Source organism: Capricornis sumatraensis, chromosome 7 (assembly GCF_032405125.1).
Source record: "Capricornis sumatraensis isolate serow.1 chromosome 7, serow.2, whole genome shotgun sequence".
NCBI lineage: Eukaryota > Metazoa > Chordata > Mammalia > Artiodactyla > Bovidae > Capricornis > Capricornis sumatraensis.
The window spans coordinates 96,619,070-96,691,158 of NC_091075.1; positions in this window are offsets into that span (position 1 = coordinate 96,619,070).

Below are 72,089 nucleotides of genomic sequence, written 5' to 3' on the forward strand. Positions count from 1 at the left end.
GCTAGTCTCAGAAAATGAGCTCTCCTAGGTACCCATTTCAGCCCTCCTCTTGATCTCATCCCATCCCACCTACTCCTTTACCATCAGTCCAACTGATAATGTCAACCTCTGTCACCCTTCTAAGACATTACAGAGTAGTGAACAGGAACTTTTAAACTTGGCCAGCTAGACTCTGATTCTAACTTTACTTCTACTGATTGTGTGACCATTAGCAGTTTCTTTTCATCTTTATCACTCTTAGCATCGTTCTCTGCAAAAATAACTATTCATAGCATTTTTGTAAGCATCAACTAAAATCCTACATGTAAACACTTGGTGCAGGGCCTAGCATTTAGTGCATTTAATATAGTTTAGATATCTTCAAAGTATCACTAAATGTTCACCACCACCACTTCAACCTCTAAAAAATTCAATCCTCTCTCAACCTAAAATGAAAAAAAGCAGTCCCTTCAATCCTGTGCCACCTTTTGTTAATACGGTGCTAACCCTCCCCTTTTCCTTGAAATCCAACCCCCAAGTAGTCTTACTGTTTCACTAGTTTAATCTTTTTATTTTACTCTTTATTTTCTCCTTTAACTGGTCTTCTGAAAATGCTCTTGGAAAGATCAACAATGATGTCTTGATTCACAAATCCACTCATACTCCCCAGTCTGTATTATTTTATCTCTCTGGAGCATTCAGTCTTGTTAATTGCTTACTCTTTTTGAGAGTTTCCTATCCCTGGTTTCCAGCACATTGCAGTTTTCTGATTTCTCAGCTGATTTTTTCCCTCTCTTTCTTGAATATTTCCTCATCTAAAAATGCTTAAGGTTTTATCTGTCCTCACTTCTCATGTCATATCATGTATTTACTGGGTGATTTTCTCCAGTCTCAGGGTTTCTAACTGGTATTCCTATGCATACAAAGCTGTAACTACAGCCCAGATCTTGCCCAAGATCAAGCATAATATAACTGCCTGCCTGTTGTACTTTCTTATCAGTATGATCTACTTTTAAGTTCAATATATCCAAAGATTTATATTCTTTCTAAACCTTATGCTCTTTCTTCTTTTTTTTTTGGCACAGTCATGGCTAGAATCACTCAGAAAGTTCTGAGTCATTCTTAACTCTTCCTTTTCCTATATTATAAAATATATATATAATAGTGTAATAATTTTGAGGTAAGTGTTATTATTGAGGCAAGTACTATTATTATCCCCAGGTTATCGATGAAGAAACTGAGACACAGAGAGGTTATATAATTTGTTCAGTCAGGATCACACAGAAGATAGGGGGAGCTTATATTGGAATCTGGGCAATCTGGTTTCAGAACCCAGGTTCTTAGTCATCTAATTAAAGTGGCTTTCCAAAGGTATTTAACTAATATTTACTGGATAAATGAATTAAAAATACATTTCTATGATATAAGTAGTCACTTAACATGATATTGATTAGTTTATGCTTTGGGGTATCAGAAAATATAGATGCCATTAGTAGATTCTGTATGGGCTTCCCTGGTAGCTCAGACGGTAAAGAATCCGCCTGCAATGCAGGAGACCCAGGTTCGATCCCTGGCTTAGAAAGATCCCCTGAAGAAAGGAATGGCAACCTAGTTCAGTCTTCTTGCCTGGAGAATTCCATTGACAGAGTGGCCTGGTGGGCTATACAGTTCATGGGGTTGCAAAGAGTTGGACACATCTGAGTGACTAACACACATACAGTAATTTCTAGTAAACTTTTTTAATTTCAGAATAAATTTTAGGAAAATGAATGAGTAATTTAAAAATTTGCCTATTAGAAGATATTTATTCTTGATTTTTCCTCTTATATTTGGAAGAAAACTCATGATTATGAGTTTCTGCATCTGCATTCTTACTTCTCACATACCTGCACTTCTTGACCTAAGCTGATGATTTCTTTATGAAGATACTAACGGAAGCATTATCATTCTTATTGTAAAAATGAATTAACAGAGGCTCAGAGAAGTTCTAGGGACTTATTCAAGTTCAGATATCCTTTGTGATTCTTCTTTCCACTAAGCACATTAAAGACACTGATATTAAAACCCATAGGGAAATGTACATTAGACATATCTTAATGTGGAATTCCCTACATTAAACAAATCTGATAAAAGGAATTCTAATATATTTACAAAACAAGTAAATATTTAAGTTCTGTCCCCCTTTTGAGCAATATTCTAAATTAGTTCCTTTCTCCTGCAAATTCTTTGGAAAATTCTTCAGTCCCTTCATGCATTCATTTATAGACATAATGTCATTCAACTCACTTGGATGGTCATTTTTTATAATGTTCTCCTTAAAGTACCCTGATGAGAAAAAAATATAAGCTCTTTCACATAGGGAGAGGTACAGCTGGGAGAATGTAGCCCACTGGTATTTCTGGGATACTTACTTGCATGATACAGTAAATACAGTCAATGCATGGAGAGACACAATGTAAACTGTTACTTTGAAATGCTTGCTTTTGGCACAACTTCCTCACAGGCGTTTTACAATTTACAAAGCAGTATGGAGTAATGTTGACAACTTCTGTGTTTACAAATTCACTGGTTTCTCTTTACTCAAGGCAGGATTTTTGGTTTTGGCAACTTTTCAGATGTTCGTCATTTCTTCCCAATGCTTTTGCATCTATTAGTCTTTATTAACATAGATGTTATTTTATCTCAAGCTGAATGGGCCTCTTTAAGGGCATATGACTTAAGAGAGGAAATATGTGTTATCCAGCTGGATCTGGTGTACGGTTCTAGCAAAATGCATTTAATACATCAAAGGAAGGATTTTATTTTAGTGATGACTGAAAAGCAGGGAAGTGTGAATTGTGATTTTAAATGATAATCTTCATCTTTTTCAATATGAGGTACCGAGAGAGCTTTTGTAAACAGTTTCTTTGTCACTTTTAAGACATTAGGACATAATGAAAGAGATCTAAAGCTGTTATCACATCAGTGTTAAGAAATACCTCTTTTAACATTTTTTTAAGATTCCTAAGATAAATATCTCTAGGATGGTTAAAATGTTGCCACACCTGTAAACTGAAGGAAGGATTAAGTATTTAGTAATTATTATTCTTATAATAAAAATACTAGCAAGAATAACAATTGTCTTATGTTGTGGGCTTATTCTGTGTCAGACATAGTCTAAAAGCTTCATGTAGATTAACACATTTAACCCTCAAAACACCTTTATGATGTTTTCATTATCCCCATTTTATGCTATGAAAACCAGAACACAGAAAGTTTAAGTAATTTGCCCAAAGAGATACAGCTAATAAGTGGCAAAGTTTGGAGTTCAACGCAGAAGTTTGTGCTTATTAAGTGTGAACTATTCATTGTGCTGTAGTTGTGTGTTATTTGCCCTTAAGGGTTTATATCTTCCAGCAGAGAAAAGGTTGAAGGTAGTGTGTATATAGCAATGTAAGTTGTACAACAGTCTCTGTTGGTTTCCAAATAAATGGAGGGAAGTATCCAATTCATAGATCAGTTAGTGGAATATCATTATTTTCCCTCAATTTATATATAGATTCCTATAGGTTATTTTGAAGAAATAGACAGCTATTTAAATAAACAAGATTTGTTTCTTATGGTTTTCAGTGACATTGCTATGTTCTCAAGAAAAGAAAGAAAGAAAATGAAGTTGCTCAGTTGTGTCCGACTCTCTGTGATCCCATGGACTGTAGCCTACCAGGCTCCTCCATCCATGGGATTTTCCAGGCAAGAATACTGGAAGTAGGCTGCCATTTCCTTCTCCAGGAGATCTTCCCAACCCAGGGATTGAACCCAGGTCTTCTGCATTGTAGGCAGATGCTTTACCATCTGAGCCACCAGGGAAGTCTTATGTTCCCAAGGTGAATGACGGATGTCAACATTTTGTGTGTGTCTGTGAAACTTATGTTCCTTATCACTCTTCCTTAGTAAAAGATATAGTTCTAATTTTTCATTACAATGAATTCTGGGTTTTTTGAGTCCATGACTGCTGAAGAGTTCAATATGGAATATAAATGTTACCCAAAAAAATGTTTGTAGATTTAAACTTACAGTAATCACAAAACTACTGTAGCAAAAGGGTATATATTATATCCATGTTCTATAGAAATTTCGGCAGTGATGGAAATGTTCTGTACCACATTGACCAATGCTGTAGGTTGTTAGCTAGATGTGGCACTTGAGATGGGGCTAAGTGATTGAGAAACTGATTTGTTAACTTAATTTTAACTAATTTAAATTTAAATAATCATGGCTAGCAACTCTGTTGGGCTGCACAACTCTATACTCTCAACAACAGTCTTACTCAAACTTTATTTCCTTTACATATTGTAGTCACAGGCCAGTTGCATACACAAGAAACCAGTACCTTTCCTCTGACTTGATCTACTCGTGACCTGATAGCTTCCTGCCCCTTTCAAGTTGTGATGTGGGCCACAGAACAGCTGGATAGAATGCTAACTGAGCACATATCTGTTGCAGCCATGTCAAACACTCTTCCCACTACTATCTAAGACCAGAAGGCATTAGCTGTCCCTGGTGTTAGAGTCTCAACTTAAACTCTTTTTCTGTGAGTGGTCAGTATATTGTCCTTGAAAGGGAGCTCTTTGCTATATTGCATGTAAAAAATAGTGCAGATTCTAGTTACTACTGTACACCTTTTAGATTTAACCGTAGTGTTGCTGAACATGCCTCTCACAAACTGTCATAGCAAGAGCTAGGATTATAAGCCATCTTGCTTCATTTTATGCATCTATTAATAACTACTTATTTTTGAAAGTATAAATTTCAGGAAAGATACTAACCTGGCTGGATGCCAAGACAGTATGGTATAATCTGGGACTGTCCGAGCAAAATGGAAATATATGCCTAAAGGATAAGACATTGTCTCGCTTCAAAGAAAAATTCAGTTGTAGATAAAAAGAAATAAAATACAAGGAATTTATAATTGGGATAAAAATTCTAGAAAATTTAAAAAATCTTAGAAGAGGTGAAATGCACTTAAATTATTGCTTTTTGGGTAAAATCTGCTGCCAAATTATCATCTGTTCACTCAAAATAGAGAAAAAATTAAATTTATGTGAAATTCACAGTTGAAAATAATGTGTTTCTTATAAGACAACAGTTTCTATTAAAAGTGCAGCCAAGTCTTTCATCTGTGATTAAAAGAAAATTTCTGGAGTTTCTGGAAATCAGAGCAAAAAAGAAAATACATTAAATATTTCTACTGGTGAATCATAGTTTATTCCTGAAAAGTATTCAATTTTTAAACTAAATATTTGAAATAATAACGAAGGAAATCTTTTAAGACATAAGTTTTTAAAGAGATCAGTGTATCCTTAGCTTATTTGGTAAAATGTAATGAAACAAGCAACTGATCCCACAATAAAATAATAGTTACTATGTAAAACTCTCAATTAAATTGATATTTTGAGTTTTATTGATTTTTTTATCACATATGTCAGTCCACCTTGCGTAGTTATAAAATGCATCTTCAGCAAATATATCTGCATAAACTCACCTGCCTAAAATGAAAGTTCTGACACCATCAAATTAGTGGAAAATTTAATGGAATTAAAGCAAAAATTAAGATGGAAAATGAATGAGCATTATATATACTTAGTCATTTTCATCTTGTGAATTTAATAAAGATGAAGATTTGTAGTGAATTGAAAAAAGTCTAAGATGCTATCGCTATTTTTATCTAAGTCACATATTTCTGAAAACATGGGCAAGTTTACAGAATGTCTAGGTAGAGCAAAAGCATGAATTGCAGGGGCCTGCACTTGTGTGACACACATTGTACCCATTCTGCACTATTGGTGATGATGGCAGAGATCCGAGAGGTAAACAATTGTATTGGAAGCTTCTTGAACACTCAGATGGCCAAAGAATCAAGAGGTGTGTGGATACTAGTATCCAAATTTGAATTTATCTTTAGTTTAAATTTTCTTTATAGTAAAGAAAATGTTGTCGGAAATCTTTACAAAAATATAAGAACAAATGACAACTTCAAAACTATTTTTCCTTCTGAAAAGAAAAAAAATGTGAAAAACAGATAACAGATTAAAGAGTAATTGTAAATACATTTTATTAGAATAACAAGAATGTGCTTATATTTAAAATTTATTTTTCTATTTTAATTTATATACAATGCAATTTGGAACCACCATTTAATTGGGAAAATGATTTTTTGATAAGTATGTATTCAAGAATTTTATGGTCTTAAGATGACTTAATATATAAACTTAAGATACCATATGATTTAACATAAAACTTAATTTTATCTTACTTATGGATATCTTAAGTTCATCAAAGCTGCTTAATCATCTCAGTGCTGTGTTCATGCTATATTGCTTTCAAAGTCATACTACTTTCACCCTTCAGTTATTATATATTGCTTCAGTTCAGTTCAATTCAGTTCAGTCACTCAGTCGTGTCTGACTTCTTGCGACCCCATGAACTGCAGCACACCAGGCCTCCCTGTCCATCACCAACGCCTGGAGTTCACTCAAACTCATGTCCATCGAGTCGGTGATGCCATCCCGCCATCTCATCCTCTGTCGTCCCCTTCTCCTCCAGCCCCCAGTCCCTCCCAGCATCAGGGTCTTTTCTAATGAGTCAACTCTTTGCATGAGGTGGCCAAATTATTGGAGTTTTAGCTTTAGCATCAGTCCTTCCAATGAACACCCAGGACTGATCTCCTTTAGGATGGACTGGATGGACCTCCTTGCAGTCCAAGGGACTCTCAAGAGTCTCCTCTGACACCACAGTTCAAAAGCATCAATTCTTTGGTGTTCAGCTTTCTTCACAGTCCAACTCTCACATCCATACATGACCACAGGAAAAACCATAGCCTTGACTAGATGGACCTTTGTTGGCAAAGTAATGTCTCAGCTTTTGAATATGCTGTCTAGGTTGGTTATAACTTTCCTTCCAAGGAGTAAGCGTCTTTTAATTTCATGGCTGCAATCACCAACTGCACTGATTTTAGAGCCCCAAAAAATAAAGTCTGACACTGTTTCCACTGTTTCCCCATCTATTTCCCATGAAGTGATGGGACCGGATGCCATGATCTTTGTTTTCTGAATGTTGAGCTTTAAGCCAACTTTTTCACTCTCCTCTTTCACTTTCATCAAGAGGCTTTTTAGTTCCTCTTCACTTTCTGCCATAAGAGTGGTGTCATCTGCATATCTGAGGTTATTGATAGTTCTTCCTGCAATCTTGATTCCAGCTTGTGCTTCTTCCAGCCCAGCATTTCTCATGATGTACTCTGCATATAAGTTAAATAAGCAGGGTGACAATATACAGCCTTGACGTACTCCTTTCCCTATTTGGAACCAGTTGGCTGTTCCATGTCCAGTTCTAACTGTTGCTTCCTGACCTGCATACAGATTTCTCAAGAAGCAGGTCAGGTGGTCTGGTATTCCCATCTCTTCCAGAATTTTCCACAATTGATTGTGATCCACACAGTGAAAGGATCTGGCATAGTCAATAAAGCAGAAATAGATGTTTTTCTGGAATTCTCTTGCTTTTTCCATGATCCAGCGGATGTTGGCAATTTGATCTCTGGTTCCTCTAAAACCAGCTTGAAAATCAGGAAGTTCATGGTTCATATATTGCTGAAGATTGGCTTGGAGAATTTTAAGCATTATTTTACTAGTGTGTGAGATAAGTGCAATTGTGTAGTAGTTTGAGCATTCTTTTGCATTGCCTTTCTTTGGGATTGGAATGAAAACTGACCTTTTCCAGTCCTGTGGCCACTGCTGAGATTTCCAAATTTGTTGGCATATTGAGTGCAGCACTTTCACAGCATCATCTTTCAGGATTTGAAATAGCTCAACTGGAATTCCATCACCTCCACTAGATTTGGCTAATTACTTCACCTTTGTTCCAGCCCTGCTTCATTGCATTAATATTTTAAAATTTGGAACTAAAGTCATGGTTTCTTCTGCTCTTAGACTCCTTGGAATGCTAACATCTTATTTATTTTTATTTGGTATTTGAAACTGATGGCATTTTAAATTTCAGAACTTACTATTTCAAAGTCATTTTATTTTAAAAGCATTTTTCCATTATTTGGAGTATCCTAAATCACTTTAAAAAATAGCTACAGGTTCATCATAGCTTTCCTGAAGTGAAAACAGTTGCAAATTATTTTGACATGTACTTAGTGCTTTTTGTGTCTCTGAAGATAGCATCTCTTATCCTCTTTTAAAATGGATTGATTGATTAATTTGGATCTTGTGTCTCTTATTTTGTTCCTTAAAATTTTTATTGGAGAATAGTTGACTTACAGTGACTTACAGTGTGCTGTTTCAGGTATACAGCAAAGTGAATCAGACACTCAGATACACTCACACATATCCATTCCTTCCCAGACTCTCCCTCCACACAGATTATTATAGGATATTGAGTAGAGTTCCATGTGTTATACTGTAAATCCTTATTAGTTATCTATTTTATGCATAGTATTGTGCACACGGGGCTTCCCTGTTAGCTCAGTGGTAAAGAATCTGCCTGCAATGCAGGAGACATAAGAGATGTGAGTTTGGTCTCTGGGTTGGGAAGATCCCCTAACGGCAACACATTCCAATATTCTTGCTTGGACAATTGCATGGACAGAGGAGCCTGGCAGATTACACTCCATGAAGTTGCAAAGAATCAGGCATGACTGAGCAACTGAGAACACAAGCCCTCCCCCCCCAAACACACACGCACACACACACTGTGTGCATATGCCAATCCCAACCACCCAGTTAGTCACTTTCCCCCATGTTTTCCCTTTGTTACCATAAGTTTGATTTCAAGATCTGAAAATCTGTTTCTGTCTTTTTATTTAAGGTCATTTGTATCATTTTTAATAGATTCCGTATCTAAGCGATATCAAATGATATTTATCTTTCTCTGTCTGACTTCACTCAGTATGATAATCTCTAGGTCCAGACACGTTTCTGCAAATAGCATTGTTTCGTTCTTTTCCTATGGCTAAGTCTGTTGTGTATGTGTGTGTGTGTGTGTATACATGTGTATATACACATGGTCCATTCCTCTGTTGGTAGACATTTAGGTTGTTTCCATGTCTTTTTTATGGCTTAGTAATAGTCCATTTTGTGTGTGTGTGTGTGTGTGTGTGTGTGTGTTTGTGTACACCACATCTTCTTTATCCATTCTCTGTTATTTCTGTTGATGGATGTTTAGGTTACTTCCATGTCTTGGCTATTATAAATAGTTGCAGCATTGCAACTATTGGAACATAGAACATTGGGGGTGCCAGTATCTTTTTGAATTATGGTTTTCTCCAGATATATGCCCAGAAGTGGGATCTCTGGGTCATATGGTATAGTTTTTCTCTGATTTCTTTACAAATCTCTAATTCTCCACCAAAATTATCAACCATTTCATGATATAGAAAATGTTCACTCTCTTCAAAAGTTTTGTAAAATAAAAGCTATCTATTTTATAAAGAAGGTTGTCATGGGACCTCTTGGAAAAAATATACCTATTATGATAATACCTGAAAAGTTTTATATCCTAGTACTATAAGAGTACCTGTTGACAGAAAAAAATTGTTTGTGAAACAAAAGGTACTACTGAAAAGCAAGATTCTGATTGGCCATTGCCTTTGTAATACCACTCTCATTCTTAGCCATATTCTTAATATAATTTTTATAATTTTTTTTCCTGTTACATTTCTCTTTCAGTTTTTTGGATGAACTTATTTTGTAATCAAATGGCAATTTTGGTAACATTATCTGGTGTTTGGCCAACAGGGAAATTTTGTGTGTATCTAGTCTTATCCAAGTGTTCAGATGCCTGTCTCTGAAACTTTAATAATTCGATGATGATATTTGCACTATATTCATATTTAAAAGAAAATTATTCTCCATATCCTGAGTGATAAGACACTTTGATGAAAAAATGTCAAAAGATTTATTTGATTACCCTTGTACCTAAATGGGTTGCTAGGTTGGTAACTAGGATAGTTTGCTTTTTGTAAGTTAGCTCAAGAAAGAGCATACCTTCAATGCATGCTCTCTTGCTCTCAAAATATCCTGTCAAAAGACCTCGCTGAAATTAATGGCTTAGAACTGATGCTAAGCTTTCAGGGATGCTGCAGTGATTTATTGAGTGGTGCCAGTCTCTGTCTTCGTTGGGTGGAGAGCGCTTGTCTTCATGTAACAGGGCTAATATTACTTCAAGCTGTTGTCAGTTGACTTGGTAAAATTGCTTAGCTACACTCCGCATGCAGTTAGCTAGTGATGATTACCCTTAAGTATTCACAGAGCAGAAGCCCTGGGGAAACACTAATTAGCCACCCGCAAGGAAGATGTTCCAGCCTCTCAAACAGTCTCCTGAAGTCTCGGGGCTGTAATGAGGACCAAGCCCCAGTGACAAGGCCTACTTGGCGCTGTGCTACCGCATCAAGGTTCAGCAATTTTCAAGGAGAAAGTGATTGGAGTCAGGCCCAGGACTGCACGGAGTCTACTAATCACCACATAGAGACTTCGGGCGCTCTGAAGCCATGGGAAGGAATAGGCTCCTGTGAGCTAGAGGAGACATGGGCATATGTTATTGAGGAATCAGGGAGGAGGAAATCTGCTTAAATATTTATAGATTCAGGGTATATTGAGATCCCTTCAGTCCTTGTGTAGTTAGTACCTTGATCTCTTTCTTTTAATTGAAACAAAAAGTATAGCTTCACCCTACCTGGCTAGTGACTTTCCTAATATCTGTTTCTGTTTATAGCTTTCCTCTTCTTTCTCCTCCATTTAGAGAGCAGTGGTCAGTTTGACAATAAAGAAAGGATGGCACAAGGTGTGTGTGGTGTGTGGGTATAATGTGTAGGTCTGTCAGTTTGTGGCTTCACAGCAGGAATGTGACTGGATCTACATTAGAGATGAGTACCCTTATCAAGTCTCCACAATGGAGAACTTTGGGGATTCAGAAGCCAATGGAAGCAGAACAGATAATCCTCCCTTGTTCCCTAATAATTGTAAAAGGTAGGAGAAAGAGAAATGTATGCATTCTGAAAATGTTTGCTAGGGGAGAATTGAGACTTGATCCATCTCTCAGTTCTTGGCACCAGAAGGAAGTGGTCAGAGCTTCTTCTGGCTAAAAATTGAAAATTGAAGCAGTGAAGTTGAGGTGCATGAAGAAGGACCATGAATACCCACTAATGTCTAAAATAAACTTGGACCCTTTATTTATAGTAAGCAAAGGGAAATTTTCACTTCCCCATGGGAAAGCAAGGATTTCTAACTACTTGGCATGTAGTGGAATTCTTCTCTTGATGGCAGGTCTAACTTGTTTTTCTGTTGGCACCACAGCAAATATGACTCAATTGTTAATTTCATGTCAAAGTCCCCAAGAAAGCCAGGAAGTTTTGCATATGCAAAATAAATATGAGAATTTTTTCTGTACCACAAATTGTAGAGCTTATATATTATCTACATTTGGAAAGTTTGGAATAAATGTATTGGGAGCAATATGCTAGAAGTGGCTATATTATCCGTGTGGTATTGGTATACTTACAGGATTTTGATTATAGTGCTACAATGGAAGGGGAAGATGAACCAAAATTAGAGTAACATAGGCACAAAGTGAAAGTACTGAGTTTTTTTGTCAATGAGAAGTAAAGAAGAGAAAATAACTTCTAGATAGGATATTTATTAATACTGAATAGTAAATATTAATATTTTGGTAAGTAAAATCCTTATTAATAAAGTTCAGCATGTATCCTTTGTTGCAGCTTTGCAGAAAATCAGATTCTTGAGTGTGTTTGAAAATTTATGCAAAGAATCCCATAATGTCAAATTTTCTCAGGACATCTTGCTCTCAACTACATTTTTTGATTGTGCTATCCTGAGTTTTTAAATTTTATACAATGGAAATATCTTTCAGGAGTGAAATATTTTGTTCTAATTTTATGAAATATATTTTACACTAATTAAGTCAAACCAGTTTTATTCAGAGCCTTAAAATCTGATTTTATCACCCTTCTGCAAAATGTAAGTTTGAAAGATGTTCTTCAGGGTACTTTTAAAGAAAAATGGCACTGCATGGAGTTAAAAAGGCAAGGATGACTTTATTGAAGACCATGATGATTGCAGTAAGGGTCAAAAATATCTCAACAGAAGAGAGAGATTGAATTCAACTCCTTTGGAACAAAAAGCAGAAAAGTTTATAAGTGTGGGGGTAAGCTAATGGAAAAGTCCTGGCGAATATTAAGGGAGGCAGTTGGTCAAAGTGTTTAGGTCATCCATGCTTGCTAGTTAGTACTCATACATTTCTGCCCTCCCACAAAGATGACAGATAGGCGCCCTATCTTTCCTTATGATTACATTCCAAAGGGATGAGGACTTCCCAGGTGGTGCTACTGGTGAGGAACCCACCTGCCAATGTAGGAGCTGTAAGAGTCCTGGGTTCAGTCTCTGGGTTGGGAAGATCCCCTGGAGGAGAGCATGGCAACCCATTCCTGGAGGATCCCATGGACAGAGGAGCCTGATGGGCTACAGTCCATGGGGACAGTACTACTCTTAAAAGAGTCAGACATGACTTTGAGACTAAAAGAGAACAACAAAATACTGTTAATTATTTCTCATTCTAATATCTTCTTGGTTTTTCATCACACATCATGCTAGTTCACTTATAACTAAAGGTAAACTAAAAAGAAGTTATAAGATTGTTCTCAGGTCTTCTTTTTTTCCCCTAAGGAGTGTCGTCAGCCAGTTACTATGTTTTTTACTCTTTCACCAAAACTTGTAAAAAGAGTAGCAGTGAATAGCACTAATAGCTACTTTATTATATTCTAAATGGCTTCTTTTCTGCCTTATATTTACATTTAATAACAACAACAGCTTAGGGTACGCATCAAAGTTCTATTTTCCTCAACATTGTTATTGTTCCTAAAAATGCTGAAAGATCTTATATTTTATATGGATCCTGTTAAAGACCTGTCTATGTTTATCAGTGAGGCTTTCTTCAGATAATCCTTGAACTTGACTATATTTAATAGGTCTTAATTAAGACCTATTGTTACTAATGTGTGTGTGTGGGTGGTGTGTAGGGGGTTAATTAACCACACAGGTCAGGCTGTTATTTTCATTTCATTTTAATTTAATTTAATGTGATCGATCAATTACTTGGTTGCTTTCTGGTACAGATAAGAGGGTCTGAGAACAAAACGTTCAACAGTATCATATCAGAACTCTCAACTAAGGCTCTCCTCATTTATTTCTACTGTTGATATTGCCTAATTACTTTGGTCTACTGATATATACTGTGTGATTATCTATAGAAATGGGTGAAAGTATTTAGAAAGCAGAGAGAAAAAAGATTTTTGAGGAGGCACTATGCTGAATATCAAATAGCTGGATCATATAAGCTTTTAAAATGAAAACAAAAATAGTAAGGATTAAGTTGGTGCATGCTTTTTTTATATATTCTAGTACAGTAGACAATAGCATCAGACTATTGTGGCAGACATCTATTATGGCAGACAGTTATAGGCAAAACTGAATTTTTCTCAGGGCAAGAGCTAGCCACCCACACGAAATGCTTCTCTCCCACAAAGTACAGGGTGTTGTATGGGTTGCTGTTAATTTCCTATGTTCTGACTGTGAATGGGCAAGTGGAGTGAGTGAATCAGTGCTGATGCTCGAAGACTTTCCAGCCTAAGAAGTTCTTAGGCTATTTAACACGTTCCATGTAATCCACTTAATTGCACACATAAGCTTGTCAGGAGAACTTCCAGTGAAAAGAATCAATAATGTATTCAGAGCACAGTTGGAAGACACTGATAATGGAGGTTTCAGCTTTCCAGAGTATGCTGGCTAATTCACTTGTGAGTCTTGGTGGCCTGGTCAATAATTAGGCCAATAGCTTCTGGAGCTTGCTGGTCAGGATTTGAGACTCTGATTAAGTAACAGTGGGAGTAAATTAGAAGTCCAACTGCCATATATTACAGCCTAAATTATAATGAGGGAATCTTCTAGTCTAGTCCGTTAATTATGAAACCCTTAGCCTTAACTCCAGAAATACTCATTAATGTCCAAAAGTATTACATAAAAAAGCTTAAGGTGACTTTTTACATTCTATAAAACATATATGTAACTGTTGAGCAAACTCCCAAATGAAAAGTAGGCCATGCATGGTTTTTCTGCACTTACTGAGACTGCTTTTTATACTTTTTCATTCTTGCCATTTAAAAATGAGAGTTGTCCATGATGTTGGACTGCTGTCTTTATCTCTCTCTGTTGTCCCTTGCTCTTTCTCTCTCTATTCTTCTGTTCTACCACATCTAATTCCAGTTGTTTTGGTATAAAGAAAAACATTTTTACCTCTATGTTAGCTTACATTGAAACTTTCTCACTGTCTAGAAATATTTAGAAAAATATCAAAGATAATTAGAATGGCAATAGGAATATATGGAAGGCCAATGTAATATAAATTATATTTGTATGTGGTCCTAATAATAATATGTATTCAAGTTCTCAATGTGAGGCAGTGAATTAGATGCTTACTGATTGTTCCAGATTGATTTGTGTAAGCAAACAAAACTCTCACAAAAGTTGCCTTTTTGTTACTGAAGATTTTATTTCTGTTTGCATAAATGTAAATTTCAGTTGATTTGGGCTTATGTTGAAGAAAAGGAACTCAACGAATCCACAGGTATTCGTGAGGTATCACAGGTGCAGAGCACACAAGGTCACTGCTTGTGTCACATGCTAGCAGAATGAGATACAGGAAATGATACACACAAGCGTACATGGAATAGATACATGCGCATAAATAGGTTAATAGAATTTCAGATCACAAAACATGTTAATATCAAGAAACAAGTAATGAGGGGTATGGGATCAACTTTTGATAGAAAAGTCAGAGAAACCCTCTATAAAGAACTGACATTATGACCTGAGATTTCAGTGATGAGAAGGAGCCAACCATAAAAAGATCCGGTTCCCACACAAAGGCTCTGAGGAGGGAGAAGGATGAGCATCAAGATGATGGGAAAGAGTAATGGGATTACAAGATCAGAAACACAGACCCGTTCCCAGCTTAAATAAGCGTGTAGACTTCTGTGAGGGGTTTCTCTTGCTGATCAACAGTGCTAGGACGTAGTAGAGATTCAATTAAGTACTCATTAAATGAATAAATGGATAAGAAACAAATCTCTTAAGTGACAATAGTATATGGTTCTGAAGTTTCTGATGGACTTAATATTGTTAAGAACTGACCATTCTTGTTGAAAAAGAAAAATAGTGCAAATCTGGCATTATGATGCATATGTGTGTGCGTGCTAAGTCGCTTCAGTCATGTCTGACTCTTCGCGACCCCATGGACTGTAGCCCACCAGGTCTTCTGTCACTGGGGATTGTCCAGGCAAGAATACTGGAGTAGGTTGCCATGTCCTCCTCCAGGGGATCTTCCCGACCCAGGAATCCAACCAGTGTCTCTTATGGCTCTTGTATTGACAGGCAAATTCTTTACCAGTAGCACCACCTGAGAAGCCTGACATTATGATACCATACTTAATTATCTGAGTTCCAATCCACTAGGCAAGAATTACATTACAGAAAATGCGTCACTTGCTTGAAAATAAAATTTTAAAATGATGTAATACATGTAAAAAAAATTTTTTTTAAAAAGATTCATAGAATCAGCAAATAGGAAGCCTACAGAAACATCAGGAATCATGTAAACTCTCTTGCTGCTTGAGATTTGCTTCAAGGACTAGCAGCATCAGCATCACCCTGGAGCTTAGAAGAAATGTAGAACCTCAACTCCCAGCCCTACCTCACAAATGGGAATTTACACAGAAACAAGTGACTGATTTTCAGACACACTGAAGTATGAGTGGTACTGCTCTAGAAGGGTAATTTCCTAATCCTAGATTTCTCAGTCCTTATGGGCAATCACTTGGAGTAAGAATTTTTTACTTTTAGATAACTCTGTCCCAACCCCTGAATAGTAAAATTCTGGATTAGTAACATAGATATTAAACAAAGAGGTCTAGTTTATTCTAATTTCTTCATTTGTAGGGTTGCTAGATTTAGGACATAATGCAACATACTTACATTAAAAATTATTTGTTGTTTATCTGAAATTCAAATTTAATTCAGCATCCTGCATTTCATCTGGCAGTTTTGTTCATTTAACATATTAGCAGAGCTCCAATTTAAATACCTTTTATAAAAATCCCACTACTAAATATATATAAGCAGGATTCAAGCTGAGGTCTCTGGAGTGCAAGAGTTCTTTGTCAACTATAGATGCATAAACTCTAAGGCATTGATACCTGTGTCAATTAAATGATAATTTTATTCCTGTTGTTAATGTGTTGATAGTCTTATGAAGCCCAGCATTGTAAATCAGCTATCATGGATGTCACATAAAAGAGAAAAGTGTGTCTCTAAATTCATGAAAACCAAATAAAATTTCTTACAATATGGTTATTTCCTCCTGAATAAACCAGTAGTTTCACTTAAAGAGAAAAGGCAATTACTGGAGGTTTGTTGTTTTTTATTCTTCTTTAATAATACCTGTAACTTGGGGTTTTCTGTTAACTTATTAATAAATTTGAACATAAATTAGCCATAACCATATCACCAGAAGATAATCACTCTACTGATGAAACATATTATTTGCCAAATAGCTTTCCCTGTAAATATTTCTTGTTTGTTTTTCATAGTTGTAATAATATTGTACCATATTATATTTTGCTTTTGGACTTCACATTATATCATAAGAACTTTGCTTATTATTACAAATAATGCTTCATTTATCATTGATAAATATCTAATTGAGTATATATGCCCCAATTTTTTTTCACCTCAATTTTTCTGAGTTTGGGAACTTCTGTACAAATTCCAGTCCTTCATTAATTATACTGTAGAGGACTCACAGTAAAGCAGAAGAAAATAAGGCCTCTCTATTCATCTAAGCCCTTTTCACCTCTTCAAACTTGGGAGAACCAAAGAGAGTGCCCCCCTGGGAAAGGGCAGGGCCTTGGTTCCTGAGCAGTGATGCCAGCTTCCTGTTATTTGAATAATAACAGAATTTAAACTGGCCCCTGCATATAAGAACTCTGAAAGTTCAGTGAAATTGAACCACAGCTGTCACTTCTGTGTGAGTAAGACTAAATTTAATTTGTTGGGTGGAAAGAGTTAAATGAACTTTAACTGAAAAGCTCTCTTTCTCTTCCTCTCAGGGTAGAAAATAGCCAAGGGCAACAGCGGATGACTAATGTGTAGAATATTGCAATTAGTATAGCAAGGTACTTACAGGGATCAAATTAAAAAATTCATTAACGTACGCACTTAATTAAGAAACACTTTTCAGTTTACATGATAAATTATGACACCTATTAAATCTTCCAGTACAAGCTGTAATGGCTTCTTTGCTCCCGGGTAGAGAACTATCGCCTTAGAGGTCCTCTGAAACTCCCCAAGGACCAGAAGCATTAGTTACAAGTGTATTAAAAACAATGCTTTCCTTCTGCAAGGTGCTTGAGCATCTTTATTGGAAACTAATTTAAACTTAAAAAAAGCACCAGGGAGCAGGAGGCTATCATGCTGCAAGCCAAGGATAACAGACATTGAATGACCTTGAAAAGGAAATAGGCTTTGCTCCCCAACATTCCCAAAAAGGAAGTGGCAGGAATGAGGTCTGTTTTTTGCTTGCTTTTGAATCTTTTGTTTTGTCTCTGTCCTTCTCCTTCTTGCTTTAAGAATAAATGTTACCAATGGAGGAAGAGCATAATAGAAACAAATCACATAAGTCAGTGGGAAATATGCTTTTTCTGTTTTCATTCAGTGGGAAGAACTAGAAGAGAAGGAGGCAAGAGAGTAAGGGAGGTTGGGAGGGATGAAAATAAACTCAAGAATAAATGTGTAAGGCAATCAGATATACCACCCTGAATCTAGTGGTATCTAGGCCTTTTTTTTAATTGTAGAAAGTATGGATCTATAGTGATAATAAAACTACATTTCTATTATTTTCTTCATCTCTCCTTTGTCTTTTTAAATATTCTTTATAATCCTGTAATTAGCAGAGGAAGTGAGGACAGCTAGAGAATCAAATTGCCTTTTCAGACTCAAACATACTCATGCTATCTGACACAGTTCTCTTTTCTCCAGACTACAAAGTCTTTGGGGCTTCCCTGTCTTTACAATGAAGATCAATGCTTTAGTGGACCCAGATACCACTTGATGGGCTTTCAAAGTGGCTCAGCGGTACAGAATCTGCCTGCCAATGCAGGAGACATGGGTTCAATCCATGGGCTGGGAATATCTCCTGGAGAAGGAAATGGCAACCCACTCCAGTATTCTTGCCTGGAGAATCCCATGGACAGAAGAGCCTTGCAGGCTACAATCCATGTAATTGCAAAAGAGTCAGACATGACTTAGCGACTAAACACACACACCCCTTGATTGTTTGGACATATTTGTTTTCCTGCTCTATTTAACCTCACTGTGTCCCAGCTGGTAGTGCTAGATAGAGAACTCCAACCATCTACTCACCTCTCTGGTTTCTGTGAGGCACCTGGACCATTCCCATTTGTAGAAAGGGGAATTCCAGGGAGGAAGTTGTGGAGCAGAACTCATAAGAATCTGGGGCATAAGAGGCACCATCGACAGAGCAGTGCCTCTCCTGGCTCAATTCTCCCTGAACCTATCCCCATTGGAAGTTATGCTTTAGGGTCACAGCTTCAATTATATAAAGCAGCCCAAACATCTGCCTTATAACCTGTAGACTCTACTGTCTTTATGTATTCTCTTTCAGCACTGTTTCAGTTCAGTTCAGTTCAGTCCAGTTGCTCAGTCATGTCCAACTCTTTGCGACCCCATGAACTGCAGCACACCAGGCCTCCCTGTCCGTCACCAACTCCCAGAGTCCACCCAAACCCATGTCCATTGAGTCAGTGATGCCATCCAATCATCTCATCCTTCTTGTCCCCTTCTCCTCCTGCCCTCAATCTTTCCCAGCATCCAGGTCTTTTCAAATGAGTCAGCTCTTCGCATCAGGTGGCCAAAGTATTGGAGTTTCAGCTTCAACATCAGTCCTTCCAATGAACACCCAGGACTGATCTCCTTTAGGATGGACTGGTTGGATCTCCTTGCAGTCCAAGGGACTCAAGAGTCTTCTCCAACACCACAGTTCAAAAGCATCAATTCTTCTGTGCTCAGCTTTCCTTATAGTCCAACTCTCACATCCATACATGACCACTGGAAAAACCATAGCCTTGACTATACGGACCTTTTATCATCCTTTAATTTTTTGTTCTTACGTCTATTATAGAAGTAATATGAAAACAACCTTAAAGAAAATTTTGAAAAAAAAGAGCAAAATAAGCTCTAGCACAATTTAGAAAACGTATTTGTTTAACTGGAGGATAATTACTTTACAATATTGTAAATGTGATGACTGCTGCCCTACATCAACATGAATCGACCATAGGCATACTTATGGCTCCTCCCTCCTAAACCCCTCTCCCTCTTCCCTCCCCATCCCATCCCTCCACGTTGGCACAGAGCACCAGCTTTGGATTCCCTGCATCATACATCAAACTCCCCCTGGCTGTTTTACATGTGGTAATGTATATGCTTCAATGCTAGTCAATTAAAACTTCCCACCCTCTCCTTCTCCCACTGTGTACAAAAGTCTGTTCTTTATGTCTATGTTCTCTCTGCTGCCCTGTACATAGGCTCATCAGTAGTGTCTTTCTTTTAGCACAGTTATTTTCATTTATACTTCTAAACAGAAGTTACTTCAGCCTGCATTATCACAATCTGCAATTACCAAGTGCTATAGCAAGAATTTTAATGGATAAGTAAACTAGGAGACAAGAGGTATATGGAAGGAAGTAGAACTTGAAATGGTTCCCGTGATTCTGATCCTTCTCTCCTGTTTGAGACCTGGTGTATAACAGATGAATGGCTTTTAAACTTCTGTGAACTGAAACCCAGAGTAAAAACAAACAAATAAAATGTTACATTGATCTACACACATACATAGGTAAGTTCATATTGCCATGTTCTGAGTAAGAGACAAATGTGTGTCTACCAGCCACTGAGACAAGGATCTGCCTCTGTGGCATGGCCTTTGGTTTATAATTGTGGCAGAGGCCACAGCTATCTGACTCCAAGACTGTGGAAATAGAGTGAGACATTCTTCTTCTTCTTGTTCAGTCGCTAAGTTGTGTCTGACACTTTGTGACCCCATGGACTGCAGCACACCGGGCTTCCCTGTCCTTCAGTATCTCCTGGAGTTTGTTCAAATTCACGTCCATTGAGTCGGTGATGATATCTAACTGTCTCATCTTCTGTTGCCCCCTTCTCTTCCTTCACTCAATCTTTTCCAGCATCAGGGTCTTTTCCTCTGAGTTGCCTTTTTGAATCAGGTAGCCTAAGTATTGGAGCTTCAGCTTCAGCATCAGTTCCTCCCAATGAATACTCAGGGTTGATTTCTTTAGGATATACTGGTGTGATCTCCTTGAGTCCAAGGGACTCTCAAGAGTCTTCTCCAGCCCCATAATTCCAAAGCATTAATTCTTTGGTGCTCGTCCTTCTTTATGGTCCAACTCTCACATCCCTACACGACTACCAGAAAAATGATAGCTTTGACTATATGGACCTTTATCAACAAAGTGATGTCTCTGCTTTTTAATATGCTGTCCCTGGTGGCTCAGACATTAAAGAACCCTCCTGCAATGGAGGAAACCTGGGTTTGATCTCTGGGTTAGGAAGATCCCCTGGAGGAGGGCATGGCAACCCACTCCAGTATTCTTGCCTGGAGAGTCCCCATGGACAGAGGAGCCTGGTGGGCTACAGTCCCTGGGGTCGCAAAGAGTCAGACACTACTGAGCGACTAAGCATAACACACAGGTTTGTCATAGCTTTCCTTCCCAGGAGCAAATGTCTTTTAATTTTGTGGCTGCAGTCACTGTCTGTAGTGATTTTGGAACCAAAGAAAATAAAATCTGTCACTGCTTCCACTTTTTCCCTTCTATTTGCAATGAATTCATGGGACTGGATGCCATAATCTGAGTTTTTTGAATGTTGAGTTTTAAGCCAGCTCTTTCACTCTCCTCTTTCACCCTCATCAAGAGGTTCTTTAGTTCCTCTTCACTTTCTGCCTTTAGAATGGCATCATCTGCATGTCTGTGGTTATTGATATTTTTCCTGATCATCTTGATTCCTGATCATCTAGCTCAGCATTTTGCATGAGCGTCTGCTTCCAATGCGGAGACTCAGGTTTGATCCCTGGGTCGGGAAGATCCCCTGGAGAAGGAAATGGCAATCCACTCCAGTATTCTTGCCTGGAGAATCCCATGGACGGAGATGCCTAGTAGGTTACAGTCCACGGGGTTGCAAAGAGTCGGACACAACTGAGCGACTTCACCTTCACCTTCACTCAACATATAAGTTAAATAAACAGGGTGACAGTACACAGCCTTGTCATACTTCTTTCCCAATTTTGAACCAGTCAGTTGTTCCATGTAAGGTTCTCAGAAGACAGGTAAGGTGGTCTGGTATTCCCATCTCTTTAAGAATTTTCCACATTATTTTGTGATACACATAGTCAAAGGCTTTCACATAGTCAATGAAGTAGATGTTTTGGAATTCCCTTGCTTTCTCTTTGATCCAATAAATGTTGGCAATTCTATCTCTGGTTCCTCTGCCTTTTGCAAGCCCACCTTGTACATCTGGAAGTTCTCGGTTCACATACTGCTGAAACCTAGCTTAAAGAATTTTGAGCATAACCTTATTAGCATGTGAAATGAGTGCATTCCAATCCCCTATGATGAAAAGGACATCTTTTTTTGGTGTTAGTTCTAGAAGGTCTTGTAGGTCTTCATAAAACTAATCAATTTCAGCTTCTTTGGTATCAGTGGTTGGGGCATAGACTCGGATTACTGTGGTGTTGAGTTACTTGCCTTGGAGATGAACTGAGATCATTCTGTCATTTTTGAGATTGTACCCAAGGACTGCATTTCAGAATCTTTTGTTGACTATGAGACCTACTCCATTTCAAAGGGATTCTTGCCCACAGTAGTAGAGACAATGGTCATCTGAATTAAATTTGTCCATTCCTGTCCATTTTAGTTCACTGATTCCTAAGATGTAGATTTTCACTCTTGCCATTTCCTGCATGACCACATCCAATTTACCTTGGTTCACAAACCTAACATTCCTGGTTTCTATGCAATCAGACTTTACTTTCACCACCAGACACATCCACATCTGAGCATCATTTCTGCTTTGACCCAGCCACTTCGTTCTTTCGAAACTATTAACAATTGCCCTCCGTTTTTCCCCAGAGCTCTTCTTAGGATGGCCCTAGCCAGAATGCAAGGCCAGTGTTCAAGCTGAAGTAGTGAGTCTGGTACAATCTGTTTCCTAAGCCACTTAGTTCTGCTCACCCTCTAATAGCATCTGAATCTTGTCTACAATCAGGATGACCTCCTTGTTTCCACCACTGAAGTCCAGTCCTTCAAGTCCACATCCTGAAGTGTAATCCAGTCCTTCAAGAAGAATATCATTTCCCGACTGCTCAAAATATTCAGAGTTAGCAAATGAAGTTGTTATTTCCACTGTTGTGTCTGACCCTGAATATGTAATTGGTATTATTACCTTCCTCTTCAAGTGCCATCAAAGGTTTTCTTACCCCAGGCCAGCACTTCAGTGGGTCAGAGTGACTGGCTTGGAGGAATAAACCCCAATTTGTATTCTCAAAGTTCTTTTTGTTAATCCTTGTCTGGCTTTGGTTGCTACAGTTTCTTTTACTGTAATCACTGGGCATGAAACAGCAAAATGTTTTAAAAGCACTTATATTTTGGTTGTACTCCCCCTTGTTTCCATTGTGTAGCAGCAGACCTAGCTTGTTATGATAACTCATGCAGATTATCCCCACAAGTACAGCAATTCCATTCTTTGCCTGCCAGCCCACTACCAACTAATGGAGCCCAGAGTGACCCAAATAATTAGAAGCTTCCTTGAAGCTCCGATACTTTGGCCAGCTGATGCAAAGAACTGACTCATTGGAAAAGACCGTGATGCTGGAAAAGATTGGAAGCAGGAGGAGAAGGGGATGGCAGAGGATGAGATGGTTGGATGGCATCACTGATTCAATGGACATGAGTTTCAGCAAGCTCAGGGAGTTGGTAATGGACAGGGAATCCTGGCATGCTGCAGTCCATGGGATTGCAGAGTCGAACACAACTGAGCAACTGAACTGATGTTAAATGGAACCCTTCTTTGTGATTCCAGCACAAGGAATATTTCCAGGAACCCAAATCTCTAAGCAGACAGTACCTGAGCTTTGGGTGCAAGAAACAAATTCTGCAGGTGAGACAATGGGAGTAATAATGACATGGGACCAATCCAACTTTGTTTCTTGGTTCTTACATATTTTAGTGTTTAGTGTGCAGGCAATACCACTCTAATGGCAGAAAGTGAAGAGGAACTAAAGAGCCTCTTGAAGAGTCTGAAAGAGGAGAGCAAAGAAGCTGGCTTGAAACTCAGTATTCAAAAAACTGAGATCATGGCATCTAGTATCATCAGTTCATGGCAAATAGAAGTAGTGACAGATTTTATTCTCTTGGGCTCCAAAATTTAAAAAATGCTTGCCCCTTAGAAGGAAAGCTATGACAAACCTAGATAGTGTATTTAAAAGCAGAGCCATCCCTTTGCTGACAAAGGTCTGTATAGTGAAAGCTATGGTTTTTCCAGTAGTCATGTAGGGATTTGAGAGTTGGAACATAAAGAAGGCTGAGCATCGAAGAAATGATGCCTTCGAACTGTGGTGTTGGAAAAGACTCTTGAGAATCCCCTGGACTTCAAGGAGATCAAACCAGTCAATCCGAAAGGAAAACAACTCTGAATATTCATTGGAAGGACTGATACTGATGCTAAAGCTCCAATACTTTGGCCACCTGATGCAAAGAGCCCATTCATTGGAAGACGCCTTGATGCTGGGAAAGGTTGAAGGCAAAAGGAGAAGGGAGCAACAGGGGATGAGATGGTTGGATGGCATCACTGACTTAACGGACATGAATTTGAGCAAACTTCAGAAATAGTGAAGGACAGGGAAGTCTGGTGTTCTGCAGTTCATGGAGTTGCAAGCTGCATGGTTCTGCACTTCACAACTTAGTGACTGAACAACATTATCAAAAGCAGTAGCCCCCACACACATTTCTTATTTCCCTCAAACTGATTGTCTTAGTTTGGATTTTCCCAGAAGCAGACCCTGAGACCAGCACTGAGTGCTCTGATCCTACTCAGAAAGTACGTATAATACCAATAAGGAAATGGATAAAATAAAAGATGCATAATTCAGCCAACTAACACAGTAGGCATTTGGAACTAATCCCACAGGCAGCCTTTGGAAAACTTCAAAACCTGTGCATCAAAATTAGTCCACCCATGGACAAGGGAGCTGAGGTAGTTACATGCCAGCTCCCAAGAGTCTTTAGTTAAGGTTTCTGGTAGGAGGGTTAATTCCTTGACACTTTCAATCTGCTATGTGGTTTTGAGGCTTTCTATTATTCTAGGAGAAAAGCATTTAGAATCACAGGTGTAGCTATTGTCTCTTAAAAGACAGCAGAGAACCCTCAGACAGAAAATCTAAGGGTGAGATGCTGATGGTGTTTGGTAGACTCTGTAGATATCTATGCTTTATAGATACATTTAGATATCTGATGGACTTTATAGGTAAGAAGGAAAAGATGAGAGCTGCTGCTGCTAAGTCGCTCCAGTCGTGTCCGACTCTGTGCGACCCCATAGACAGCAGCCCACCAGGCTCTGCCGTCCCCGGGATTCTCCAGGCAAGAACACTGGAGTGGGTTGCCATTTCCTTCTCCAATGCATGAAAGTGAAAAGTGAAAGTGAAGTCACTCAGTCGTGCCCGACTCTTAGCGACCCCATGGACTGGAGCCTACCAGGCTCCTCCATCCATGGGATTTTCCAGGCAAGAGTACTGGAGTGGGTTGCCATTGCCTTCTCCGAAAGATGAGAGAGGATGGGAGAAATAGCCTCCTTTGGGAGATAGCTTAATGTTACCTATAATGCAATTCTAGAAATAAAGAAACTAATACTTTTATTTTTAAATAAAATATTTTAAAATTAAATTATTAAAAAATTTCCCACCCTGATCCCTCCATTTATTTTACAGCACTGGAATAATGTTATTTTCAATAGCAGTACATATGACTATACGAGAAAGATACATGGGTGAGATTTGCTCATGTATTACTAAATTTTACTGACTTTCTTTTGCTGAAGAGTGAAAATTCCAAATAAAATTATTCAATTTCAAAGTCAGATATTTTTATGGAGTCTGTTTGCTCCAATGCTATCTGGTGTTTTAAAATATAAAAGAGATATGGATTTTAAAGGATCTTGAAACTTTTAAAATAAATCATTGAGTGGAAATGTCAGTACGAGGCTATTTTTTGTCAGATGACAATGTATTCAGTCATAGATCATCCTTATTAGTGATTTTCTTTGCAGATTGTTTTTTGGTGAAATAAGATCCCTTATGAATGCTCCCAAACAGCCTGTAATGGCTGCTAATCACCCAAGTGTCAGAGCTTATAGCTTCAATATATCTTCCTCAAACTACATCAGAAGACAGTAACAATTTCAAGAAATAGTGCTTAAAACTGCCATCAAATAAATTCTCAGTCCCATTTCACCTAAATGCACATTTCTATTTATGACAGAGGAGGGCAGTTGTCCTTAGTCATGAAGAAATTCTCATTGAAATCTGACTTTCAACTTTTTCTAAAATAAAAAAAAAATAAGGAGTCTTTTTTATTGGGAAAGCATGGTTCAAGTAAGGTGGTGTGATCTCTGGACAGAACGCTGAAAGGTCTTCTCTCAGCTTTCGTGGGTGTGTTGTGTTACTTTGCTAAAGCTGAAACTCTAGTCCTTTGGCCACCTCATACGAAGAGTTGATTTATTGGAAAAGACTCTGTTTCTGGGAGGGATTGGGGGCAGGAGGAAAAGGGGATGACAGAGGATGAGATGGCTGGATGGCATCACTGACTCGAAGGATGTTGAGTCTGGGTAAACTCCGGGAGATGGTGATGGACAGGGAGGCCTGGCGTGCTGCGATTCATGGGGTCGCAAAGAGTCTGACATGACTGAACGACTGAGCTGAACTGAACTGTGTTACTTTGCATAACAAAGTTGTGTTGTGTTACTTTGTGCATGCTAAGTTGCGTTAGTCATGTCTGATTCTTTGCAACCCCATGGACTATAGCCTGCCAGACTACTCTGTCCATGGGATTCTCCAGGCAAAAATACTGGAGTGTGTTGCCATGCCCTCCTCCAGGGAATCTTCTGGACAAAAGGAATCGAACCCATGTCTCATGTCTCCTGCACTGGCAGGCAGACACTTTGGGTAGCCCAGGTGTTACCTTGGGCTGAGTGTTTTTCTGCTTCTATGCCACTGTTTCTTCCCTGATCAACAGAATTAATGTTTTCTGCTCCAGTTTGTCAGTTCCTGCTTCTGTTTCGATTGTCTCCATAGTCACTGGCTCAATCTCATGCTAGCTGTGGTTTTCCACTTAACATTTGTGATTGAAGACAGTTGTTTTCCTCACAGAAGTAAATAAAGATTCCCGGGCTGAACTTTCACTGGGTTTCTTACCAGTGCCTTAATCCCAGTGCTTGCTTTGGCCTGAGCTGAGATACTTGAATCTGTGGTTTCCTTCATTGTTCTGCAACGTGATATAAAGAGCATTTCAGTTGTGTGTGGGATTTGATTTCTCTCATCCTCTCTCTTGCCTATCCATGGACTAACTTGCCCACATTTTGTTCTTTTTGGCTATTATTTTGTTGTTGTTATTGTTGACATGTAATTGACTTACAATGCTGTATTAGTTTCAGGTGTACAGCAAAGTGATTTCGTTATACATACTATGGTTTTTCCAGTGGTCATGTATGGATGTGAGTGTTAGACTATGAAGAAAGCTGAGCACTGAAGAATTGCTGCTTTTGAAATGTGATGTTGGTGAAGACTCTTGAGAGTCCCTTGGACTGCAAGGAGGTCCAACCAGTCCATCCTAAAGGAGATCAGTCCTGAGTGTTCATTGGAAGGACTGATGCTGAAGCTGAAACTCCAATGCTTTGGCCACCTGATGCGAAGAGCTGACTCATTAGAAAAGACCCTAATGCTGTGAGGGATTGGGGGCAGGAGGAGAAGGGGATGACAGAGGATGAGATGGCTGGATAACATCACTGACTCGACAGACATGAGTTTGAGTGAACTCCGGGAGTTGGTGATGGACAAGGAGGCCTGGCGTGCTGCGATTCATGGGGTCGCAAAGAGTCAGATATGACTGAGCGACTGAACTGAACTGAACATATTAATATATATATTCTTTTTTAGATTCTCTCCCATAATAGGTTATTACAATATGTTGAATATAGTTCCTGGTACTATAGGTCTTTGTTGTTTATCTATTTTATACGTAGTATTGTATACCTGTTAATCCTGAACTCCTAATAACAGATGGCTTTATTTTGGCTCTTGTTCACTTGAGCTGTGTAAAGGAAACAATCCTGAGTGTGTGTGCATGCTCAGTTATTGTTGACTCTTTGCAACCCCATGGAATGTAGCCTGCCAGGCTCCTCTGTCCATGGAATTTTCTAGTCAGGAATACTGGAGTGGGTTGCCATTTCCTACTCCAGGGGATCTTGCTGACCCAGGAATCAAACCCACATCTCCGAGTCTCCTGTGTCTCCTGTGGGCAGATTCTTTACCACTTAGCCACCTGGGAACCCTTCTAGTTCTTATCCTGGGGTACGTTGGATTTAGTTGTTGAATTATTTCTGATTTCCAATGACTATATTAAAATGAAATGCCTTTTGAAACTATCATGGGAATGCTTAGATGTCAAGGCTCTGGGAAAGATGGGTCTTAAACATGAACAATGCAAATCAATAGTACTTCTGTCCAAGACTGAGAGAACATAATGATATTGCAAGAGAAACAGACAAAATGAACCGCTTTGGTCTTTTTTCCCCCAAATACACACTACATAAAATCAAAGTGTCATACCATTTTTTTCTAAAAACTTCCACTATAACAAAACTGAATTGCAAAATCAAATAATGATCAATCCCAGGGTATAATGGTTTCCAGTGTTCATTTATCTCGAATGGAAATTGACACACATATCACTTTGAAAAATTATGATTTATGTCACTTGTTCATTTTTTTCCTGCTGCCACCATTACCCAAGACTGCCTTCTGTTTGAGGGCAAACCCAGTACCAAACACCTGTGTGGCAGCTACGGTCTCTGCTTCCCTTTCAGACAACGTTAGCCTGATCCATCTGCAGGATGAGTCTGTGTGCCAATTCTGATTATTCAGGTGGGACTAGACTCTTTAGAAATTTTCAAGACTCTAAGAAACATTAAAGAAGTAGCTTTTCTTCTCCCCTAGCTTTCTTTGATCTAAGAGTCTTATCATTTTATTTCCTGTCTTCCCTCTGATAGGAGTGGTCTTGCATATCACCGAGGCTTTCCTTGATCCAGGGCCAGCCAGTCCTTGTAGGGTAATTAAATTGGCAGACTGATTGGCAAAAACCCAGCTAAAATTTTTGTAGGTGATTTTTGGCACAGGTAATTGTCTACTTGTGAATAATTTTTAAAATTGTGATTAGCAGAAGGTAAGTGATATTTTGATTCTGAACCAGCTTATGGATTACTACATAAAATTAAAATGCCAGGAAGTGTAACTTTTAAATATTTTTGATTAATCTTTATTCTGAGACAAGGAAAACTGTTTTTGAGCATTTAAGATGCTTATGGTATACTGTGACAATGCTGCAATTTTTACTTCAGTTATGGAAGTTTCATTATTTCTGTTCTTTTGCTAACAATGAAGTGATAGCATGGAAACATTTTTGTGGGCTTATTAATTTATTTAAAAACTATTTTTCAAACCATACAATATACAAATGATGATATGAGACATAATTTGGGCTTATTCTTTGATGCATAGAATATTATCTATAAAATCACAGATGACAAAGGCTTACAAAATTAATTTAATCAAGAAGCAACTATTAAACTCATTGAATTGTACAGTTAATTTGCATGCATTTTACTGTATATAAATTTCATTTTACTATATATAAATTATACTTCAATAAACCTGACTTTAAATAAGAGAAGAATTTGAGCATCTATAAAATGACCAAAATCATGCTGATCACTGGAGCTAAAGAAATGACACAGATTTAGTTCCAGTTTTCAAAAGCATCAAATAAAGAATATAGTGATTCATATGAAAGGTACTTGGCAGTACAAAATGCAGCAATAGAAGTGTGTTAAAGGAAGAGGATATAGTATATAATGAGCATTCAACTAATTTTTGGAAGATAGAAGAGAGAGATGTGTGCTGCTGCTGCTGCTGCTGCTGCTAAGTCACTTCAGTCGTGTCTGACTCTGTGCGACCCCATAGATGGGAGCCCACTGTCTCTGGGATTCTCCAGGCAAGAACACTGGAGTGGGTTGCCATTTCCTTCTCCAATGCATGAAAGTGAAAAGCGAAAGTGAAGTCACTCAGTTGTGTCCGACTCTCAGCGAACCCATGGACTGCAGCCTACCAGGCTTCTCCGTCCATGGGATTTTCCAGGCAAGAGTACTGGAGTGGGGTGCCAAGAGAGATATGTAAGGAGAAAAAATTTAGAAGTAAACTTCATGACGTATGTTAGTCATCTCACTCATTCATGTCTTACTTTTGACAGGTCACTTCCAGAACATCTTCCCTGAATCCTTTAAATGGGCCAGTGGCCCTTCTCACAGAATTCTGGACATGGTGTTGCCATGGATATTTTGATTTTACCATGCTTTATTAGATTATTAGTTTCTCCAGAAGAAGTTTCCATGCCTGGCCTAAGGAAATTGATCCACATGTATTTACTTACTTGAACTAAACTGAATAGAAATGGTAGCAAAGGTGGATAGTCAAGGAGCTTTTTGGGTTTGGAGGGAATGGAACTTATAGCAGAGAGGATTGTTTGTCTTGAAATAAACTGTGTTCAGGCAACCATAAATAGTTGGATAGTGTTAAGGGCAGGGGCCAAGAGTAGAAGAAGGAAAATAATTTGAAGAGACAAAACTGGAGAATATACAAGGGCGGGGGGGGGGGGTCTTTCTTTTAAGAAAGTTATTAGTATTTTTTTTTTAACCTGTAAGTGCTCAGAGTCATTGAAGAATTTTAGACAGTGCTGCAACATGATCAGGTTCGTCTTTGAGATAATTCCCTCTCCTAAGAATGACATTTAGAGGATAATTATGGAAGCAGGAATTTGGTCAGGAGGTAATGAAGTAATTAAAGCAAGAGGGAATGTGGGCTGTAACTAGGACAGAGATAATAAGAATGCTGGATAAAGTTTGGATACAAGAGACAGAATTGCCCAGCCTTAGATGACTAGTCAGTTATGGTTCTTAAAGAAGAGAAATTGTCATGGGATAATAATGCATTTCATTTTGCACATGCTGTGTTTGAAGCAGAGATTCTAGCAAGCAATTAGATACATGAGTTTTGGATTCAGAATGAAACTGTTAGTGCAAATAATAGGGGTGTGAATCCTAAGTAGAGAAGACATAGAGTAAGAGAAGAGAACAGAAAACAAGCTCTTAAATAAGCATTGTCTCAATTTATTGTGTCTACAAAAGGGAATCTAGTGGAAGACATTCAAGGTGTTTGGAGATGAAGAAAGAGAACCAAACAGAATGACAGTGAAAAATCAACTTAGAGTAACCCAAATATCTTCTCACAGTTTTTATGGCTCAGGAATATGAGCTCGGCTTCTCTGGATTTTCTTCGTAGAGGCTGACAAGGTTTCTGTCAAGGTGTTGACCAGGACTGAGTTTCATATGAAAGTTCAGCTGGGGAAGAATTCACTTCCAAACTCACATGGTTGTCGGCCGGATTTAGTTCTTCATAGGTTATTGGAATGAGGACCTCACTTCTTTTCTGACTGTTAGCCAGAAGCCGCTGTCAGTTCCTTGCCACATGGGCTTCTTTAACACTGCAGTTTGTTTCTTCAAATCATGGGGGCCATAGCAGCAATATAGAGAGTTTGCTAGCAAGACAGAAAACACAGTCTTTTGAAACCTAATGAGGGAATTGACATCCTGTTACCTTCGCAGTATCCTATTGGGTAGCGCAATGTCACCCTAGAGGGAGGGGATCACACAGGGCACCAATACCAGAAGGTGGGGATCATTCGGGGTGGAAAGAAAGAAAGATAGCACTAAGTCGTGTCCAGCTTTTGTGACCCTGTGGACCGTGGCCTTCCAGGCTCCTCTGTCCATGGGGTTCTCCAGGCAAGAATATTGGAGTGGGTTGCCATTTCCTTCTCCAGGGGATCTTCCTGACCCAGGAAATGAACCCAGGTCTCCAGCATTGCTGGCAGATTCTTTACCAATGGAGCTATGCAAGAAGCCCATTGTGGGTGGGCATCTTACAAATCTGGTTCCAAAATTGGTGACCTTTCGCAAGACAGCGTTTAGAAGAGTTTGAGTGGAATACTGCTGCAGAAACCAGATCCCAATGTTTAGAAACAAATATCCAATAAGCAAGTGGATACAGGTGTGTGGACACCTGTCTTAAGAAGCCTGACTGATGAAGGAGAATCAGGAGATTGGAACAAGGAAAGGCTTTCTTAGAGTAGGATAGAATTGGATAGGCCAATTGGATAGAATTGATGTGCTTCCTTCGAGGCTCAGAGGTAAAGAATCTGCTTGCAATGCAGGAGCTGCACAAGATGTGGGTTTAATCTCTGGGTTGGAAAGACCCCTGGAGGAGGGCACAGCAACCCACTCCAGTATTCTTGCCTGGAGAATCCCACAGACAGAGGAGCCTGGAGGGATTATAGTCCATAGTGTCTCAATAAACAGGCAGAGGATCATCTTTGAAAGCAAATAATTGTAGTCAATGTAGGTAAGTTTGTAAGGGGAGAACTTTGACCTGAGTCATGCCTGGTAACTTCAAATTTCCTGCTGAGGTAGGAAGAGAGGTGAGAAATAATCTGTTTTGGTCTAAGGCTCAGAGATGTGCATAATGTTGAGGAGATAACAGTTAAGAACAGCAACTGGGCTGGTTGGCGGAAGGTAGGAATAACTGAAGACGGTACCTAGTTACATCTGAGTGTATTTCCTATGTATAAGCTGTGTGTAATGTATAATAGTCACTAAGACTTTAACCTTTTGACTATGAGAATGGCATGATGAAAAAATTGTTTAAAGAATAACCTGGCCATGCTGTAAATAGGTAAGTTAGAGATGGGAGAAGGAGAAGGCAATGGCACTCCACTCCAGTACTCTTGCCTCGAAAATCCCATGGACAGAGGAGCCTGGTGGGCTGCAGTCCATGGGATCGCTAAGAGTCAGACACAACTGAGCGACTTCACTGTCACTTTTTACTTTCATGCATTGGAGAAGGAAATGGCACCCCACTCCAGTGTTCTTGCTTGGAGAATCCCAGGGACGGGGGAGCCTGGTGGGCTGCTGTCTGTGGGGTCACACAGAGTTGGACATGACTGAAGTGACTTAGCAGCAGCAGCAGAGATGGGAGACCTTGGCCTTATGAACATTGAAGGCCCTGTGACTATAATTCATGCAAGAGACAGTAAGTTTCTAGGCCCTGATGGGAAGGTTAAGAAAAGTGATATTTAAAGAAACAAGCAAAACAAACCAAAAATGATAATTTCGTAATAACACTGGAGTGAGATAGATGATCACTCAGGTGGTGTGAGGATGAGAAAGAGAAAGCATGTATTGATAGATTGGAATGATATGTAGTCAGTGCCTAAGTACTGAGCTCTGTGTCTCTAAAAAGTAACTTTGTTGATTTTAGAGGTCCCGGCTCCTCTGTCCATGGGATTTTTCAGGCGAGAATACTGGAGTGGGATGCCATTTTCTTCTCCAGGGGATCTTCCCAACCCAAGGATCAAACCTGCGTCTCTTGCATTGCAGGCAGATTCTTTAGGGACCAAGCCACTAGGGAAGCCCTTAACATCCTTCAGCTGTCTTATTCTGTAACCCCAAGCAGCTGTTACTCTAATAAAACAAAAAGTACCCGCAGATTGCAATTTAAACGATAAAATTCATTTACCAATAAATAAGGGAGTTTTTTGGAATATACAGGTATCATAAAAATTAGGTTACCACAATATTCTTAAATGTGAGATTGTCTCAAGGTAAGGGGAAAATTGAATATTTCCTGAGTGATTTTCTAAGAGAACCAACTAGCTTGCCATGATACATGGAAACTAAGAGTTCAACTCATTATGAAACCCCTTGTCACACAGCATTGTTGTTGGTCAGTTGCTCAGTTGTGTCCGACTCTTTGCAAACCCATGGACTGCAGCATGTCAGGCTTCCCTGTCCTTCACTATCTCCTAGAATTTGCTCAAACTCATGACTACTGAGTCAGTGATGCTATCCAACCATTTCATCCTCTGTTTTCCCTTTCTCCACCTGCCTTCAATCTTTCCCAGCATCAGGGTCTTTTTCAATGAGTTGGCTCTTCCCATTAGGTGGCCAAAGTATTGGAGCTTCAGCATCAGTCCAGTGAATATGCAGTGTTGATTTCTTTTAGGACTGGTTGGTTTGATCTTGCTCTGCAAGGGACTTCCAAGAGTCTTCTCCAGCATCACAATTCAAAGGCATCAATTCTTCTGTGCTCAACCTTTTTTATTGTCCAGCTCTCACATCCATATATGACTACTGGAAAAACCATAGCCTTGATTAGATGAACCTTTGTTGGCAAAGTAATGTCTCTGCTTTTTAATATGCTGTGTAGATTGGTCATAGCTTTTCTTCCAAGGAGCAAGTGTCTTTTAGTTTCATGGGTGCAGTCAACTTCCACAGTGATTTTGGAGCCCAAGAAAATAGTCTGTCACTGTTTCCACTGTTTCCCCAGCTATTTGACATGAAATGGTGGGACTGGATGCCATAATCTTTGTTTTTTGAATGTTGAGCTTAAAGCCAACTTTTTCACTCTCGTCATCAAGAGACTCTAATTGCTCTTCACTTTCTGCCATAAGGGTGGTGTCATCTACATATCTGAGGTTATTGATATTTTTCCTGGCAGTCTTGATTCCAGTTTGTTCTTTGTCCAGCCCAGCATTTCTCCTGATGTACTCTGCATATAAGTTAAACAAACAGGGTGACAACATACAGCTTTGACATACTCCTTTCCCAATTTAGAAGCAGTCTGTTGTTCCATGTCCAATTCTAACTGTTGCTTCTTGACAGGATGAGTGTTTTAGCCTAGTTCAGGACACAACAAGCATGGAATATGAGTAGGGTAGTTTTGATTTTTTTTTTTATTTTTATTTTGTTTTTGATGAGTTGTTTAATAGATAAATTTCTTTTTTTATTAAATTTTTATTTTTACTTTACAATACTGTATTGGTTTTGCCATACATTGACATGAATCCACCACAGGTGTACATGAGTTCCCAAACATGAACCCCCCTCCCACGGCCCATCCCATATCATCTCTCTGGATCATTCCTGTGCACCAGCCCCAAGCATCCTGTATCCTGCATTGAACATAGACTGGTGATTCATTTCTTAATAGATTAGGAAGAAAGGTAGAATCATTGAAAGATGCAAAATGAAAATGTAGAGAAACTTACAATCCATCAGTATCTGGAAAGACTAATTTAAATTTGCACTAGCCAACATTTAAGAATCAACTGCTTAGGCTTTCATTTTCTGTAAGTGGGCTGGACTGCCTGGGGGCAGGTCAAAATTGTAAATACCAAGCCTGCACCTCCAAACCATTCTAAGACTATCAGAGCCTGAATGCTTAATTTATGGTTAACACATGATTAAATGTTAAATGGCAGTTAGAGGGACTTTTTGAGATTATCTGATTAGCTTTTAGCACCCAGAGATCTCTTCTCAGTGGAATTTGTGTTCTGTAATTAAGACCCAGTAGTATAAATGTCTGGTGGAGAATTTTGATTCACGTATGAACAACACACTCACCAAGGGCAAGTTGTCAGCATTTAAGAAAGGATTTGAATATCGAGTGAGTTTTTTTGAAGAAAACCTTTCATTATTATTAATTACATAAAATTTAATGTCTGATCTTGGGACTATAAACAAAATGTCTTCATTTTGTTGTTTAAAAAAGTAGAACATTAAAATGCATTTGATTATTTAAAAATGACTGGTTTTAAGTAGATGTGTGTTTATGCCTGGCTCCAGTCACTACTGAGCTATTCTAGGAATGCATTATGTCAGAAACCTCCAAGTTTGAATGATCAAAACTAGAATATATAACTGGAGTTAATTTTGACATAATTTATTTGGATTTTACATACGAGAATTTACATATCAGGAATTAGATATTTCGGTTGTATAACAACTAAATTATAAATTTCAAAGGTAAAAAAATACCAAAAGTTTCCTTTCTGTATGTTGTTATCAAAACATATTTTAAAGATGTTTGTAGCCTTCCTTGAAGAGAATTTCATGTGTAAGCAAAGTTCTGCTTGTCTTTTTTTCTGAATGATTTTTTCTGAATGATTAATGTTGCCATATATTGTATGTCATAAAGAAGGCTGCTTTATCAGACTTTCATATACAGAGCCGTGCATGGAACTCATTTGGGACATAATTATTTGTTCAGCTCCTATAGTTTACAGATGGAATAACTAAAGCCTGTATTTATTTAGTGACAGATGCAAAAGGCATAACAACAAAGTTCTGAGTTTTATCCCTACTGTCTTACTTCTCCATGGTAAGAGTGGATCTCTCAAATGTTCTAGTAAACAATATCTTTTGATAAATGTATACTAATCTTCTGAATTAGTTGTTCAGGTTAAGTCTCTTTGAAATTCAAAAGTCAGTATCAAGCCATGGGCTTTCTGTTAGATGACACATATACCACAATTATTTCAAATTGTTTTTTGTCATAAAATAGAGCTTAAGCAGCTTTTCAGTTAAAAGGAAATGAATTATTTATTCAGGAGATGATATATTTTTATGAGATGACTCATTAAAGCCTTGGTTTAAATAATATATGTGCTATACCTTTTTTAAAAGTGAAAGGAGAATAAGTTGCCTATAAATATATAAACAATAAACTGCCTTCAAGATACTTCTCTATTTTGTGCTTTTCCCCTTTCAATTGAATCTGTGATAATACAATTCTGTTATGTTCCTAAATATATCCGCTTGAAGAACAATCCTTTCTTAATCATCTCACTTGCAGGAACATATATTAACACATATTGACAGGTTTGCAGGCTGGAGCATTGCCATATGACCTTTCAGTAGTACACAGAATCCTGGATGTTGGCCAGTGGGTGTTAGTTTGAAAAGAAAGCAAAGAAAAGCATTTAACTTTTCAAGTTAAAGCAAAAAAAGCTTTATGTTTCAAGGAGGTCAGAACAGTCAACCAAAACGCTGATGTGTGAACTTGTCACCAACATTCTTTGTTCATCAATACAATAACCTATTTCCAAAATATTAAAATAATATCTGAAAAATACTTTACTAGACAGATCACCTGCCTTTGTCATCTTTAATATGATCATGATTTCTCAGTTCTTTCCGTGAGACTTCTAAATCACTTCATACTTTCACAAATCTTACCAACATTATCACACAGAAAAATTGTTACCTTCTCTTGCCTCTGTTTGGTAAAGGTTGATAATTTAATTCCTAGGTTAATAAGTTAAATCCTTCTTTCTCTAAAAAGAATTCTTTCAAAATCCTCATTTTTTTTTTTATTTTTGCCAATTAAAATTTTTCTTGTTCTAAATTTATGAACTTACTTTTCTTTTTCCAGGATGCTAATTATCTTCTCTTTTGAAGTTATAGCCTAATAACCAGTTAATTTTGTTCTAAAATTTCAGGAATGCGTTGTTCTTGGAATAGTCTTGGGTTTGTGCAAAGCACAGGTGGATAAAGTGTAGACCTCATGCTGCTGCTGCTTCTGTTACTGCACTTACACAGAAATACTAAATACAGCAAGTAGAAAAAAGCCACCAAATAAAGATGAATAATTAAAATGATCAAAAGTTTATGAAACTTAGTAAGCTTTGTAAATTATATAAAAATGACTAAATTCCTACTTTAATTCAAAATATGCTCACACTAGTTATAATAAAACACCAGACTTGTTTTGTTTTGTTTTTTTTTTTTAGCACAGTCTTTGTTGTTGGCCGGAGTGCAATATGAGTTGTTCTTTAACTCCATCCATAAGGATGTGAATACAGGAACATAAAAGGAATCCGATGAAGGATATTAAAGTGAGTTACCTTAAGGGATCTAAATTGTATTTGCTTATTCATGATTCTGTGCCAAATAAAAAAGAGATAACAATTAAACATCCAAGAAAACTGTGTTTGCAGATATTAACCTTAGAAGAAAAGATGTACATTTTGAGTATATACTAAAACTTCCTATATTTCTGCAGATAGCCTGTAAAGCAAAATTCACAAAAACTATACCTAAAATAATTTTATACATTATTAACATCACTACTCTAGTGGAACAGAACTTATTTCAGAGTATACTTTTCTTTCTTCCCTTCTCTTCTCCATGAACGTGTCCTTTCTCCCCATCCCCCTTCTCTTTTTATCCTGTCTTTCATATTTTCCTCACTCCGTCTTCACTTTTCTGATTTCCTTCTCCATTCCTCTTTCCTTTCTCTCCTCCAAAGACTCATCACTTCCACTCAGAGTACTACTTCAAACTAACAATTGTCATCTCCAGATCGGTACATAAATAGATGCAAAATTCTACAAATTTTTTTGGAATTTCTCTAAGATCAGTCAGTTCTTGGATTTGTTAGCATAAAGCTGGGACATTCACTGAACAGATGTCAGTTAGATTTCTAGTGAATTCCCTGCAGCTTCCAGATTCTCTTTCCTCTTAAAAAAACTTAGAAAACGACTTCATTGGATAGTTCACTAAAAAGGAAGATAAAAGGATTATCAATTATACAAGGATTATCAATTATAAAAAGATATTCCATGTTCCTTGTGACTAAAGAAATGCAAAAGAAACCATTAGTAAGGTGCATTTTAAATATCCAGTATCAACTGTATATCTTTAAGCAATAGATAGATTTAAAAAGAAGAAAAATGTAACTTCATTTTTTATAAGTATTCTTGACATAAAGTACTGCTGTTGGAACAACTGACTTTTATATCTCCCCAAAGTTATGTTGAAATCTAATCCTCAGTGTGTCTGTATTAGGGATGTGGGACTTTGAAGAGGTGATTAGGTCATGAGGATCAAGTTGTTAGGAATGGGATTAGTGCCCTTATAAAAGAGACCCCAGAAAGCTCCCTTGTCTCTTCCACCATGTGAGGACACTGGGAGGGGAGACACATCTATGAACCAGGAAACGGATTCTCACCAGACACTGAATCTCCTGGTGCTTTGATCTTGGACTTCCTAGCCTTCAGAACTATGAGAAATAAACATTTGTTGTTTATAATCCAGTTTATGGTATTTGTTTTACATCAGCTCAGATGGACTAAGATGGGCTTCCCTTGTGGCTCAACTGGTAAAATATCCATCTGCAATGTGGGAGACCTGGGTTCAGTCCCTGGGTTAGGAAGATCCCCTGGAGAAGTGAAAGGCTACCCACTCCAATATTCTGGCCTGGAGAATTCCATGGACTGTAGTCCATGGTGTTGCAAAGAGTCGGACACAACTGAGTGACTTTCGTTTTCTTTCTTTCAGATGGACTAAGACAAGTACTTTAGTACATATAAAGCACAATAACATTTTGAGACTGCAGGGTATCTGAGAATCACCTACTTCATAAATTCTTTCTGTATTTATTACATAAAAATAATTACTTTCCTTTCTGATAACTGGTAATACTCTGTATCCTTACTCTGTATCCTTACACTGATAGCTCTCATTTCACTACGTGTGTCTTGTCTCTTTCAGTTGTCGGATTCTAAGAGGCAGAGAAGCTTTCACATTACCCAGCATGGACCCTCTTTGTCTTTATGGGTCCTCAATAATGATATTGAATGAACTACAAGAGATCATTATAGTCTAAGGAAGAGATCAGTGTGTAAACTGGACTTTGAGCCTAAGGTTTAGTGGAGTTGAAAGTTACACATCTAAAAGGTGATGCCAAATGTTGCTTATGCTCAGAAAGTTTTACCTACCAAGGACTAACTCAATGTGGGGAATCCCCAAATTAATTGCCTCTTTAGATCTAAAGATTGAGAACACTGGAAAAAGAATAAGTACATTTTTCTGGAAAGAATTACTATAATGTCATCTTTCATTCATAATTGAACCCAATTTAACTTATTAGATCAATCTAGGCAGGAAGGAGGCCAGGCTAGTTTACCTTGAGGATTATGGACAAAATTGGGTGAAAGACCAGGAAAGATCCATGGTTTATCTCAGTGTTGGAGAGGATATGGATGAATTTTCAGGACACTGGGATGGGCATGGGGAAGAGACTGGGATGGGCATGGGGAAGAGGTTGGAATGGGCCCTGCCTTTGAGTTAATGAATGACATATTAGGGATTATTCATTAGAGTTAAGGTGTCGCCCAAAGGGAAGAGTTAGGAAAGAACGTATGGTCAACTTAATTTCACACGCAAAAAAAATGTCTTATGTTTTGGGTTATAAGCATAATTTCTTATGCTGGGAAGAGGAAAAGGGGTCAGAGAACTATTCTTATCTAGACTCTGCTGGCCTCTAAGGTTTTATGGAGCTTATTATCCTGTGTCTCTTTCCCTCCATCTGTGAAAAGAAGATAATATATAGTGTCTATCTTGCTAAAGGGTGACATGTAACTACAGATGTTATTATTAGAATTAGTGAGTTTTAAAATATAAATCTCTATTAATAACTAAATGAACTTTTAAAAATCTTATTTTTAATTGAAGGATAATTGCTTTACAGTTTCATGTTGGTTTCTGCCAAACATCAGCTTGCATCACCCATAGGTATACATATGTCCCCTCCCTCTTAAATCTCCCTCCCAGCTCCCTCCCCATTCTCACCCCTCTAGATTATTACAGAGCCCTGGTTTGAGTTCCCTGAGTCATACAGTAAATTCACACTTTTAAAAAATTGTCATTTTATTTTTAATTGGAGGATAATTATGATATTGTGATGGTTTCGCCATGCATCAACATGAATCAGCCATAGTTATACATACGTCCCCTCCCTCTGAAGCCTCCCTCCAACCTTTCTCCCCATCCTACCCCTCTAGGTTGTCACAAAGCACCGGCTTTGGGTTCCCTGTATCAAACTAAACACACTTTCAAAAACTGTGGCAAAATATACACAACATAAAATTTACCACTGTAACCATATTTAAAGTGTCTAGTTCAGCGGCAACAAATTTGTTTGCATTGTTGTGCAACCATCACCACCATCCATCTCTAGAACTCTTCCATTTTTTTAAATTGGAACTCTGTACCCATAAAAGAATAACTTCTCATTTCTCCCTCCCCTAACCTCAGCAACCACCATTCTTCTTTCAGTTTCTATGAGTTTGACCACTCTTATGAGGTACCTTGTATAAGTGGAATCAATCACATTTAGCCCTTTGGTGTCTGACTTATTTTACTTGGCATAATGTCTTCAAAGTCCATCCATTCTGTAGCATGGATCAGAACTTCATTTCTTGAAGAAAATAATTTCTATTGTATGTATATACCACATTTTATTTATATATTTATCTACCAATGGGCATTTGAGTTGTTTCCAACTTTTGGCAATTGTAAATAATGCTGCTGCTGAGAACATCACCATACTGCTGCTGCTGCTGCTGCTGCTGCTGCTGCTAAGTCGCTTCAGTCGTGTCCGACTCTGTGCGACCCCATAGATGGCACCCCACCAGGCTCCCCTGTCCCTGGGATGCTCCAGGCAAGAACACTGGAGTGGGTTGCCATTTTCTTCTCCAATGCATGAAAGTGAAAAGTGAAAGTGAAGTCCCTCAGTCATGTCTGACTCTTAGCGACCCCATGGACTGCAGCCCACCTGGCTCCTCTGTCCATGGGAGTTTCCAGGCAAGAGTACTGGAGTAGGGTGCCATTGCCTTCTCCATCACCATACTAAACACACTCTATATTTTTAGAAAAATTAATATTTTAGTTAATAAAACATACTAAATTGAACAGGTGTGGTAGGAATAAATATAAATTATTCAAATGGACTTTAGATAATGTCACTAATAAGCACCAGATTTAGAATCCAAGATTTTAAAAAAATGCAAATTGAGTGTTTGAACAGCCCAAGTGATAGCAGCACTTAAACTATTGTAACATAGCATTTGGGCTCCATCATGTACAAATTATATAAAAACATCAAATGCCAGAAACTGACTGGGTTTTTCTAATTCGCTTTATTCCTCTTAAAAATTATTTTTAAAGATTTTTTTCTAACCCTCTTTGTATGCTTTCATTCAGTAAGTTCCTTGCTTTTCTCAGGGCCTTGCTTTGAAGCTTGGAGCATGAAGAGAGCACATGTGATTGCATAATGTGATGTTTAAAGTGAGATTTTCATAAATGAATGTTTGGTTCAGAACAAAATCTCTACTTTCTGATGGATAGAGATATATCTCTGAAGACTGATGTAGCTTTTGGTCAAGTTATGATTTACTCAGTTCGTGGGGAACAGCTAGAAGTGACTGGTAGAGAAAGGGAAACTTCGGAGAGAACAGGGCATGGAACTCAGAATGAAGCAATTCTCTGTCTTTCAGCGAAGAGAAGAACAAGAAAGCAAAATGTGTAAGGGATAACATTCTTTTGTGGAATCATTTGGTGCCTCTCAAGTAGCTTCCGGAATCATTACCCACAACTTAGCCAGGTTGACAAAACTGAGATATGAAACAAAGGGAGAAGACCGTGTCTTACTAGGCATGACTTGTTTTCTTCTGTGATAGTAGAGAAATATGTGTCAAAAAAGAAGAAAGAATCTGTAGTTATTTACTGAATCCTCCATTTACTCAAAATTGAAACAATGTGATCTAACATTAAAAATGGAATTAGTGGAGAAAGAGAATTCTGCTTTCCGTTTCTGAGCTGGACTTTCCAGATGTCTCTCTACGTGCTGTCTCTAATCAGAGGCAGCCCTAGGAAACTCTAGACTAAAGGAAATGAAGCCCAGAAAGTGTGCTCAGTTTTTTCAAATAGATCTCTGTGTCCTGCTGAGCTGGATGGAGGCTTGATTATGGAATTAAAATCTTAACTTGACGTCTTGATTTGTGACCTCACCATCCAGGTAGCTCAGTGGTAAAGAATCCCCCTGCTAGTGCAGGAGGCATGGGTTCTATCTCTGGGCTGGGAAGATTCCCTGGAGGAGAAAACAGCAACCCACTCCAGTATTCTCGCCTGGAGAACCCATGGACAGAGGAGCCTGGCAGGGTATAGTCCATGGGGTCGCAAAGAGTCAGACACTACTGAGCCACTGAGCACTCACGCAGGTTACATTATGTGACCTTGAATGGTAGAGAAATCATGTACTGTATGTTGACACTGTTGAGGTTGCTCAACTGTTTTAGAGATGGTTAAATAGTTTTGCCATATTGTGGCACCAAAATTAACCAAAAGGCTCTTGAGCTTTTTGAGCAAGTTTTATGCTGACTCATTTTGGCCTCTTCTCAAAACTCTTTATTGAATTCTTCAGAACAAAACAAAATTTTAAATGTGCTTTCAGGCATTTGGGGAATTGACTTTTTATACAATGTTTCTGCAGTTGTCTAATCAGCCAGGACACTTCTTTCTGGGTGATAAATATGTTAGTATGCTTTTACAGAGACGATAAATCAGGAACAAATGATAACAGTGAAAAAAAAAAAAAAGAAGCCATGTCCATAAGTAACTTTAGATTGCAGTTTATTTAATGACATCACACCTCTTCTTTAACTAAAGCACAGAGGTCTCATTTACCTGCTAGTCTGATAAACACTGAACATTTTTTCAGGGTGAAATTGAATATAGGCACATAATATATGACATTTGCATTCATAAGAGATGATGAAGAGAAGATGAAGAACTAATAAACAAATGATATGAGAATATGTGCCATATAATAGGGAAGACAGAGGGTGGACAGATGACAGAACTGCATTTCTTTTTTAGACATAGTTCTGTGAATTTTGCTGTAAGTACATTTCCAAACAATGGAGACAGATCAAAACTCAGCTGGTGGCAAGAGAGCTTACAGCTCAGGTTTTAGTGTCTTCCATTCCATGAATATTTATCACAGCAACACCACCTAGAACACAGTCATTTGCTGTACATGGCATGGTAGTTAAAAAGTCCATACCTTTTTCTGCTTTGAGGCTTACTGTTTTGTGACTTAAAACATCTATGTGCCTGAATAAATGCTGCCTTTAATTAGGTTGAGATGAGGAACAACTTTTGACTTTTATAACAACATTTTGTGACTTTAAAGATGGTTGTTCCCTTTACTAAGTCAGTTTAAACCTGAAATCAATTTAATCTTTAATTTTTAAATTAAATTGAACAATTGTTAAATTAAATCTCTTTCTAATCTGATATACTTATTTTTTCCTAAGGTATCTATATTGATATTTATGTATTACAATTCACATGCAGTTATTTTTTTATCTCTTCCACAAAGCATCCAAACTTGATCTAGAGACCAGATTTGACTTAGTCAAACAAAACCCCTAAGGATGTTTGGTGTAGTTGTTATAAATAAAAGCTATATAAATTTGCTCCACAGAAACTATTTTGAAATTAGAACTCACAAATGTGAAGGGACAAGCTCTATGTTGATTCACGCATATCAATATATGATTTATAAATATGTATTTATAAAATATCTGTCACATTATCAGCTTTCACGTTTATCTCAAAAGCAGTGACTATTGCAATTCTAATTGCCATTTGTTTCCAAATATTCAGAGTCACATTGTGTTGCCAAATTGGTTATTATGGAACTGGCTGATTTCTGTAGTGATAATAAGATACAATGATAATTAAGGAGATTTTCCAATATAGGAATTTCTTTAGTCCTTATAGATAATTATTTATAGTAATTAATTATAAATTATAATAAATAACTTACATTGATTTTTTTGAAGGTAGAGTTGAGAAAGTGTGATATTTCATTGAAAACAGAACAATTCTTCCTAAGTTTCCTGATTATTCTCTCTTCTCAGGGCCAAACCTTTCATTAGATCAGTTTTTAAAAACTGCAGTGACACGCTGCTATATTCTAAATGGATAGCCAACAAGGACCTACAGTTAGCACAGGGAACTGTGTTCAGTGTTATGTGGCAGCCTGGATGAGAGTAAAGTTTGGGGGAGAATGGATGCATGTATATGTATGTCTGAGCCCCTTCGTTATTCACTTGAAACTGTCACAACATTGTTAATCAGCTATACCCCAATGCAAAATAAAAAGTTAAAAAATTTGTAGTGAAAACTATAATTAAATCATGTTTTAAATCTTATGTGATGATGATAACTGTATCCTCTCCTCAATATGTTAACTTATTAAACAAATGTTAACTTATACCTGAAAGAGTAGACTTGTGAATGTTAAAATAATCAAGAAACTAAAATTCCTTAAAATAAAGATGTCCGAAGTACTCTTGCCTGGAAAATCCCATAGACAGAGGAGCCTGGTAGGCTCCAGTCCATGGGGTCGCTAAGAGTCGGGCACGACTGAGCGACTTCACTTTCACTTTTCACTTTCATGCGTTGGAGAAGGAAATGGCAACCCACTCCAGTATTCTTGCCTGGAGAATCCCAGGGACAGAGGAGCCTGGTGGGCTGCCGTCTATGGGGTTGCACAGAGTCAGACACGACTGAAGCGACTCAGCAGCAGCAACAGCAGCAGCAAGTTAGGGTTAGGACACTTGCCAGGGTACTCTTGCCTGGTAAATCCCATGGACAGAGAAGCCTGGTAAGCTGCAGTCCATGGGGTCACTAAGAGTTGGACACAACTGAGCAATTTCACTTTCACTTTTCACTTTCATGCATTGGAGAAGGAAATGGCAACCCACTCCAGTGTTCTTGCCTGGGGAATCCCAGGGACAGAGGAGCCTGTTGGGCTGCCGTCTATGGGGTCGCATAGAGTCGGACACGACTGAAGTGACTTAGCAGCAGCAGCAGCAAGTTAGATATATAGTAAGCCCCATGACAGCAGGAACTGTTTATCCTATTCACTTAGATTTTCACTGCCTAGTACAAGATCTGACAGTAGGCAAATAATAAGTACTAGGTCAGTGAAATAAAATGTAATAGATAATTTTATCAAAATTCTTGTTTCATTTGCTTCCCATTGCTCTATAGTTTTGTTCATAATTTCTTCTTTCTTGAATTCCTTTTTGTTATTTCTGTATGTGGCTAACACTTATCCTTCACAAGTTTACATGATTTGGATCACTTTATCCAAAAAGTTTCCTGGCTCCCCGCAGATGAATAAAGCATTCCCAAGGCTTAATACTTTATCTTATACAGTTTGCCTGATTCTCTAGATCAAGATTAGGTTCCTAATCTTTGGATATCTAGCATTTAGCACAATGTCTAGCACATAAAATGAACTAATATATATATGTATTCACTGAACTTGAGTATCTTTAAAGACCAAAGAACAGCCGTATCTTTTAGAGATGGAGTTTTCATTGTTTGTTAGTGTTTGTTACTTTTCACCGATATAATTTTGTTCTCACATTAAGATGTTTCAGTGTTTCCACCAACAGAAATGAATAGAACAGAAAACTCTACCACTTAAAGATATTTTACCTGTTTGCTTACATGTGCCCATGTGACTACAATTACATAAAACAGACAAGACTGTCTTTTTCCATATTTGAAAGGGAACTTTGCTATTTTCCCAATTTTAAGGGATATATAAATCATCAAATTATTCCCACAGTTTCTGTTAATTGCAAATGGTCTGAGTAGAATGGCTTTGGAATAAAATTAGAATGACTATGAATGTTAACTTGGTAACTTGAAAGAAACTTGCAGTCTTAAAATTATGACCAACTGAATATCAGTACTCCCAAAGAAAGAGGGAAGTGAGAGAAACCAGAAAGAATTAACATGATAGGCACTTTACTCTCATCATATTTGACCCCATATCTTTCTCCTTTAAGCAAAATGGAATCTTTATCTTGACACAATTTATGAACAAAAGATAGAAAATAATTTGCTTCTTAAATGTATTTTAAGATGAAGAGGTTTTATAAAACAGCTGTGTATTTTTTAATCAAGTTTTTTAAAAAAATTTTTTGATTCTCATGAAGACAGAACAAATTATGATCTATAACAGATAATGGCTAAATCATAGAAAGCCATCTAGGCTATGGGTCAGTGACCAGCCTGTGTGTTAGCTGTCACCTTTATTTACAGCTAACATGGCCCCAAATCATACAATTTTGGAGACATCTAATTTTATGCTTTGATTCTTCTCCTCTGTTGGCATTATGGAAAAAAGATAAGCTCTTTAAAATCCCAACCACAAGTATTCCTAAAACATCACCTGCCTTGAACACTTCCTAGAAAGATACTATATACTGGAAACATTGTATTTAATTGCGTTTTGGTAAACTGAATCACTGTTTCCGTGCGTTAGAGATTCATTTATTAAATAATAGGGTACCTCCATTTTGAAAGTGATTTTACATCCCTTTCTCTTGAAACTTGCTCTAAAACCACAAGAAAAATAGTATACAGAAATGAGGGGCATTTGTAACTCAAGCTGATTGGAAGAGTAATGACTGATTTATCAGAATCAGGGAACATCTGAGACCAACTAGGGTTCTTGGCCTTCCCGAATTAATAGAAACTGACTAGAAACCAGACAAGAAGTGAAGGCAAGGCTTAACTGGGGTCCCTGCTGCAGCAGAGGGGAGCAAGAACAAACAACAGTTTCCCTTGACTTGATGGCTGAGACAAGCTTGTTCCTTACATGGGGTGAGATTAGGGATGTGTCCAGTGTTTGAGCCAAAGAGGTGGCTTACATGTTCTGCCCACCCCGCTGCTGGTGTTAAGTGCTCAGTAACCTGCTTTTGCTCCTGACACCGTTTTTGCTCCAGGATCTTCAGAAGTGGCAGCTGGGTTTTTTGGTCTTTTTGCATCTTTTGTCCATAATTTGCCCCAACTGTGCATGCATGGTGTTATTTTTAGTCCCTTTGAGTTTGTGATTGCGGCCATGAAATTAAAAGACGCTTACTCTTTGGAAGGAAAGTTATGACCAACCTAGACAGCATATTAAAAAGCAGAGACATTACTTTGTCAACAAAGGTCAGTCTAGTCAAGATACAGTTTTTTCCAGTGGTCATGTATGGATGTGAGAGTTGGACTATAAAGAAAGGTGAGCACTGAATAATTGGTGCTTTTGAAGTGTGGTGTTGGAGAAGACTCTTGAGAGTCCCTTGGACTGCAAGGAGATCCAACCAGTCCATTCTGAAGGAGAGCAACCCTGGGTGTTCTTTGGAAGGAAGATGCTAAAGCTGAAACTCCAGTACTTTGGCCACCTCATGCAAAGAGTTGACTCACTGGAAAAGACTCTGATGCTGGGAAGGATTGGGGGCAGGAGGAGAAGGGGATGAAAGAGGATGAGATGGTTGGATGGCATCACTGACTCGACATACATGAGTCTGAGTGAACTTCGGGAGTTGGTGATGGACAGGGAGGCCTGGCATGCTGTGATTCATGGGGTCAGAAAGAGTCTGACATGACTGAGCGACTGAACTGAACTGAACTGAACAATTCAGAACAAAAAACCTTTGACATTTTGTGGGTGAAAATAATATAACATGCTTTTATTTAACCTTCTTTAACTGCTAGTAAGTTTGAGTATTTGGAGTAAATTTTTGAATACGATTTCTGTTCTTTTCTCTACATATTGATTTCCTTACTTTTGTTCCTTTGAAATAATTTTCTTTTATATTTTTCTAGAAAATGATCTATTTTATCAACAAATTTATATTTACTGGCAAATAGTTATTTAAAAGTTATCTTTATAATTTTTAAATTTTCATTACCCTTACACTTTCATAGCAGTTGTTTTATGGATTGTTATATTCCTTCTATCTCTTCTCTCTCATAACATTATATCAACCTGCTTTATTGACCCTTAAATAATATAGCTCTTGGGTTTATTGATAAAGTCTACTTTTTCTTTCTTTTAAAACTATTTATCTTTATTAGTTTTTTAAATTTTAGTTTTCTTGAGTTTTAAAAATTTCACCTGTATTGAGTGTTAAATGTTTGTTTCTGCATTATTGCTGCTGCTGCTGCTGCTGCTGCTGCTGCTGCTAAGTCACTTCAGTCGTGTCCGACTCTGTGCGACCCCATAGACGGCAGCTCACCAGGCTCCCTCATCCCTGGGATTCTCCAGGCAAGAACACTGGAGTGGGTTGCCATTTCCTTCTCCAATGCATGAAAGTGAAAAGTGAAAGTGAGGTCGCTCAGTCGTGTGCGACCCTTCGCGACCCCATGGACTGCAGAGCACCAGGCTCCTCCGTCCATGGGATTTTCCAGGCAAGAGTACTGGAGTGGGTTGCCATTGCTTTCTCCACTGCATTATTGTGACTTGTCTTAATATTTGTCTAATTTTTCATGTTGAATTTTCCATTTGTTTCTAGTCTTTTGAACAATATTATAATCGTTTATGACTAGGAATTTTACTATGAATAGAGTCTTAGATATATCTCATTAAAGGAAACATTATTTTTTAAATTTTGCTTAGTGTCTACATTGTATGTCTCTTCTATCTAAGAGTTCTTTAGGTAGGAGTGTACCACAAATAAATTTAAATTAAAAAAAATAAAAATCTTGAAATGGTTTTGTATATTCATTTAAATTTTTAAAAATTAATTTGTAGCTTAATTAAATTGTAGTTGAAACAGTGATTTCCAGAAATGTCCCTTTGGAACATATTAACACTTATTTAATTTGCCTGACTCAAATTTTAATATTAAAGACTTTTATCATGTCTCACCTAATTTGTTCTAAACATTCACAATAATTTTTTGCTTCTTCCTTATTTTTGTCTTAATATTCAGCTTTTATATTCTCCATTCTGCAAATTTTTATCTTGAATTTTATTGTATATTATTGTTGCTATTCTTGGTTCTTTGTATTTATATGGTATACTTTTGCAATTTGAAACATTTAGTACTTCTATGTCATTTACCTTTTGATTCTTTTCTGTTAAAAAGACTTAAAAAAAACTTTCAGTTTGAGTGTCTTTACCTTTAATTGAGCTGTTAAAGGCTTTTACATTAATTATGACAATGTTACTGTTTTTACTTACCTTGTAAGAGATTTCAGTTTTGCTTCTGTTTCCTTTGGTGTAGTGGTAAAGAATCTGCCTGCCAATGCAGGAGACACAGGAGACACAAGTTGAATCCCTGGGTCAGGGAGATCCCTTAGAGGAGGAAATGGCAATCCACTCCAGTATTCTTGCCTGCCTGGAAAATCCCACAGACAGAGGAGCCTGGTGGCCTACAATCCATAGGGTCACAGAGAGTCGGACACGGCTGGTCAATTGAGCACTACCACACCTTTCCACCTGCTGTCTAAAGTATATACCACATTTAAATTTATTTTTTTCTATAGAGATTTGGGAAGTGTGCACAGAAAACCTGGTTTGCTTAGTTCTAAGTGTTTTAATGGAGAAGGCAATGGCACCCCACTCCAGTACTCTTGCCTGAAAAATCCCATGGACAGAGGAGCCTGGTGGGCTGCAGTCCATGGGGTTGCTAAGAGTCAGACACGACTGAGCGACTTCACTTTCACTTTTCACTTTCATGCATTGGAGAAGGAAATGGCAACCCACTCCAGTATTCTTGCCTGGAGAATCCCAGGGACAGAGGAGCCTGGTGGGCTGCAGTCCATGGGGTTGCTAAGAGTCAGACACGACTGAGCGACTTCACTTTCACTTTTCACTTTCATGCATTGGAGAAGGAAGTGGCAACCCACTCCAGTGTTCTTGCCTGGAGAATCCCAGGGATGGGGGGAGCCTGGTGGGCTGCTGTCTATGGGGTGGCACAGAGTCAGACACGACTGAAGCCACGCAGCAGCAGCAGCAGCAAGTGTTTTAAAACTTACTTGAATCCATTTTTCTCTTATCATCAATGAAAATACCCAAACTGTAACTATTATTATTCATACCCCTCCGATTCAGATTATATATTTACCATGATTTTCTGGTTTCTAACTATCCCTCACATTATAGTTTTGCTGATATTAACCTCAGATTTTGAATCTAATTTATTAATTATTAGTTTAATATTATGTACTTTATTTTAATAGTACTATTTGAATTCTAAATAACTATTTTCTTATTTATACTTATTTCTTAGTTGATTTAACTATATACTTAAGTAACTTTTTTTTCACAAAGAATTTTGAGTTACATTGTGATTCTAACATATCTGAAAATATTTATAGACCTATGATCTCAATCTCTCCCCCTTCAGAATTCTGTAAGCAATTTCCTTAGCATTTAATTTTGGAAAGAAAAAGTCTAATCTGAATTTATTCTGCTTTTTGTCTCTTTATGGTTATGGAATTATGGGGCCCAATGACTAAGAAAAGTATTCCTAACTGCAGATGTTTACAGTAGCAGTAATAATTTTCACACCTTCTCCTGATTTTATATTATTTGTAGGAAAGGATGACATATTAGTCTACTAGTCATACCATCCATGTAACAAAAATTAATTAACAAAAAATAACAACAATAACAGAAAGATTAATTAACAAGAGAAAAAAAGTTCATTAATGTGTACCATGCAATTAACACATGGGAGTACCGCAGAGATAAGTAACTCAAAGATGTGGCTTAGAGTTCTGTCTTATATTGAATCTTCAGCAAAGAACAATAAATTTATAGAGAAATGACAGGACAGAGGTTCAGTTTTCTAAGGGTGGCAGACTATGGGAAGGTAACCATATTGGAAGAAAGTAAAAAAGGAGTAAGATTTGTTTGCACATTTCTCTGGTGTCATCTCTGGACTAACAGTCAAGTCCTCCCTAGGAAAGAAAAATTATATCCTGTCATTAGGCATAAAAGGGGAAGGGTAGAGGATTCTTTTCCTGCATTTGCCATTTCTTAATTGCCTTCAGCTCAAAATGATTTTTATGTTAAAGACGTATGTTTTGGGGTGACATATTCTGGATTCCTTCAGCTCCTTTCATAATATTGCCCTTCTCATGTTAATCTTTTTCATGGGGATGGCAGAAGAATTTATCATGGCAGCTTTTTGCTTATTTCATTCATCTGCTCGTACAGGAAGCCTGATGACCGTGTAGGCTCTCTGGCTGTCTTGCCTATCTACCTGATGGATAATTTGCCATTAGCCTTGGAGTTGAAGGACCCAACATTGTATCATGTCCACTATTTTTCTCAAATGCTGATCTTCTATGAAGAGGAAAATAGTGACTTGGTTCTCTAGCTTTCTGACAAATCTTCCATGTCAGTGTAAGATCCAGCAGAGATTCTTTAAATTCCTTACATGTGAGTGATGCTTTTCATAGCTTCCAGAGATGATGCAAGCTTTCTCTTGTTTTGATATTTGTTTACCTGTTTCCAAGGAAAAAAATGTGAGAATTGTGCTCAGAGCTTCATTCTCCTAATAATTCCTGCACTTTGGGGCTTATATTTTTGAGTCTGATAAAATTTGGGAAGGGAAGAAGAAAAGCTGCATGTTTTCTGGGAGAAAGAAGCCTGACAGAAATGATATCCAGGATGTTTGCGGGGTCATGTGGTACCCTATTAGTATGTAAAACCTTGCTTCACAGGAGTGGCTGGCAATGTGAATGAGAGAGAGAGAGAAACCGTCTCTTGGACCCAGCATTTTTGCTGCTTAGAGGAAACCTTTCAACCAAATCCTTTGAGTCTGATCCTCTTCATTTTGCTGGCTAGTTGTATGATGTCTTGCACAGCGCATCCGCCCTTTTTTTTTTTTTTTTTCCTGTGGCTCTTTGACACCCCCACCTCCTTGCCAGCCTGGTGTGGCTGATCAAGCTGTTCAAACAACTGGAAGACATCAGAAGTTAAACACTCATTATTTTAATTTGATGCTAATCATGTGTTAATGAGACTAATCCTTGCAATGATTCAGGTAATTTGCTTAATGGCTGCCCAGAGTACAGATTACAGCAATCAGTCACGTCTGATAAGATGTCTGTTGTGGAGAAGGCTGTCAGGTGAATGAGGTGGGAAAAGACTCCAGAGTAAGGGTCTGATGTCAGGCATGTTCGGAGTTGGAGGGTGGGGGCTGAGGGAAGAAGACAGCTTGGAAACCCAAACATCAACTGCAAACGAGAATCCTAGGTTTAGGAAGAAGTTAGTGTTGACAAACTCTCCCCTCTTACAATGACACACATGGAAATAAGCGTGAACATTTGAGAATTGGATACACTGTTCGTTTTGTTCTAGAGACGTGATGAACTCAGTATAATATCTATCAGTGGTAGGCATATTCCTCTGCTGAGTTAAAAATCTCTTAACAAAATGTCAAAGAAAGAAAGAAAATGGATTCCCTCAGAGCAAGAAAGAGATTTTCCTTTCATACTCAGGAATTACAGGCTAAAAGCAAGCACCTAAACTGAAGCCTTATGGACTGAAGTTCTAAAACATTCTCTTCTAGAAGTTCTATTACATTCAAGTATTGTGAATCCACAAGGTCATGTAGATATAATCACTGATGTGCTCAGAATAATCAGCAAATGTTAGGTTGGGGGCATCTTGCCCTCTACAAATTGCTAGGTTGAATCATGACTTTTTTTTTCTCTTAAAATGAAGGAATTTAATAAATGTCTAAATACAGATATATAGAAATAGCAGAGCATTTGTAGGTTCAAAAATGCTGCTAATTACTTGCTTTGGTTTAACTTTGACATGAGCTTCTTAGGTGGCACTAGTGATAAAGAATCTACCTGCCAGTGCAGGAGACATAAGAGATGCAAGTTTGATTCCTGGGTTGGGAAGATCCCCTGGAGGAGGGCATGGCAACCCACTCCAGTATTCTTGCTTGGAGAACCCCATGGACAGAGGAGCCTGGCAGGCTATAGTCCATAGTGTCACAAAGAATTGGACAGTACTGAAGTGACTTAGCACAGCACAGTCCTATTCATGAGGGCTCCACCCTCATGACTTAATCACTGCCCAGAGGCCCCCACCTCCAAATACCAGCACAACGAGGATTAGATTTCCACTTGCAAGTTTGGTGAGTGTGGGAGCACAAACATTCAATCCCTAGCAAGTATCTTCCAAGAGCTGTTTGTTTACTAGGAGAAGAGGGACAAGGACCATTCTGAGAAACAAAAGATGAAAATACAAGTAACAGACCAGGAGAAATATTTGAAAGCTATTTATCTCATGAAGGACTTACATCTAAAACATGTAAAGAATTCTCAAAAGTCAAAAGTGAGACATGAAAAATTTATATAGAAACAGGAAAAGTTTATATAAAAACAGGAAAAAAAACATGAACAGTCATTTCCCTGAAGAGGATATAGTGTTGACAAATAAGTACAGGAAAATATATTCAGCTTCATTAGCTGTTAGGGAAATGCAAATTAAAGTCGCAGGGACATATTCCCACAAACCAATTAGAATGGCTAAAATGAAAAATTGTGACAACACTAAATGCTGGCAGGGGTACAGAGAAACTAGATAAACTTGTGTAAACATAAAGTGGCAGAGCAACTGTGGAAAAAAGTTTGAGAGTTTCTCAAAAACTAAGCATGCAATTGCCATAAAACCTGGCAATTATACTCCTGGTTATTGATTCCAGGGAAATGTAAACTAGGATAAAAATCTGTACACTGATGCTTATAACAACTTGATTCAGGATGCATAAAACCAGATGTCCTTCAATGGAAGAATGCTTAAATAAGGTGTGGTCCATCCGTACCATGGCATATGACTCAGCAATGACATTATAATAACCTTGATACATCTCCAGAGAGTAATGATGACCTAAAATAAAGCCAATGTAATTCACCTTATGACACTGTTTATATGCTATTGTTGAAATTATAAAATTAGAGAAATATAGAGCAGATTGGTGATTACCAGGGATTGAGGGGATTGGGTGGGAGAGACGTGGGTGTGGGTGTGAAAGTACAACATGAAGAATCCTGCGATGATGGAAGTTTCTGTAGTGCCTTGACTCCATCAATATCGGTATCCTGGTTGTGATGTTGCATTGTAGTTTTTCAAGATATTATCACTGAATATCATTATCATATTATTGAAGGCTTCCCTGGTGGCTCAGATGGTAAAGCGTCTGCCTACAATGCGGGAGACGCAGATTCAATCCCTGGGCCGGGAAGATCTCCTGGAGAAGGAAATGGCAACCCACTCCAGCATTCTTGCCTGGAACAACACATGGACGGAGGAACCTGGTAGGCTACAGTCCATGGGGTCGCAAAGAGTCGGACAGGACTGAGTGACTTCACTTTCACTTTTCAAGATATTATCATTGGGAAACCTAGGGAAAGGTGAGTGTGATTTCCTCTAAATTATTTCTTGGAACTACATGTGAATCTACAGTTATTTCAAAGTAAAAATTTTAGTTTAAAAAAAAAGTTAGTTTCCAACAGATCTCAAATTCACTCTCAACTCCTAAAACACAAACCTTTTTTTCTATGGGATGTTTGCATTTTGGTAAGTTGAAGTAAAGAGTTAAATATCCAAGAAGCAGTTCTCAGGGAACATTTGTGTTCTAGGCTGATCACTGACTATTTTATTACTCTTCTATTTCCATTGTCAATGCTTCTAAATTATACTTGAAATTTTAAAAATGCTCCCTCTTTGGAACAGCCATTACATTCAGACATCACTCTTTCTTTATGGTTTATTCATATTTTAGCATTGTAAACAGGATGAAACTCTACATGTTTTTCACACATGTATTATATACCATATTGATATTAAATGTCTTTAAGAACTCCAATTCAAATCCTCTTTTACCTGCCAGTTATAAGATGTAAGCTTTTCTATGTTCTGGCAAAAGTTAGGGCAGAATTCCAACTTTTTCAAAATTTGGCAATTTGGTTTCATTAGGGAATTATTAAACAATTTAGGGGCAATTTCCCTCACATTTTCCTCACATGTAATGGAAAGTTTTACTATTCAGTTTTCTTTCCAACTTCTATTCTTAAGTATCCCTTACTTATTTTACCCTTTCCTCTCAAGTACCGTTTCCTTCTCTTTCTTGTACTTTTACCCTTTTTATTTTTTTCTTCATTGTTATTCTTTATCTCAAAAATATATCAAAAGGAAAGACTCATTGGATCCCATAGAAACAACTCAAAATGTCCCCGAGAGCATTAAAGGCTGTAGATCTAAGTCAGCAGTGCTGTTTCCCAATTAATTTTAAGGAAAAATTTTATAAGATGTCTCAGAATGATTGCCTTTCTCCATACAGTTTGTGCCAGTAGGCTAAAGATGGAGAATGGACCTCAGAGGACATCTGAGGTCAAATACATCTACCTAACCCCAAGATACATGTCTGTCTGTATTTTTAGACCAATGATTTCATAAATATCTCTTCTGTTTTGAATCTATTTCGTATGGCCAATTTTGCTTATTCATGTGTGTTTAAACTTGAGGTTTGTGCGGTGTGTATTTGAAACTCAAGCTGGCATATCTCCTGGAAAAGAAGGGATGACTCCTTTCCAGAGAAGAAAAGAGAGAGCCTGACATTTTTTGCTGAAGGTCTTTGGCACTAGACAGAAATTTATATTAGTATCAAACTGCTGGAGCTCTGAAAGGCTTTTAGTCCCCACCTTCCTTTTAGAAGAGACATTGTCAGCTTAAAATTAATTACTAAAATGTGAAACAAATCAAAAGACAAAACAAATCAGGCTGTTAAGACAAACATTAAAAATCAAATTATGCTCTCAAAATAGGCAATTTACAGCTTGGAAGGGTAATTGGCAAACCTGAAATGCATACAAATAGTCGAAATTACTGACTCAAGTGGTATATTACCTATTGGAGGGTATAATGTGACAATGACTCTTGAAGAAATGTAGAGATTCTATCATTTTTCATGATTTACCAGCAAAATATGGTATAATACTCTGTTTAAAAGAGTCTGAAGGAGGATTAAATTGAAGAAAGAGCTTTGGCTGAAAGAGAAATGGATGCTGAAGCTATACGTCAGGAAGAAGCATGGATCGGTTTTAAATTTTTACAGTCCAGTGTTAAATGAACACTTTCTCTGGAGGCAACCACTGACCACAGTGTTTCAGTAAATCATTTAAATAGATTTACCTTACCGGTTTTGGAAAATAGGACAAGAAGCACCCAATCTGACAGCTGAGCTATCAAATGTGGTGTTTAAAATCATCTCAGGGATCAAGTTCCGATAACCTTTACATGTTTTTTCACCAAATCCCACTTCAAATTCGAAAACAAAGAAGTCATTTTATGCAAATCTAGGCACTTTCATATTTGCAACATATTCCTTTGTACATTGGGGGAAAAAACAAAACAATTGTTCTCTTGAAATGGCAATATTTACCATTTTGACAGCAGCAATGTGAGAGCCGGAGGCAGCAGTCAAAGATGGCCCAGAGCATGATTTTAAGTATCGGACCAGGGCCGATGTCTGTGTGTTTCTGATAGACATTATTTTTCTTTGGGGCCTCCTACCTATTCCGTTAGCTCTAGTCCACTATTATCTTCTAACTTTGGAGTTTTTTTTTTAACCATGTCATTGAATATCCTCTTCTCAGGGCATATGTTTTTCCACCCTGCAGACAGATTCAAGTCGCAATCAGATTTTCTCAGCTTGGGCTTGTGAATAGTCTTATGATTAGTAAGGTCACTCATTTTCATATGTATTTGACATAACCTAGACTAGAAGAGAGTTTTTTTTTTTAACAGCTTTATTGAGGTATGACTAACATGCAATGAACTGTCCATATTTTAAAGATACAGTTTTGACAAATGTTTATATCTGTGAAACCATCATTACAGTCCAGATAAGAATGTATCATATCACTCTCAAATTTTCCTGGTATCTCTTTCAAATCCTTTCTTTTCATTCTTCTCACTCCTTCTCACCAGGAAACCACCAAGAAAATCTTTATTGCTACTGATCAGTTTGTTGTTTCTACAGTTTTGGGGCTTCCCTGGTGGCTCAGACAGTAAAGAATCTGCCCGCAATGCATGAGACCCAGGTTCATTCCCTGGGTCAGGAAGATCCCCTGGAGAAGAGAATGGCAATCCACTCCAGTATTCTTGCTTAGAGAATCCCATGGGCAGAGCAGTCTGGTGGGCTACAGTCCATGAGGTTACAAAGAGCTGGACACAACTGAGTGAGTAAGCACATCACATCATGTCTAGAGTTTTGTATAAACAGAACCATACAGTGGGTGGGCTTCCTAAGTGGCGCTAGTGGAAAAGAACCCACCTGCCAATGCAGGAGACACAAGAGATGCAGGTTAGTTCCCTGGGTCAGGAAGATCCCCTGGAAGAGGGCACGGCAACCCACTCTAGTATTTTTTCCTGGAGAATCCCATGTAAAGGGGAGCCTTGCAGGCTGTAGTCCATAGGGTCGCAGAGAGTTGGACCTGACTAAAGCAACTTAGCACACACACATACAGTGGATGCTCTTGTCTTTTCTGTATTCCTTCAATCAGCATAATTACTTTGAGATTTATCTATGTTGTTTTGTGTATCATTGCTCATTCCTTTTTATTGAATAGCATTTTGTTACATGAAAATACCACACTTTGTCCATCTGTTCGTCTGTCAATGTATACTTGAATGGTTTCCAGTTTTGGACTATTAAAAATAAAGCTGCTATGAACATTTACGTACAGTTCTTTCTATTGATGTATGCTTTCTATTCTCTTGGAAAATATCTAGAAGTGGCATGATTGGGTCATATAGTAGTTATGTTTTAAGAAACTGACAAACTGATTTCCAAAGTAGTTTTTACCATTTTGCATTTCCATCAGCAGTGTATCGAAGTTCAAATTTCTCTATGTCTTCTCCAAGACTTAGTATGATTAGTTTTAAAAATTTTAGCCATTTTAATTGGTGTGTGATGGTAGTTTGTAAAAGTCCTTCAGTTGTGTCTGACTCTTTGCAACCCCATGGACTACACTGTCCTTGGAGTTCTCCATGTCAGAATACTAGAATACTGGAGTGGGTAGCTGTTCTGTTCTCCAGGGGCTCTTCCCAAAGCAGGGATCAAACCCAGGTCTCCTGCATTGCAGGCAGATTCTTTTCCAGCTGAGCCACCAGGGATGTCCATAAATACTGGAGTGGGTAGCCTATCCCTTCTTCAGCAGATCTTCCCGACCCAGGAGTTGAACCGGGGTATCCTACATTGCGGGTGGATTCTTTTTACCAGCTGAGCCACCAGAGAAACCCGTGATGGTAGTTTAGCATTGCTGTAATTTGTATTTTTCTACTGATTAATCATTTTGAACAGCTTTTCATGTTCTTGACATTCTTATATTTTCTTTAGTAATATGGCTGTTAAATCTGTTGCCCATTTTAAAATTGGATTGTTGTCTTATTGTTGAGTTTTGAGAGTTCTTTATATATTCTGGAAGCATGTTCTTTTATCATATATATGCTTTGCAAATATTTTCTTTCATTCTCTGGCTTGCTTTTTGTTCTTCTAAAGCTGTCTTCTCAAGAGCAGAAATTATTAATTGTGATAAGATCCAAAATATCAATTTAATTTTTCTATCACTCTTTTTGCATAATATTGAAAAAATTTACCCAAAGTCAAGTTTCTCTGATGCCTCTAGTGGTACAGAATCCACCTGCCAGCTAGGAGAACTGAGTTCAATCCCTAGCTAAGGAAGATCCTCTGGAGAAGGTAAATGGCATGCCACTCCACTATTTTTGCCTGGGAAATTGCATGGACAAAGGAGCCTGTGGGGCTACATTCCATGGGGTTGCAGAGTTGGACATGCCTGAGCAACTGAGCACAAAAAACAAACCAAAGGCACAAATATTTTTAACTTAAGTTTTCTTCTCAAAATTTTATCATTTGCAGTTTTACATTCAAGTCCGTAATTTGTTTTTAGTTAATTTGTGTGTGTGGTATAAGGTAAAATTTGAAGTTTTTTTTTTTTGTTTGTTTATGGATGTCTAATTATATCAACACCACTTGCTAAAAGGACTGTCCTTTTCTCCCCAAATTGCCTTCTTAGCAGAGTTCCTAATGAGAACTCACAGCCAAAAAATATTCACTAAATAATATCCATATTATAGCATAAATTTTAAATAGAGTATAAAAGAAGTGTTTATAGGTCTACTGTGTAAGAATAAGTTTAACTTGACCATCAAAACTTCAACAAGTGTCCTCTGGCATAATCAGCACTTGGAAAATGTTTGTGGAAAAGTGAATGAATAAATGCACAAATAACTAGCCCAGGAGAATGTGTAGGTCATTTTTCTTAGTTCTGCTGTCTAATCCTATAATTCCTTTGTCTTCTTATAGCTGCTTATTTCAATTGACATGGTACTTGGAGTTTATCAAGTTTTTCCATAGGGACTAAGAGTCTAGGATTTCTATAAAATTTAATCACTTTCTTTGTAATTTTTGACCCCATACGGACATTATTCTTAAGCATGTCCCCAGCAGGATTGAGTCCCAGTTGCCAACGATGACAAAAAACTAGTTAGTATATATGTATGGATTTATTTTATACTTCCTTCTTCGCTTTTCCTATTCCTTCTATTTTGCTTCCTGGATCAGTCCAAAATAAACTACCTTAATGTAAGTTCTGGTCTTAGGATCTGTTTTGGGTCCACTCAAAGTTTATGGATGAATTACTGGCAAAATTTTTCTAAAAAGCTGCCAAATCCTGACTATGAATTGAAGGATTTAATTAATTGGCAAGCTGATGAAAACTTAGCTTAACTTCAATTTTGTAATATTGATTTTAGACAAAATTAAAAAGAGTCTTTTATACAAACTATGGTACTTAAAATGCTTTATTTGTATTGAATGTGAATCTTTGAAACATGTTGCTGTTGTTCGGTCTCTAAGTCACGTCCGATGCTTTGCGACCCCATATACTACATCATGGTTTCCTTGGTGGGTCAGATGGTGAAGAGTTCTGCTTGCAGTGTGGGAGACCCAGGTTTGATCCCTCGGTCGGGAAGATCCCCTGGAGAAGGAACTGGCAACCCACTCCAGTACTCTTGCTTGGAGACTCCCAAGGATGGAGGAGCCTAGCAGGCTACAGTTCACTGGGTTGCAAAGAGTCAGACATGACTGAACAACTCACACACACACACTGCAGCATCCCAGGCTCCTCTGTCTTCCACTGTCTCCTGGAATTTGCTCAAAACCATGTCCATTGAGTCGGTGATGCATCTAACAGTCTTATCCTCTGCCACCCCTTATCCTTTTGCCTTCAATCTTTCCTCGCATCAGGATCTTTTCCAGTGAGTCGGCGCTTTGCATCAGGTAGCCAAAGTATTGGAGCTTCAATTTCAGCATCAGTCCTTCCAATGAATATTCAGGGCTGATATCATTTAGGATTTACTGGTTTGAACTCCTTTCTGTCCCAGGGACTCTCAAGACTCTCAAGTCTCAAGAGTCTTCTCCAACACCACAGTTCAAAAGCATCAATTCTGCGAAGCCCAAGCTTCTTTATGGTCCAACTCTCACATCCATACATGACTACTAGAAAAACCATAGTTTTGGCTATACAGAGCTTGGTTGGCAAAGTGATGTCTCTGCTTTTTAATATACTCTCTAGGTTTGTCATAGCCTTTCTTCCAAGAAGCAAGTGTCTTATGATGTCATGGTTTTGGTCACCATCCACAGGGATTTTGGAGCCCAAGAAAATAAAATCTGTCACTTCTATTTGCTATTTTCCTCTTTCTATTTGCAATGAAATGATGGGATCAGATGCCATGATCTTAGCTGTTTGAATGTTGAGTTACAAGCCAGCTTTTTCACTCTCCTTTTTCACCCTCATCAGGAGGCTCTTTAGTTACTCTTCACTTTCTGCCCTTAGAGTGGCATCATCTGCATATTTCATGTTGATATTGTCTAAGACTTAGAAATATTAAGAATTATACAGCAAGTAGCAATATAGGATTTTTACACCAAAGAGAATTTTGTTTTTAATCTTACCATTTTGAATCTTATTAGTTTTTATTTAGTACTTATCATGTTTTTTCCACTGGATCATTGAAAAAGCAAGAGAGTTCCAGAAAAACATTTATTTCTGCTTTATTGACTATGCCAAAGCCTTTGACTGTGTGGATCACAATAAACTGTGGAAAATTCTGAAAGAGATGGGAATACCAGACCACCTGACTTGCCTCTTGAGAAACCTGTATGCAGGTCAGGAAAGCACCAGTTAGAACTGGACATGGAACAACAGACTGGTTCCAAATAGGGAAAGGAGTACGTCAAGGCTGTATATTGTCACCCTGCTTATTTAACTTATATGCAGAGTACATCATGAGAAATGCTGGGCTCGAAGAAGCACAAGCTGGAATTAAGATTGCCAGGAAAAATATCAATAACCTCAGATGTGCAGATGACACCACCCCTATGGCAGAAAGTGAAGAGGAACTAAAAAGCCTTGTGATGAAAGTGAAAGAGGAGAGTGAAAAAGTTGGCTTAAAGCTCAACATTCAGAAAACGAAGATCATGGCATCTGGTCCCATCACTTCATGGGAAATAGATGGGGAAACAGTGGAAACAGTGTCAGACTTTATTTTTCTGGGCTCCAAATCACTGCAGATGGTGACTGCAGCCATGAAATTAAAAGATACTTCCTCCTTGGAAGGAGAGTTATGACTATCCTAGACAGCATATTAAAAAGCAGAGACATTACTTTGCCAACAAAGTTCCGTCTAGTCAAGGCTATGGTTTCTTCCAGTAGTCATGTGTGGATGTGAGAGTTGGACTATAAAGAAAGCTGAGCACAGAAGAACTGATGCTTTTGAACTATGGTGTAGGGAGAAGACCCTTGAGAGTCCCTTGGACTGCAAGGAGATCCAACCAGTCCATCCTAAAGGAGTTCAGTCCTGGGTGTTCATTGGAAGGACTGTCGTTAAGCTGAAACTCCAATACTTTGGCTACCTGATGCAAAGAGCTGACTCATTTGAAAAGACCCTGATGCTAGGAAATATTGAGGGCAGGAGGAGAAGGGGATGACAGAGGATGAGATGGTTGGATGGCATCACCAACTCAATGGACATGGATTTGAGTGGACTTCAGGAGTTGGTGATGGACAGGGAAGCCTGGCTTGCTGTGGTTCATAGTGTCACAAAGAGTTGGACATGACTGAGCGACTGAACTGAACTGATCATGTCTGGTTTTTTTTGTTTGTTTAAGTAGAGTTGATATGCTAGAGAAGGCAATGGCACCCCACTCCAGTACTCTTGCCTGGAAAATCCCATGGACGAAGGAGCATGGTGGGCTGCAGTCCCTGGGATCCCTAAGAGTCAGACTTGATTGAGTGACTTCACTTCACTTTTCACTTTCATGCATTGGAGAAGGAAATGGCAACCCACTCCAGTGTTCTTGCCTGGAGAATCCCAGGGATGGGGGAGCCTGGTGGGTTGCACAGAGTCGGACACGACTGAAGTGACTTAGCAGCAGCAGCAGCACAGATTTGCTTTGCAATATTATGTAGGATGCATGCATGCTCAGTCTCTTCAGTCATGTCTGACTCTTTGCGATCCCGTGGACTGTAGCCCACTGGGCTTCTCTGTCCATGGGGATTCTCCAGGCAAGAGTATTGGCGTAGGTTGTCATTTCCTACTCCAATTATATAGGATACAGGTCGGGTTTCCCAGTGTAGCTCAGCTGGTAAAGGATCTGCCTGCAATGCAGGAGACCCCAGTTCAATTTCTGGATCAGCAAGATCTCCTAGAGGAGGGATAGGCTACCCACTCCAGTATTCAGAGCTTCCCTGGTAGCTCAGATGGTAAAAAATCCACCTGAAGTGCAGGAGACCTGGGTTCAGTCCCTGGATTGGGAAGATCCCCTGGAGGAGGACATGGCAACTCACTCCAGTATTCTTGCCTGGAGAATCCCCATGGACAGAGGTGCCTGGTGGGCTATGGTCCAAAGGGTCACAGAGTGTTGGGCTTGACTGAGTGACTAAGCACAGCACATAAAAATAGTGATTCACAATTTTTGAAGATTATATTCCACTGATAGTTGTTATAAACTATTGGCTATATTTGTGTTAAGACTAGAGAAGGTGCATATCAACTATACTTAAATACAGAAGAAAAAATGATAAGTTATCAACAAAAGAATAATAATTCTAAAATGTAAGATTGAGAACAAAATTCTCTTTAGTGTGAAGACGTTATATCATTATTTGCTTAATTTTTCCTATTATTTCTGGGTCATAAAGAATATCTTGAACAAATTCTATAGATACAGACTTTAACAAAAACCAGGTTAAAAAAAAAAGACATTGAATGGAATAGCATAGAAACTAACAGATAACAGATAGAACACATATTGGGTTTCCCCAGTGGCTCAGAGGTAAAGAATCCACCTGCAGTGCAGGAGCTGCAGGAGATGCTGGTTCAATCCCTGAATCAAGAAGATTCCTTGGAGAGGGGCATGGCAACCCACTCCAGTATTCTTGCCTGGAGAATCCCACAGACAGAAGAGCCTAGTGGGCTACAGTCCATAGGGTTGCACAGAGTCAGACATGCCTGAAGCGACTAAGCACACCACAGCACATAGCGCATAGTAAATTGCTTACATATTTGTAGTTTTGCTTTAATGCTTTAATGTGTAATGTCTATTACATAGTTTGAATTTCTTAAACTTATGACTGATTTTCAGGCCCACATTATGGTTTTTCCATTGACTTTGCTGAAGAGACAAGGTTTGATTTCTTGTGTCATCTGCCTATCTCTGTAATATAATAATGCTCCCCAAACTGGGATTTCAAATTATCTCCACTTGGGTCTTATGCTTTAATTATAACTGTTGATTTTTTTGAGTGTGGTTTTGCTCATTTTATATTCTTTTTTGTTTAGTTGACAATAACATTGTCATTGATTCGTTCACTCCTCAGTTTTTCCAATTATTTTTATGTACTTAGTGTTTAATCAATTAATTTTCCAAGCTGTAAATTATCCATTTTGAGATTGTAATTTGTTCTCTTAATGTATGTCTTAACACCATGATTTGTTTCATGTTTATAATTAATTTTGAGCTTTGAAAATAAAATTGCATGGCAAATCATTATGGGCAAAGCCACCACCACAGACAGCAAAGATGAAATTTGTCATATAAGCAAACTTTCTTTTTATTTTGATGATTTTTAGAAAAGTTTTATCAGTTAAAAAAGAGTGAGATCAAATCTTGTCCGTCAAGATAAATAGCAAGCACATTTGTATATTAAAGCAACACTATTAATATCTACAGCACATACCACACAGTGATTCACCGATTTGGGCTTCCCTGTTGGCTCAGATGGTAAAGAATCTGCGTGCAATGCAGGAGACTCGGGTTCAATCCCTGGGTTGGAAAGATCCCCTGGAGGAGGACATGGCCACCCACTCCAGTATTCTTGCCTGGAGAATCCCCATGGACAGAGGAGCCTGGTGGGATACAATCCAAGGGGTTGCACAGAGTTGGGCATGACTGAGCAACTAAGCACACATTAATATCTAAGTAATTGGAATGATTGATGCTAAAGCTGAAGCTCCTTTATTTTGGCCAACTGATGCAAAGAGCCGACTCATTGGAAAAAACCCTGATGCTGAAAAAGATTGAGGGTAAGAGGAGAAGGGTGTGACAGAGGATGAGTTGGTTGGATGGCATCACTGACTCAATGGACACGAGTTTGAGCAAGCTCCAGGAGACAATGAAGGACAGGGAAGCCTGGCGTGCTACAGGCACGCAGATTGTGAGGTCTGACCATGAGGTCACAAAGAGTCAGGCACCACTTCCTGAATGAACAACAGCAATTGTATGTGCTGTATCAGTTATCTGTTACTGTATAGCAAATCTCTCTAAAACTTAGATACTTAAAACAGTAACAATCTATTATTTTTCATAAGTCTGTGGGTCAGATGGGTGGGCTGTGGTACTATTCAGGGCTGGGCCTAGTTGATCTTGACTGGCTTTGCCCATACTTCTATGTTAAACCGACAGGTTAGCTTGGTGGATTGACTTCCAGAGGTTGGCTGATCGTTGGCTAAACCAATGACACCACCGTGCTGCATCTCTCTTAACAACCAGCAGCCTAGCCAGGGCTTGCTCGAATGGCACTTGCCAGGTTTGAAGGCAGAATCAAGAGCAGAATCATGGATAAAACCCTTGGAAACCTAGTCTTAGAATTAGCCCCTAATTTCCTTCACATTCTATCGGCCAAATGAAGTTATGAGGACAGCTCAGATACAAAGGTGGAGAAATAGAGTTCTCTTAATGGAAAGAGTGGTGGGTTATTTTGTGAGGGACACAATTCAGGGAGGGGAAAAACTGTGGCCATTGTTCCAATCTTCTCTTTTCAAAGAAGTGTGATCCTCCAATCAACCTTTCAGTTTTCAAAGTTTTCAAGAATATTCTTTTCCTACCTCTTACCTCCATCTCATTCATAAAGTATACCTTTGAAAATCGATATTCTGTGCCTGTAGATGTATTATTTATTATTTTTAATATTTCAGAGATACTTATGTTATTAAGTTACTTATATTTTCCTTGTGAATATTATGGCAGTCAGAACAGTACATAATAAAGTTTTAATACATAACTTTGTGACCTTTTTGAGATGATAAACACGTTAACATCTAATATGAAACTAAAATTTGTCATGTAAACTTGAAACTTGTTCACACTCAGATTTAGATTTCATTGATTCAAATGCCACTCCATCACTTACTGCCTGCATAATCTTAGGCAAATTTTTTATCTTTTTTGTGTCTGAATTTACTCATCTTTAAAATGGATTATAATAATATTTTCCATATATTTTTGTTTTAGAGATTAAATTTGGTAAACATGTTAAACACTGAGAACAGTGCCTGACATATAGAAATACTCAATATATGAAAGATATTCTGATTATTAACGAAAGGACTATTATTGCCCATCAACTGATCGTCCCTTTTTATTTTATATTTTGTGGTTTCTGTAGCAGAATGTAACTCATTAGGGGAAAAAATGTTTTGAAATTCAGAAACAGTACTGACTGGGAAAGTTAGACTCATAAAAATGCTCAATTTATATTTCCAAATTGAAATGTAAACAATTAAATTCAGTGCCACAGATATGATACCATTTCCTGCTGTGTGAGTCCTTTTGATAAATGCTGCTGATATAAGGAGAAGTAATACCTGGTCCCAGCTCTAAACGAGCAGAAAGATGCCCCATAATCTTCTTTCCTCAGGGTACCAGATTGGACATAGTATTTCTTTTTCGAGTGGTTCCTGGGCATATTTTATGGTCATATGTGAACAGCGCTATTTTAAGTTACTTTTTTTTTTCCTGTTGCCAATAGGGGAGAAAGGTGACATTGTAAAATCTGGGATAGGTTGTTACGTGGGAGCTGAAGGTGGGCTGTGTGTTGAACAGATTGCAAGAAACTTTTTGACTCCTCTGAGGAATGTTTCCCCAGATATCTGTGGTACATGGCAATGAAGGGAAAGGATTTAGGAGTAAGAAAGAGGACCAGCCAGTCAACAGGAAGGACAGTGAGAGACAAAGTGAGAATAAACATCTGAATTTAAGTTGGGAAGGGAGTAGAAGGAGGGCTGGTTGATAATAAAGATGTGTTCTGTTTTCTAGAATATGAATGAGAGAAATATAGTGTGCTGACTCCTATATGTGTATATTAGCTTCAGAGAAAACTACATAACATTTCCAAGAAAATCTAGGAAAGCAAAGTTAAGGGCTGACTGAGCTATCCTAAACCACAGAATAATTAAAAGCGTTTTTGAGATTTCTTGAACATTCTAAAACCCTGAGTCTCCCAAGTGTTCATTTAGTAATTCTTAATAATCATCACTACAGTATGTTATTAGTATAATTAATGAAATACATTAAATTTCTTTTAGTTTTTTTTTTTATTTTTTGGCCGCACCATGCAGCACATGGGATGTTATTCCTCCAACCAGGGATTGAGCCCACACCTGCTGTCTTGGAAGTGTGGTGTCCCAACCACTGGACCACAAGGGATATCCAACACATTAAATTTTGGTAACAATCCTAGATTACAAACCACATGCCCAGTAGCCTAGTTTGATGCCAATCCCAAGTTGTTTCCCAGTTGAGATCAAACATAGAATTCCCCGAAGAAAAAGAGCACATATGCTTTTGTTGGGAGGTGTGGCTTCCACCACCAATTCTAAGGGTAAAAGAAGCCCAAGGTTTAGAAACATAATGCAAATATTCTGTTCAATAATAAATAACCATTTCCCACATATGTGATATTATGATTTTTCAACAAATTCAGTCACAAGAGAAACAAAATCTAAAGTATTATACCTATATTTGAAAGGATTTGCATATATATGTGTTTCTTCTTATTTTTGCTCCATTTTTTAATAATAAACTTGAAACAAAAATTGTATCACAAGAAAATAATAGTTGCCTTATTTAGTCACTTTTAAAATTGTTCACTCACTAAGTCAGAGTTTATTTAAATATCTTTAAATGGGCTATTTAAGTGAGACATTTTTGATGTGAAAATTTGATAGCATATTATATATTTGACAGGGTGGTCGCATATTTAAGGGCATTTGAAAGTGATTTTTAATAAGATCTATACTATTATGTTCAGTCAGTTCAGTTCAGTCGCTCAGTCATGTCCAACTCTGCGACCCCACGGACTGCAGCACGCCAAGCTTCCCTTTTCGTCACCAACTCAGCAGCTTGTTCAGACTCATGTCCATCGAGTCAGTGATGCCATCCAACCATCTCATCCTCTGTCATTCCCTTCTCCTCCTGCCTTCAATCTTTCCCATTAACTATTATGTTATGTCCTTTAAGATTCCATTAGGAAAAGATTTTAAAAGTGGATAAGAAATAGAAGATGGTAGGAGAAAGCTGAGAGAGATTGAGAGAGGCTAGCTATCCCATTTTAGCTTGTAGATATATAATTTATAGTTTTATTTTGATAAAATGCCATCTTTAGTACTCAATTTTTCTTTCAACAACAACCAAAGATAGTGCTCACTTTGCTATAATTCTCCTCACTTGCCTTATCTACGGTATCTTTCTCTACCACACATTTATGTCAGGCAGCTTCGACTTACTACAAAATAGAAATACATTTCTTAGCAGCTGTTACCATAATTCTAAAAATACCCTTTTTTCTTACAGAATCTCAAACCTTCTGGGCTTCTTCCCAGTGCTAAATCCTGTCGACTGGATTTACTAGGATGAAGAGAGAAAGAAGTGTTATATTTTAAGATAATTTCTTTTCTAAACACCCAGAAAGGTAATAATTCTGGCATTTTACAAAGCATGTCGAATAGCTTCCTTAATGCTTCCTCCCAAATGTTTCTTCTCCAGTTTTATCTTAGCTTTTCACCTTGCATATTCATGGTTTCATTATTGGGGATCATGTACGCACTGGAAAGCATATATTCAGAACTAAAAAGTTGTGGATGTCTTCGCACAGGACAAATCTGAACAGCAGTCTCAGTTTTGCTTGGGGTATGCTAAGCTGAACTTCTGATCAGGCTCCCGAGAGTAATTTCTGCCCAGAAAAAGCTCAGCCTCTCCTAGAGTTTAATGTTATACCACTAAGCCTAGCATATTGTTTTGCTTTTCCAAAATAGCAAGTGTTTAAGTGTTTTCCTAATTACCTAACTATGATGTAACGATAAGTCCTAGGAAATAGCATCCTTCTGGACACTTTCTCTGACAGCCAGCAATTGCACAATAGAAGGATTGTGGAGAAATGAAAGAAGACTCTCACCTCCACCTCACCCAACAAAACTCTTTCCCCAACACACACTCGCACACACACATCATTCTGGCTCTACCTATAGCATGTACCCTTATTGGACTTCTGTTTTTACAGGATGCAGATAATTGGACTTTAGGTAGTTGGCAATTAAACTCCTTTTTTTATTTTTCCAAAGAGCTTTTTCTCTCTTCATTCTCTATCAGTTAATCTGAGCTTTTTGTTGTTCTGTTAAAGGCAGATAAGGGGGAAAAAATGTTTCTCAGCTCTGTTTAATCACTGGCAAACCAACATTGGAACTCCTGCTTCATGAAGACTGCCAAAAACACGACCTAGTTATTGCTCCTTTTTGTGGCATCTTACCGTGTGGTTTGTGGCACTTTGGAACACAAATTCACAGTTACCAGAAGTTAGGTTTATCGCTGTTGCAAAGCCACTGAGTTCTGATCCAGAAGCTCACAAACTGGTGCGTGCCCACGCAGATCTATCCTGTCCAGATAGACTGAACAGGAGGAAAAATGCAGTGCCAAGAAGGAAGAAACTGGGTCCTAATTAATCAGAAACAAGTCATTTTAATGGTGATGTTGAAGGAGATAGAAATGTATTCTTATGGGAATCCTATGTTCCACCAGGATGACACTGTGAAATTATTATTCTGCCAGTTTATTGTCACTGAGTTGTGGAATACTGAAAAACAGATGAGTCATTTGGAGTGTGTTCTTATTTTTTGTTTTTATATTTTAATGCACTTCAAGATGTAAGACAGCTTCATGGTCTCTTTTATTTTTCTTTTTCCTTACACTCAATTTCAAAATGATCCCTGATTTAGCAGATGGGTGGATATGGAATAAACATCCACTTTATCTGCAGAAATCACTTATATAAAGGTGACAAATTGCACTCAACATGCAAAATTTTAGGAGACTTTAAAGTGTGGAAGTCCAACTCACTGCCAAAGTTTTTTTTTTTTAAATAAAGAGATTTGACTATCACAGGACTGTTTGGTTCAGTAAATATTTATTAGGCATCTGCACTTTTCTGTTTTGGTTGCTCATTTTATTTCTGCTGCCTGAAATAATCTTCACCCACTGCCTTCCCTGGAAGACCAAATCCTAGTATCATCTATGTCCTAAGGCTTTAACTGCCTTTCTCTTCTGACCTTTCAGACCATTTGTCTCTTTTCACCAAAATATTCACTGCTTTATGTTCTCATCCATCTTAAAAACACATCCCATGCTAGCATTCTGAAATCTTCTCCACCTTTGAGTGTTAGGCTCCTCTTAGTCACCTGTGTGTGTGTGTGTTTGTAGTGTATTGAATCTAGTAGTGGCTTAAGAAAATATTATGTTGAATTTTTGATCAGTATTCTATTTCTAGCTTTTCAGCACCTTGTTGAACACTCTGGCATGCTAAAAATGGATCACATATTTTCCTTGCAAACAGTTTAAAATTTGCATTTTTAATGAGTCAGAGATGATGGAATTGTGACAGGACATGAAATTATTTGGTGGGTTCAGAATGAAGCTATTAATAGCTTGTCATATAATTTATTGCTAACTGGCTATAGGATCTTCACTAAATAATAAAGAAGTTGGGAATTTTCAAAGGAAATAATATCATATAATGATGGATATTTCTGATGGACTAGAAATAACAACTTTCAGAGAGCTTTTTCTAGCAAAGAGACTTTACCATAAATGGTACAAAAGAGTCAACCTCTCTCCTTCTTTTTATACTATGTTCTGGAATTGGTTGTTTTTTACTCTTATTTTTTGTCAGAGAACTATATTAGGACAATATTCCAGGCAAGAGTACTGGAGTGGGTTACATTTCCTTCTCCAGGAGATCTTCCCAACTCAGGGATCAAACCCAGGTCTCCCACATTGTAGGCAGACGCTTTACCATCTGAGCCACCAGGGAAGAGCCCAGTATGGACAGCAGTAGTGGAGAATTTCATGGGAAAATCTGGAAATGTTTTTATTAGTGTAGCACTTGCATTAGCTTTCAGATTATCCAAAAGAAAAAATAACCATTTCATAAAAAAAGAAAAGAATTGTATTTGGAGAAAGAAATAATAGGAATTATCTGAAATTAGAGAATAAAAAGTACAGTATAAAAAGCTTAAAACTGGACAAGTTTGTTTAAGAAGAAAAAAAAAATGAATGATTGGATCTTCTTTAAGATTTGTTTGGTAGAAATATTTTTGTGACTTCCTTGCATAAGACATTAACTGGTATTCAACCTAATATGTATTTTCAACTATCAAATAGAATCTATGAGTAGTTTCTATTTTGGTTTCCATAATATTTATGAATTTTGACAGCTTTATTGCCAGGCTCACAAATAAATGGTTGTTAAATAACATGATAAGTATATTAAAACGAAAGGCATTTAAAAATAAGCTCTCTATTCCCTTAATACTTACACTGTATTATCACTTTATTGTATTTATTTTTATATATTCATTTGTGTTTTTGTATAAATGTATCTCCCTATATATCTGTAATTTATCTCTTTATATAGCATACAGTATACAAAGCAGATGCTGTGTTCTAGCACATTTTATATCATAAAGAGATGCTCAATAAGTATTACATTAAACAAATAAATATAGAAGAGTATTGAGTTTAGACAGACCTAAATATAGTTTCACATCAGAAGATGAGCTATATGAAAAATAATGAATGAGATCTGGGGTGACAGTCTCAATTTCCCTAATAAACAAATACTTGCACAATAACAATTTTTAAGGGACATTAAAAATAAGTGTTTTTTTCCTTTTTTTAACTAACATGAACTAAAATCTTGAAAGAAAACTTACATGGATGAAATCATCAACTCTCCAAATCTGTTTCCTGGATTTCTAATCTAATCATTCAATGGTTTAACGTGAAACGCAAGACCCATCTCTAGTTTATTTTGTATCCTGAATTAGACTTCTTCAGCTGTCTAGGAGTTACACAACTTTGGCTCTACCGTAGTGGTATATTTTCCTTACATTCGTTCGAAAGGACTCTAGTGATCTCACTCCAGCTAGGAGACATTTGTTATTGCATTTGCAAGCTGAGAACTACAATTTAATAATCAATAACTGGCAGAGAAAAATAATTTTTTAAAATCTCCAAATAAATGATTTAACTAATAAAAAGGAGCCAAAAAAATGACAAAATAAATCCCAGAATAACTTAGAGTTAAAAAATAAAATGAACACCTCTCAAGTAGTAT